Below are 70,588 nucleotides of genomic sequence, written 5' to 3'. Positions count from 1 at the left end.
GCATTACTCGTTTGTCTCTTTTATTGAGCCTTTCAGGGTAGAAGAGGCCTTGCAAGATCCGGACTGGGTGTTGGCCATGCAGGAAGAGCTCAACAACTTCAAGCGAAATGAAGTTTGGAGCCTGGTGCCACGTCCAAAGCAAAACGTTGTGGGAACCAAGTGGGTTTTCCACAACAAGCAAGACGAGCACGGGGTGGTGACAAGAAACAAGGCTCGACTTGTGGCAAAAGGTTATGCCCAAGTCACAGGTTTGGATTTTGTTAGCCTATGCCGCTCACCACTCTTTCAGGTTGTTTCAAATGGATGTGAAGAGCGTTTTCCTCAATGGGCCAATAAAGGAGGAGGTGTACGTGGAACAACCCCCTGGCTTTGAGGATGACAGGTATCCCGACCACGTTTTTAAGCTCTCTAAGGCGCTCTATGGACTTAAACAAGCCCAAAGAGCATGGTATGAATGCCTTAGAGATTTCTTAATTGCTAATGCTTTCAAGGTTGGGAAAGCCGATCCCACGCTTTTCACTAATACTTGTGACGGTGACCTTTTTGTGTGCCAAATTTATGTCGATGACATAATATTTGGTTCTACTAATCAAAAGTCTTGTGAGGAGTTTAGCATGGTGATGACATAGAAATTTGAGATGTCAATTATGGGTGAGTTGAACTACTTCCTTGGGTTCCAAGTGAAGCAACTCAAGGACGGCACCTTCATCTCCCAAACAAAGTACACTCAAGATCTTCTCAAGCGGTTTGGGATGAAGGACGCCAAGCCCGCTGTTGGGGCGAAGGCGAAGACGTCACCCTCCGCTCGAGGCCTTCGTCGTGGTCGTCGGTCCAACAGAGACAAGACAACGGGCGAAGGCACCCTTCGCCCCATACGACATCAGACGAAGACCTGCGACGAGGTCATCCCACCGTGCGGCCTCGTCCAGCACAGAGGCCCACGTGTGATCCGGCCCATTGTAACGGGCCCTGCGTGGCCGCTGCATGTTACAGGCCTAATTTGTAAAGGCATCCCTGTAATTACAGTCTGTAACCCTGCTTTATGGGAATATTCTGGGGATAACCTAGGTGTCTGAGGGCACATGCGTCCTTAACACAGGACGCTGGGCACTCAGATACCTATAAATACCCCCGCACAGTGCCCGTGAGAGGCTAGGTTAACAGAGCTTTTGCCATATTGCGCGAGAACCTTGTTTACGTCATTATTCCCCCCGTTGGATCCCCTTGCGGCAGAGAGCAAGTTCCAACATTTGGCGCCCACCGTTCGTGCTACGAAAAAACCACCCGCGATGGCACCCAAGAAAGCTAACTCGAGGGCTGACGAGGCTGCGAAGGCAGCGCTACTTGCCGCAAGAAAGGGCAAGGCCCTCACCCTCATCCAATCCACCCACCAAGAAGCCGCTGAAGATGACACTCGCCGCACCTGCGAAGACGACACTAACCGCACCTGCGGCCCTGAAGGACAATCGCAGCCACCCCCAGGCTTCGCCCCACTGGAGGGCACGGACCTCACTGAGGACGGTGAAGTCCTCGGCGTCTCAGCGGAAGAACAGCTACAGCTGCGCGCCCTGCGCCTTAAGAACCGCAACCTCCAGAGGCAGAAAGAGATACTTGAGGCCAAGCGCCAGCGCGTGTCCGCACTAGCCAAGGTGCGGCAAATGATACGCGACAAAGAGCAGAAGGCCCAGGACCTCGAACGGGAGATCGCGCTGATGCAGCGCGAAGGCCATCTTGGCCTGCAGCACGGGCCACCCCTACAGCAGTGTGCACAATCGGAAGACACGCGCGAAGGCCACCTCGGCCTGCAGCATGGGCCACCCCTGCAACAGCGCGCACAACCGGAAGACCCGCGTTTCCCCCAGCACGACCACACCTTCCCGCACACCGTGCCATTCCAAGGGGTCAACTACCTCGACGAGCGAAGTCCCCTGGCGCCACACCTGCAAGTGATGCCTTGGCCCGCTAACTTCCGGGAAGGGACCTATCCCAAGTACAACGGCAGCACCGACCCAGCGCAATACATAATGAGTTATCAGGTCGTCGTTGCATCTTCCGGAGGGGACGACGCCACAATGGCCAAGTCTTTCATCATCGCCCTCGAAGGCCCAGCTCTCACCTGGTTCACCAGGTTGCCTCCGCTGTCCATTGATTCCTAGAGAAGTCTCTGGGACAAGTTCCTGCTCAACTTCCAAGGGTACCGCCCAGACACCGACACCTTGGCCGAACTCTCGCTCTGCAAGCAGCTGGAAAAGGAGACTTTGCGGGAGTATTACCGCAAATTTTTAACACTCAAGTCACAGCTGCCATCAGTCGATGACCAGATCGCTATTCACTACGCTATCAGTGGCCTTCGCGCCGGTGTCCTCTATAGCCACTGCATCAGAGATCCGCCCAAGAACCTCCAGGAATTATATCAGCTGTTTGAAAAATACGCCAAATCCGAAGAGCTCCACCAGCGCAAGGTTGAGTCCCGAAGGAAGCCTAAAGATGCTCCACAGTCCAGCCGCACGTGGACGAGGACTCCGCAGCAAGACTCCGGTCGAGACGGCCGCAATCAACAGCAAGTGCACAACATCGCCAACCAGCACCCCGCTGCTGAGGCCCCTCGTCGCCAGGAATATCCACCCCAGGGCCACGGAAATGGAACTCGCGGTAGGGGTCGGGGGCGTGCGCAGCCGCCGCGCCGATTCTACTGCCTCTTCCATGGCGAAGACTGCGCCCACCAAACCAAAGACTGCCCAGAAACGAAGGCCACCAAAGACAGGATGGCACGGGCGCAGCCAGCCGACAACCCCAGAGTTGTCGCGCACACTTATCAGCAACCCCCTCCACTATATATCCACGCCCCCGCCCCGCATCCACCGCACCACGCTTACCAACATCATCAGGAAGTACAAATCGTACCTCCCCCACCCCCACCACCACACCAGCAACATCAAAACATCTCCCACGCCCCAAAGCAGGAAGACTTCGCCGATCAGCCGTATCGCGGAGTCATTCACATGATAACTGGGGGGTCCAGCACTGACTTCGACACAAAGCGGCAGAAGCGGAACCACTACCGCAGCATCAACCACGTCGCCATCATTGGCCCAGTCATGCAGACAAAGTGGTCCCACATACCGTTAACCTTCGACACACGAGACGTCGACCTGCGCAGCGCCCCCCACAGCGATGCCATGGTTATCAATTGCAGCGTGGCAGGCTGGGACCTGCACAAAGTCCTAGTCGACAATGGCAGTCAGGCGGACATCATCTTCGTCCACGCCTTCGATCGCATGGGCATAAGCCACAGCCTGCTCAAGCCTTCGGACAATCCGTTGTATGGCTTCGGCGGCAAGGGCACCTTTCCTGTCGACAAAATAGAGTTGCCTCTCTCCTTTGGTGTAGCACCCAATGCCCGAAGTGAGCAAGTGACCTTTGATATTGTGGATATGGTATATCCGTACAACGCCATCATGGGCCGGGGCTCCATCAATAAGTTCGAAGCAGCCATTCACGGACTGTACCTATGCATGAAGATACCAGGTCCGTTGGGCGTTATTACGGTCTACGGCAATCAGCAGACTGCGCGCAACATAGAGCGGGACTTCGTGCCCGGTCAAAGAAACGTGCACTGCCTCACAGCCCAGCGCGAGGTCCCCGCGCCCGCCAGCCCAACCGATAAACAGCACGACAAGGCACAGCTGCAGAGCAACGACGGGACCAAGACTGTCCCCCTCGACCAAGCCACGCCCAAGCAGACAGTCACTATCAGCGAAGACCTTACTTCACAAGAAGAGGAGAAGATCCTCTGCTGCCTGTCCAAGAACAAAGATGTCTTCGCCTGGTCAGCCCTCGACCTGGTCGGGGTCAGCCGATCCATAATTGAGCACAGCTTGGGAATCGACCCCTCGGTGAGGCCGAAAAAACAGCGGCTTCGCAAGATGTCCGACGAGAAGACAGAGGCCGCCAAGGCAGAAGTGCACCGCCTCCTAGAAGCCAAATTCATCGAGCCGGTGGCTTACCCCACGTGGCTCTCCAACGTCGTGATGGTGCAGAAAAAGAGCGGGAAGTGGCGAATGTGCATCGACTTTACCAGTCTCAATAAAGCCTGCCCAAAGGACAACTTCCCGTTGCCGCGGATCGACAAAATAGTCGCGGCCGGATGCGAAGTCATGTCACTCCTCGACTGCTTCTCCGGTTACCACCAGATATACATGAAGGAGGAAGACAAGGCCAGCACCAGTTTTATAACACCCTTCGGCACATATTGCTTCATCAGAATGCCGGAGGGACTCAAGAACGCTGGGTCCACCTTCTCCAGGCTTACCAAGACAGTGCTCGAAGGGCAAGTTGGCAGAAATATATTCACATATGTGGACGACATCATCGTCGCCAGCAAGAGCAAGGCGGACCATCTCACTGACCTCGCCGAGACATTCGCGAACATGCGAGACGCACGACTCCGCCTAAACCCGGAAAAGTGCGTCTTCGGCGTTCGCCAAGGCAAAATATTGGGTTACCTGGTATCACACCGCAGCATCGAGGCCAACCCAACCAAAATTCAAGCCATCATAAACATGACACCTCCGCAGTCCGCTAGAGATGTCCAGCGCTTGACGGGGAGATTGGCCGCCCTCAACAGATTCATCTCCAGGTCCGCTGAGTGAAGTCTCCCTTTCCTCAAAACTCTCCGTGGCGCAAAAGACTTCGCTTGGGGACCAGAGCAGGCAGCAGCCTTCGCCTCATTAAAACAGTACCTGTCAGAGTTGGCAGTCCTTACAAGCCCCGACTCTTCACTACCTCTGCTGCTCTATGTTGCGGCTTCGCCGCACGCAGTCAGCGCGGCACTGGTGCAGGAGCAGGCAGTTGAGGGCGTGATCAGGCAGTGCCCAATTTATTACGTCTCCGAAGTGCTGACACCGTCCAAATGTAACATGACAGAACTAGAGAAGATTGCCTACGCAGTCGTTATGTCTTCGCGCAAATTGCGCCATTATTTTGAAGCATTCAAGGTCCGGGTCACCTCAGACAGGGGACTCGGCGAATTGTTCAAAAACCCGGAAGCATCGGTGAGGATTGCCAAGTGGGCGGCCGAACTCTCCGGCTACCACATCAATTTCGAGCCCAGGACAGCCATCAAGTCACAAGTCCTGGCAGACTTCGTCGTCGACTGGACTGGGCCAACAACACAGCCGGACCCCTCCGCAGAGAAGGTTTGGACAATCCATTGCGACGGCGCTTGGTGCCATGCGGGGGTAGGCGCCGCGGCAGTCATCACCTCACCAACCGGAGTCAAGCACAGATATGCGGCTCGCCTCAGTTTCGCTCTGGAATCCGACAGATGCACAAATAACATAGCAGAATATGAAGCAGTCATCCTCGGTCTCCGCAAGCTGAGGGCCCTTGGGGTCACCACCTGTATCATCAGAACAGACTCCAAGGTAGTTGTCGGCCAGGTCGAGAAAGACTATACAGCAAAGGACCCCGCACTCATGCAATACCTCGCGGCCATCCGAAGTCTCGAGAGACAATTCAAGGGATTCACTTTGCAGCATGTCGACCGGGCCAAGAATGAAGAGGCCGATGCATTGGCCAAGGCTGCCGCCAGAGGCGAGTCCCTGCCCTCCGACGTGTTCTACCATGTCATCGGCACACCAGCCGTCCGGAGCCCCGAAGGGCTCCAAATAACCAATGACATCGAGGGCCACCGCATAGTCAACCTTATCATGACCGAAGACTGGCGGGCACCAATAACTCTGTTCCTACAGGGGTATTATCACCCAACCGACATCAATGAGGCCAAGCGCCTCAAACATCGCAGCCGGGACTTCGCACTGATTGAGGGCCAACTCTACAAGAAGGGGGTCAGTCAGCCAATGCTCAAATGCGTCACCGAAACCGAAGGTCTCCAGATCCTACGCGAAGTCCACAGTGGCACCTGCGGCTCTCACGCAGGGCCAAGGGCCCTAGCTGCTAAGGTGATCCGCCAAGGCTTCTACTGGCCTGCAATGATCTGCGCCGCAAATCGGGTCGCAAGGTCCTGCGAAGCCTGCCAGAAGTTTTCCCCCCGATCAGGCAGCCCTTCGCAATTCACAAAGCTGATCGCTCACACATGGCCTCTCCAGCGCTGGGGCCTAGACATCGTCGGGCCCCTACCCACGGCTCAGGGGAACCTTAAGTTCGCCTTCGTCGCTGTTGAATACTTCACCAAATGGATCGAGGCAAGGGCTGTCTCCACAATAACATCAAAGACTGCCCAAAAATTCTTTTGGCAAAACATCGTTTGCCGCTTTGGAGTACCGTCTGAACTAACAGTCGACAACGGCAAGCAGTTTGACAGCCAAGACTTCAAGGATTTTTGCTTCTCCATCGGCACCAAGCTCGCCTTCGCCTCAGTCTACCACCCGCAGTCCAACAGAGTTGTGGAGCGCGCCAATGGAAAAATCTTCACAGCTGTCAAAAAGATGCTCCTCGACGAAAAAAGGGCAGGTGGGCCGATTTGTTACCCGAGGCGGTCTGGGCACTAAACACGACTGAGTGCAGGGCGACAGGGTTCACTCCTTTCCGCCTTCTATACGGATCGGAGGCCATGACCCCACAAGAAATAAAACATGGGTCCTCGCGAACAGTTCCGTCAGCCGTCCCCGACGTGGACGAGCCCACTTCAAAGGATCTCATCGATGGAGACCGAGTCTTCGCCCTACAGGCTCTAAACAAATACCAAGCCCAGACAAAGGCATGGCGCGACCATGCAGTCATCCCGAGGGAATTCAGCGAAGGGGACCTCGTACTCGTCCGAACAGCTCGGACAGAGTCCAGGGGCAAGCTGGAGCCCAGGTGGGAGGGCCCCTTCATAGTCAAGATGAAAGCTTCCCCCAGCGCTTACAGGCTCACAACGCCAAACGGCGAAGACCTGGAGCACTCCTGGAACATCGACAACCTCCGCAAATTTTTTGTTTGACTCATCAGGGCTGATTCGCCCTTGTAATTCGCAAAAACAATCTTATTCTGGCCCGCACTCTTTTCCTCCCAGGGGGTGAGGTTTTTAACGAGGCGGAGCCATGTAATATACAAGTGAAAAATCCCCCGCAAAAACATGCGTCGAAAAAAGACCGCGACGACGGTCTTCGACATTCGACCAATACGAAGTCACCGTGAGGCTCAGCGCTAGCCACCCTCGTGTGCGACAACTCCGTGCAGAAGTCGCCTAAGGGTGCAGTCGGATTAGCACAATAAGTGCGAAAAATCGAAGTCTACCGCGAAGACTCACCGTGCAGAAGTCGCCTAAGGGTGCAGCCGGATTAGCACAATAAGTGCGAAACATCGAAGTCTATCGTGAAGACTCACCGTGCAGAAGTCGCCTAAGGGTGCAGCCGGATTAGCACAATAAGTGCGAAACATCGAAGTCTAACGCGAAGACTTACCGTGCAGAAGTCGCCTAAGGGTGCAGCCGGATTAGCACAATAAGTGCGAAAAATCGAAGTCTACCGCGAAGACTCACCGTGCAGAAGTCGCCTAAGGGTGCAGCCGGACTAGCACAACAAGTGCGAAAAACCGAAGTCTACCGCGAAGACTTACCGTGCAGAAGTCGCCTAAGGGTGCAGCCGGACTAGCACAACAAGTGCGAAAAACCGAAGTCTACCGCGGAGACTATCCGTGCAAAAGTCGCATACGGGCGCAGCCGGGCTAGCGCGATAACAATTACACCTGTCCGTGCAACAGTCCGCGCAAAGACCGACTACACGCACACCAGTCCAGCATAGCAATTACACCCGACCAAGTGTGTAACGCCTTCGCTAGCATAACCGAATGTGCGAGGGCACACAACTTCATCATACAAGCCATTACACATGTACAAGCGAGGGCATCACACTCTACATCGGCTCAGCCTTCGGAATAATTCCCATCTCCCTATAGTTGAATAACATTATCCTAAGCTCCTCACCCGCAAAAAGACTCCGCAATTCCCCCTCACCCGTACTCACGGCGGCCGGCAAGGACAACAGTTCCTGTCGGCCGGCCCTACTCACACAAAGTCGACTGCCATCCGCCCCACTCACTCTACGCTTCGCAACTGCCCTTCGCCGCCTACGCCCAGTACTCGGACCAGGCACATCTTCTGCATCCGCAGTGCGCGGTGACGCCTCAGCCGCTGCCACATCCAAGGCCGCAAAGTAGTCCAAGTCCTCATCCGACGACTCCTCAGTCCACTCAACCGAGCTCCCGGAGTCACCAAAATCAGAAAACTTAGATGTAGACCCATCCGATTTATTAACATCATCCACGGTCGAAGCCGCCAAAAAATTAGTAGTGGCGGTTGCGTGCGCAGGCCCAAAATCTTGAACCTGCGCAGCAACCAAGATTCAGCAACATATCCAAAATTCCCTAACTACCCACACCCATTACGCCACCTGCGAGGACCCAGCCGTTGAGGGAGCCTCCGCCGTCGCCTCCACCGCCGCCGTCGCAGGATCTTCAACCCTCGGCACAGCAGTTGGTGGCGGGCCTTCGCCGGCTGCAGCGGCTGCGGGGGCATCAGGAACGCTTTCGGCGGTCTCCGGGGGTGGGCCTTCGCTGGCCGCAGCGGCCGCAGGGGCTTCAGGGGCGCCTTCGGCGGTCTCCGGGAGCGGCTCCAGGGCGACCTCCGCCGGGTTCAACTCCGGGTCAGGCAGTGTGCTGTTCAAAGCCCCAAAGTCATCCACCCTCTCACCACGCGCCGCCTGAGACAGCACACAAATTCAGCAAACCCATACATAGCCCACATCCAACAAACACCAAACAAAGGCCAGACATTACCTGACCCCTCGCCGTCTCGGCCCGTTCCCTGACCACCTCTCGACCATGGGGCCCCACATCCGGTCGTAGAGGGCTCCGGCGGACTCCTTCACTACAGAGTCCTCGACCTTGTAGATATCATGCTCGAAATCTTCATCAGCTTGGTCGAAGACTTCATAGTGCCGACACCCTTCGCGAGAAAGCGCGTTCATCGCCCCCTCGCAGGTGACCAGGGAAGCATAAGACATAAAACTCTCCACGATGGTGGGGAGCGCCTGCAACTCCTCCTGCACCCACTCCAGGCAGCGAAGTCCGGGCTCTCGGTCCGGCACTTCGAACTCAGCGGTCCGCGCGCCCAGCTCATGGTATGAATCCATAAGCTGTTTGCGAGTCCGCTCAGCCTCCGTGCGCGTCGCGGCTTCGGCCCTCTCCACACGGCTCTGCAGGGCGCGGAGCCGCTCCTCCAACTGCTCGGCGCATTCCCTGGCAAGACCGCCCTCCACCCACGCCAAATTGGCCTCCACCTGCGCAGCCTGCGCCTTGGCGAGGGCCTCATTGGCCTCCCTCCTCTCCTCCGCCAGTTGGCGCCGGAGGTCAGTTTTCTTCCCCTCCAGCATGGCCACCTTGTCCGCCAGCTTGCGGCACTTGCTGTCGGCGGCCGATTTTTCCCGGACAGCGTCAGCATGTTGCATCCGAAGTCTCTCGACTTCGGCAGACACAACGGTCGTAAGGGCCCCCGATGCCGCATGGCCGGCGAAGTCAGCCGCCTGCAAAACACACGTAAGACCACAGCCCCAACGAAGCCTGAAAAAAAAACCGAACCGAAGTCTAGCTCAATGTACCTGACTTAGTGCCTCCTTCATCTCCTCCAGCCGGCGGGACACAGCGCCCGCCTCGTCCCTCACAGCAGCAAGTGTCGGCATCTCGTCGCCAGCACTAAGAGCACCACCCTTCGCCTTTGGCATTACGGCAGCCGCTGTGGTCACCGCGGCAGGCGGAACAACGACAAGTTGGCCTTCGTCCGACCCTGCGACGTATCAACAAATTTAAAAAAAAGAAAAGAAAAGCCAAGCCAGCGCCTTACCAACAAGATAGTCGTCCACACTAATGTCGGTGGCGAAGTCGGCGACGCGCTTGCCCGGCGGCGGCAACCCTCGGGCCGACTTCACAGCCTCCGGCACCCTGCCGGACGCCAGTGCGGCCTTCGCAGTCTTGGAACCACCGGCGGCAGCCACAGCCTCCGGCGCCCTGCCGGATGCAGGGATGGCCGACTTCGCCGCCAACGGCGGCTGACCTCCGCCGGGGGCCGTAGCCTTTGCAGCCCCCCGCTGCCTCTTCGGCCTGGCTTCATGAAGCCTGACGACCGCCTGGCGCTTCTGCGCAGCTCCTTGGCGATCCTTGTCCATCACTGCCGACACAACAGCAGCAATATTCCGCCCGTAAGGAAACACTTTCCACTCACGAACCATGCGAGATGTAAAAAAGTCTTCGCCGGCCGCGCGGGGGATAGGAACATTCCTAGGCCACCAACCCCCGGTAACCCTCAGCATCCGCGCCGAAGACTCCCAGAGCTCGGGCGAAGACATCCTTCCCCCCGGGGCCACGCATGTCCTCATCAATTCTCTAGCAAAACCATCGGAAACCCCAAGTCCTCCCATAGCAGTACCTAGTTTCCTCTTCTTAGAGGACGGGGTGGCCGCCGGCGTGGGGTCGTCTCCAGACTCTACCACCGGTTTCTTCCCGCGACGATCCACATCGTCCTGGCCGGGATAACCGCCATACGGCAGTCCATTCAATTCAAAAACCCTGTTCAAACGGTCATTCGACCCGCGGATATCTCAGCTACGCTGGCCCTCTGTCCTCGGCACGTACCGACCAACGATTCGCACCGCCCCATCCTCCGCCTCACGCACAAAGGCGGACGGATCGCGGCTATGCAGATCCAGCGCGAAGACAAGACTTCGCACCAGCTTCCCACCATGGGAAGGCATCCGGCGAGGGCACACTTCGCCCAACGCCTAGCCATGCGCCAAAGGCCGTACCCCGTATGCAATAAATTCCTCAACCAAATCCCGCCCACTGCTCAGGTCGGCGGCGCACCGAAGGGCCCCTTCGTCCGCATCCTCCTTCGCCACTTCAAAAGGCGGGTATGCTGAGTAGAAATGCGAGCACATTTCAGACACGGGTAGCCCCGGATGGTCTTCGACGGTACCCTCCGCAACGTAGAACCAGAAATCTTGCCAATTGCCCCATTTGTTGCGGGCACAGGGAACCAACTCCACTACCTCCATCGTGGTCTTGCCGATCTTCCGCGTAAATGTACAGGACCCAAACTGGGCAACTTCATCCCCAATCATCCTCTTCTGCCAGTGCAGGCAATAGTACTTCGCGAAGACTTCGACTGATGGCTGACCGCCGTACGAAGTCGTCGCCCAGACATACTTCGACAGTGCCACCACGGCATTCGGAGTCAGCTGATGGATCTGAACGCTAAATCTGCGCAGGACTTCTCCAACAAATCGGTGCGCAGGCAGGCGGAGACCGGCGACGAAGAACGCCTCGAACACAACCAACTCACCTTCCGGCGCGGGGACTTCCTCCGTCCCCGGGACACGAGCGACTCCGTTGCCAAAGTAACCCAGCCGCTGCATATCTTGCACGCGGACCGACGACATCCGCGACACACCAAAATCAACCGTATCGCCGGCGCGCAACTCCTCCGCCGCCACAGTACTCAACGTTTCCTCAGACGACGCGTCGGCCGGCGGCGTAGCGGCAGCGGAAGAAGAAGAGGTCGGCATCGCTACGTACCGTCGGCGGCGGCGGGCGGTTTGCTTCACTCGAGCCAGATCTCCGGCGAACAGGAGCAAGGAGGGCAGACGAGCAGCAAGACGGTGGAAAAGGTGGCTAGGGTTTTTACAGAGCGTGGAAGGATAAAATTCAAAACGCGCCGCCCCCACCCCCTTTTATACACAGGGCGCGGCGCTTCGGGAAACCCGCAGTCCAACAGTACGGTGTCAATCAATGGTCATGTCAAAAACCCCCGCGGAACCACTTCGAGCGAGGGCAGCGTCTCCACCATCTAGCGACGTCTTCGGCACCAGATGACTTAGTCGAACTGGTCCTTCGGAGGGCAAATGTTGGGGCGAAGGCGAAGACGTCACCCTCCGCTCGAGGCCTTCGCCGTGGTCGTCGGTCCAACAGAGACAAGACAACGGGCGAAGGCACCCTTCGCCCCTTACGACATCAGACGAAGACCTGCGACGAGGTCATCCCACCGTGCGGCCTCGTCCAGCACAGAGGCCCACGTGTGATCCGGCCCATTGTAACAGGCCCTGCGTGGCCGCTGCATGTTACAGGCCTAATTTGTAAAGGCATCCCTGTAATTACAGTCTGTAACCCTGCTTTATGGGAATATTCTGGGGATAACCTAGGTGTCTGAGGGCACATGCGTCCTTAACACAGGACGCTGGGCACTCAGATACCTATAAATACCCCCGCACAGTGCCCGTGAGAGGCTAGGTTAACAGAGCTTTTGCCATCTTGCGCGAGAACCCTGTTTACGTCATTATTCCCCCCGTTGGATCCCCTTGCGGCAGAGAGCAAGTTCCAACACCCGCGAAGACGCCAATGGGAACCGACGGACATGTCGACCTCAACAAAGGAGGTAAGTCTGTTGATCAAAAGGCATACCGGTCTATGATAGGATCATTGCTTTATTTATGTGCTAGTAGACCAGATATTATGCTTTGCGTATGCATGTGTGCTAGATTTCAATCCGATCCAAGGGAGTGTCACCTTGTGGCCGTTAAGCGAATTCTTAGATATTTAGTTGCTACACCTTGCTTCGGGATCTGGTATCCAAAGGGTTCTACCTTTGACTTAATTGGATATTCAGACTCCGATTATGCTGGATGCAAGGTTGATAGGAAGAGTACATTAGGGACGTGCCAATTCCTAGGAAGGTCCCTGGTGTCTTGGAGTTCTAAGAAACAAACCTCTGTTGCCCTATCCACCACTGAGGCCGAGTACGTTGCCACAGGACAGTGTTGCGCGCAACTACTTTGGATGAGGCAAACCCTCCGGGACTTTGGCTACCATCTGAGCAAAGTCCCACTCCTATGTGACAATGAGAGTGCAATCCGCATGGCGGATAATCCTGTTGAACACAGCCGCACTAAGCACATAGACATCTGGCATCACTTTCTGAGAGACCACCAGCAAAAGGGAGATATCGAAGTGTTCTACATTAGCACCGAGAACCAGCTAGCCGATATCTTTACCAAGCCTTTAGATGAGAAAACCTTTTGCAGGCTGCGTAGTGAGCTAAATGTCTTAGATTCGCGTAACTTGGATTGATTTATTGCATACATGTGTTTTATGCCCTTGATAAAGTTACTTTATGCATTTATGAGATTTATTGTTTATTTATGGTGCTCAAGTTGAGCAAGGGATCCCCGGACCTCACAAGTCCATGTGTGAATGATGCACATATATAGGGGGAGAAGTGCTACAACTTGACCCTTTGAGACTAACATTTGTTCTTGAGTTTACTTGATGTAGTCTCAAAGGTGAATTGAAAGGGAAAGGTGAACTTTGGACCATGCAAAGACTTCCACTACACTCCGGTAAAAGTGTACTCACCTCCAAGTTCATTCTTAACCTCCTATTGCCTTTTTGCTCTTAATTGACATTTTTGGTGAGGCAATAGGGTTAAAGGGCCGATAATGATCTCGTTTTGGTGCTTAATGCCAAAGGGGGAGAAATTAAGGCCAAAGCAAATGGATCAGCTACCACTTAAGAATTTTGAAAACAGTTGAGTTGGAACTTTTGATTTGTCAAAATACTCTTATTGTCAAAATTTGGTATGTTGTGGGGAGAATGTATGATTATGGGAAAAAGGGGGAGTTTTTGGATCTTGATCATTTTCACTCTTTGATTATCTCTCCTAATGTCCAAACAAGTGAGTTTGACTTAGAGATAGGAAAATGAATTTGATTTGCAAAAACAAACCAAGTGGTGGCAAAGAATGATCCAAATATGCCAAATTTTAAGTTAAAAACAATTTGGGCTTCAATTTGAATCGATGTTGCATGTTTTGCATTGCTTTTTGATGTGTTGACATAAATCACCAAAAAGGGGGAGATTGAAAGGGAAATGTGCCCTTGGGCAATTTCTAGTATGTTTTGGTGATTAAGTGCCAACACATTTAATTAAGTTCACTTGTGCTAAACGAAGAGAGAAGTGCAAAACAAAGACAAGGTATGTTTCTAGACTTAGCACATTGGTTTTTGTGTACTAAAATACTTGTCTAAGTGCTAGAAACAGAGAAAAGAGAAGAAGAAAATGACTTGGCTCGAGCAGCCAACTCTCAGCTCAATCTGGCACACCGGACTGTCCAATGGCGCACCGGACAGTGTCCGGTGCACCAGGCTGGCTTCCGGCGAACTGGCCGCTCTCGGGAGATTTTGGCGGTGTACGACTATAAATCACAGGACTGTTCGGTGGTGCACCAGACTGTCCGGTGAGCCAACGGCCGCCAACGCAACGGTCGACCGCGTAATCCGCGGGCGACGCGTGGCCCGCGCCAACGGTCGGCTGGGGGCACCGGACAGTCCGGTGTGCACCGGACAGTCCGGTGTGCACCGGACAGTGTCCGGTGCGCCAACCAGCCCGAAGTTGCAACGGTCGGCTGCGCCAGAACAGGAAGGAGATCACGCACCGGACATGAATAGTGGCTGTCCGGTGGTGCACTGGATTATCCGGTGCGGCACCCGACAGAAGGCAAGAATTGCCTTCCTTGTTGGCCTCCAACGGCTCCTAGCTGCCTTAGGGCTATAAAAGAGACCCCTAGGCGCATGGAGGAGCTATCCAAGCATTCACTAAGCAATTCTAAGTCTCCACACTCCGTCTCCATGCATTTGATCGATCGTGTTAGTGATTTGAGCTTCGTTCTAGCTGTGAACTCTCTGTGCTTTATTTGAGCTCAAGTCTTGGCTTGTGTGCGTGTGTTGTGCTGCGGATTTGTGTGTGTTGCTCCCAACCTTACTCTTGTGTTTACATTGTGATCTTTGTTGTAAGGGCGAGAGGCTCCAACTTGTGGAGATTCCTCGCAAACGGGAAAAGATATAAGCAAAGAAAAGTCGTGGTATTCGAGTTGATCATTGGATCACTTGAAAGGGGTTGAGTGCAACCCTCGTCCATTGGGACACCACAACGTGGAGGTAGGCAAGTGTTATACTTGGCCGAACCACGGGATAAACCACTGTGTCTCTTGTGTTGTCTTTCTTTGTGATTATTGTGATTCGTAAGAACTCACTCTACAACCACTTGGTTCTTTTGAGCACTAACATCTTTATAACCAAGTTTTGTGGCTATTAGTTGTTGAATTTTACAAGATCAACTATTCACCCCCCCTCTAGGTGCTCTCATTAGCGTCATGACATGTGGCGTCTTTGCTCTGACACACCTTCCTCTACCCTATCGTTCGACCGCACGACTGTACCAAAGTATGAGTTCACCGGCTCTAGATTAGAGAATACACTTGCAGTTAGGCATTTTAAGCAAATTAGGAGTATGAACTAAGGATGTTATTAATTAAGGTTAGCTCAACAAGACGATAAATCAATCCAAAATTCTTGCTCACCTCAATTCAAATCATCTTAATAGCGAGATCACCAAGGTCATGACAATTAGCAAATTTAGGGTCAGATCTCACATTAGTAATGAATGAGACAAAGGTGTTCTCTAAGCCTCATATGTTCAAATTGATCAAAGTCAACAACATACATCTTTGTTAATTCCATTAGTTGATCTTTATTAATGCTAGAAAAAGATTTCTTTGTATCTAGACAAGCAATGCATCTTGATAATTAAGTAGACTTTTCAACGGAGTGATTGTTTAGTTCCACAATAATTTAGTTATATACACAATAATTTAGTTATTAACCATATTGGGTACCTTATTTTAAATGATGATAGCTGTCGTCTCCTTTAGCGGTCCCTAAGAGTATTGGTAGTCTTCACGTTTGATATAACAATGTTATATTGATGACAAAAAATCTTTACCTTCTCAAATACTTCACTTCAATCATCCTCTCATATCTCACCAAATTGCTGCAATGAATTATAATGCTTACAAGTTTATCATAAATCTATAGTCATATTCTAATCATACACACATGTAATAAAAAAACTAGAGCAATTATATACAAAGAATTGAAATTGAGAAAGTGAATCAAGATTACCTTGTTGTGTCGGTTGCCTGTGCTAAGGTGAAAAGAGGCCTAGTCGAAAGTCCACCTCCGTGTGTGGCATGTGTGTGTCTATGCTACCTCCACAGATGTGCTCACATGTGTGGCGCAATGGTGCCCGACCAGTTGATTCAACATTGTGGAGTGTTGTGTCGTGCCAAAGTGCTAGACTGCCATAGAGTGTTGTGCATCAGTTGCTTCTATAGAGTGTTGTGTAACGACCATGGAGTTGATACGTGCCAAAGTGCTAAACTATCATAAAATGTTGTGCTAACTATGGAAGTTTGGCCAGAGCGCCATCGCTGCTGATAGACTATACTCTAGGGTTCGAGCAAAGCAAAAGATTGAGAGACGACACGACGAGTGAGCACTAAGGGGGCGTTTGACAGAGCTCCCACAACTTCGCTCTCAGCGAGAATCACTCCGGTCGAGCCAAACGATAAAATCTGAATTACTTCATGGTGGGAGTGGAGTGAATCTAGTCTCTACTTTGTACTAGAAAGTGGAAGCAAAAAAAACCCTCCTTTCCACCACTCTCAACCTGCTCCCCGCTCTTTAACCCCTCAGAAATCACTCCATAGCCTATTTGCCAAACGATTTTCGTCAAATAGATTCACTTCTGGTAGAGAATCACTCAGAATCACTCTATTAGAGAATCAACTCTCGGAGCTAGAGAATCATGGAACAAAGCTCTACCAAACGAGCCCTAAGTATTCTTTTCTCATTTTCATGTGCATGTCATTTTTTCTGATAGACTAGAACTAAGGTCACTTTGTATATTTGGTATATATATCATAAAAATTAGTATAAGATATAAAAATTGGGCCATGCCTAGGGCCGCAACTCTAGTAGCCCTAGGCGCATATTCCCTTGTCTTATGTATAACTAGTCGGTTGTCTGTGCGTTGCGACGGCTTACAACAATACCCATGTAAATTATCCACCAAAAAAAGTTCAAGATTTTTTATTGATTGTCTCCGCTCTCCGTATAATATTTTTTTGATTTGGCTAACTGATGTTATTGTTTACTCTATCCAATATGTATTGGTACAACATGACCAATAAAGTGAGCGATTAGAAGAGAGTTCACAATGATTGACTGAATGAACAGAGGTTATAAAATGACATAATTCCACCATACAAAGACCAAATAAGAGAAAGTTTGTGAGCTCAAGTTTCTAAAATAAGTCACATGAACTCAAATTTATAAAAAAGATAGATCAAAATATGGAGTGATTGCTAAAGTAAGACATTAATAAAAATTGGATGCACTCCATATAAATTATGCTACTTCGTAGCAATTACTAACGTTTAAAACCAACAAATAACCTTTCATTTTACTGTTAGTGTGACACATCATTGTTGTTCCATCCAATTCAGCAACCTCAAACACCATGGAGTCCATTGTGCCAATGTGGTCTTATAAACGACCTAATGCTTGCAAGAGCCAAGAACGTCATGCCATGCTTGGGCTGTAGCCTCGGCCCGTAGTGCTGGCCCGGCCCAACACGATTATATTTTTTTATTTTACAAAAAAGTATATATATATATATAATTTATATTTAATATTAAAAACATCTAATCATATGATGTTCTACTGGTTAGATAGCTTCACCCAGTGTCACTCGCTCTTCTTCCATTAGGGCATGAGTTTGAACCTCACTTTCTGCATCGTTTTTTAACATTTTACGCTGATTTAATCAAATGGGCCGACGGGCTGGCCCGACACAATCAGCATGACGTGTCTGGGCCAGAGTTGTGGCCCACGGGCGTCTGGCCCATGCCGGGCCGCCGTTTGGGCATCTATAGGCGTGCAACTGGTTAATTTAAAATAACTGTGAGGGGTTATTTGTAAAATTTTACGCTGATTTATTCAAATGGTCCGACGGGCTAACGGGCTGGTCCGACACAATCAGCATGACGTGCCTGGGCCAGAGTTATGGCCCGTGGGCGTCTAGCCCGTGCCAGGCCATCGTTTAGCCATCTATAGGCGTGCAACGAGTTAATTTGAAATAGCTATGAGGGGTTATGTCGGCGTTTCGACCCTGGGGGGGTCCCTGGACCGACGAGTAAATTGTCGCTGCGTTCCCCAGCCCAGATGGGTCGGCGCGAGACGGGACACAAAGAGGGGGAAAACTGCGGCTTCGTGTTGTCCTGCGCCCAGGGTGGATGCGCTTGCAGTAGGGGGTTACAAGCGTTCGCGAGGGAGAGGGAGAGAGCCTGTCCGCCAGCCCGTCCTCCCGCGCGGCCACCTCCTCGTACGAGGGCCCTGGACCTTCCTTTTATATATCTAAGGAGAGGGTCTAGGTGTACAATGGGGGGTGTAGCAATATGCTAACGTGTCCGGCAGAGAGGAGCCAGAGCCCTATGTACATGCCGATGTGGCTGTCGGAGAGGTGTTAGTGCCCTATGCATGTGATGTCGTGGCCGTCGGAGGAGCGCTTGAGCCCTGTAGAAGCACAGCTGTCGGGGCTATCGGGACCTTGCTGACGTCTCCTTACTTCCGTAGGGGGCTGAGAACCGCCGTTGTCATGGGAGCACGCGGGGTGCCATCATTACTTGTTTACCGGGGCGAGCCAGATGGGACACCGGTCTTGTTCCCTGTAGCCTGAGCTAGCTAGGGGTAGGGTAATGATGTACCCCCTGTAGCGTGGTCGGTCCGAGCCCAAGGTCGGGCGAGGCGGTGACTCCTCCGAGGTCGAGGTTGAGGCCGAGCCCTGGGGTCGGGCGAGGCGGAGACCGTCTTCCGAGGTCGAGGTTGAGGCGGAGCCCTGGGGTCGGGCGAGGCGGAGACCGTCTTCCGAGGTCGAGGTTGAGGCCGAGCCCTGGGGTCGGGCGAGGCGAAGACCGTCTTACGAGGTTGAGGTTGAGGCCGAGCCTTGGGGTCAGGCGAGGCGGAGACCACCTTCCGAGGCCGAGGCGGGGGCCGAGCCCCATGGTCGGGCAAGGCGGAGCTTCCTATGGCGCCTGAGGCTGGACTTGGCTGCTGTCAGCCTCACCCTGGCGGGTGGCACAGCAGTCGGAGTAGGGCAGGCGGCGCTGTTTTCCTGTCAGGTCAGTCAGTGGAGGGGCGAAGTGACTGCGGTCACTTCGGCCCTGCCGACTGAGGAACGCGCGTCAGGATAAGGTGTCAGGCGATCCTTGCATTGAATGCTCCTGCGATACGGTCGGTTGGCGAAGCGATCTGGCCAAGGTTGCTTCACTGCGAAGACTGCCCGAGCTGGGCCTCGAGCGAGTCGAAGGTGTGCCCGTTGCTTGAGGAGGCCCTCGGGCGAGGCGTGAATCCGCCTAGGTCTACTGTTCCTGCCCGAGGCTGGGCTCGGGCGAGGCGAGATCGTGTCCCTTGAGTGGACGGAGCCTTGACCTGAATTGCGCCCATCAGGCTTCTGCAGCTTGTGTTGATGTTGATTACTAGCCGAGTTTAGGAGTTTTGGGGGTACCCCTAATTATGGTCCCCGACAGTAGCCCCCGAGCCTCAAAGGGAGTGTTGGTACTCGCTTGGAGGCTTTGTCGCACTTTTTTGCAAGGAGACTGGCCTTTCTCGGTTACATTTTGTTCCGGTGGGTGCGCGCGAGCGCACCCGCCGGGTGTAGCCCCCGAGGCCTCAGAGGAGTTGTTTGACTCCTCCGAGGTCTTAATGCCTTTCGTGACGCCTCGGCCGGTCTGGTTGTTCCCTCATGCGATCTGATCGTAGCCCGGGTGCATGGTCAGGTTCCGAGTTCTCGGGCTGGTATGTTTTTGCTGTCAATGGTTTGGCCGAAGCCGGGTTTGCGAGAGCAGCCCCTGAGCCTCTGCACAGAGCGAGAGGACGGTCAAGGACTGACTCGGCTTTTATCGTACGCCCCTTTGTCGCCTTTCCGTAAGGAGGAGGGGGGAAAGTGCCATGTTGCCCTCGGAGGGCGCCGAACATGGTGTCTCCAGTGAGTTGCTAACGGGTGATCCGAGTGGACGCCCGTGCCCCGTTCGATAAGGGTTGGCTAGTGGCCCAGAGGCGCGCTCCAAAAGTACCTGCAGGTGATTTGCCAGACCCGGTCCCGTTTGATAGGGTCCGAGGGCTCGATGCCTCCCTCTGATGGGATTCCGTTATAGAATCGCTCCTGCTGGTCTCGGAAATGTCCTAGGGTACCTCGGGAGCGTAGCCCGAGCCTCGATCATGTATCGAACGTACCCAGAGTCATCCCTCGCTCTGCGTGTTCTGGGGCGACTGTCGAACCCTTCGAGGGCTAGTCTTCGAACCCCTGATCAGTAGTGGGCGCGGAGCCCGAGTGCTCTGAGGCGGCTGTCGAACCCTTCTGAGGAGCCACCCTTCGAACCTCTTATCAGTAGTGATCCTGAAGCCAGAGTGCTCTGGGGCGTCTATCGAACCCTTCTGAGGGACCTGCCTTCGAACCCCTGATTAGTAGGAGGGCTCGGGGCCTGCTTCCTTCGCGGAGAAGGATCCCTTTCAGAGTATCCCCTTTCCCGGTCCCTGTAGCAAGAGAGAGAAAGGGGAAGAGGAAAAGGATACGAAATTAAACGATGTGGCATACCTTTTTTGACGTGGTCATCATGGCGGAGGTGAAGCGTCGCCCGCTTCGGCTGCCAAAGGTGTCGCCTGCCCTGCCGTGGAGTTAATGCGACGGGACGGGTGGTTCGCAGGGCAGCCGTTGTGCGTGCGCGAGTCGTTCGAGGGACGGAACACGGGCGTGTCGTCTTCACGCCGTGGGAGAGGGCTCCCCTGCTGCTCCAGGAGGGGACGTGAGCATGCAGACGATTTGACTGCTGCTTTCGCCCGCCTGCTGCCACCATTACTGCCAGCCCACTTTTGGCCATATCGACCATCGCGCCTTCTCCCGCAGCTGACTGACTCGTGACCGATGCGCTTGGTTAGCACTGTTGGGCCATGCGCAGGGTTGCCTCGAGTCGCGGCACCAGTTCCGCAGTCGAGAAGGCGCGGCATTGGCGTAAGTGGCGGTGTAGTTTTTCGCACGTAGTAACCGGCGCGCCAGTTACATGACGTGTGGGCCTGGGCCTCCATGCTGGATGCGTCGAAGTCGAAAGGGTGCGTCTCCGTGGTGCAGTTGCATGCCACCTGCATGGCGGTCCGCCCTTTCACCCGCTGGTTCAGGCGAAGATGGAGGAGTGCTTGTAACCGCTGGGCGGTTACACGCTCCGCGCGCGACGGTTTGGCTTCCTCTGTCCCGGGCCAGCTTGCATGACGTGTGGGACCCAGCCATCGTGTCGTAGGGGGAGGACCCTGGAGCGCGTTGGTCAAGACTTAGTCCGTGACGCCTGAGGACGCGAGTGGGGAGAGTCGCCTTTAAAAAGGGATCGACCCTCTGGGTGGTAGCCACGCCTTCACACTCCCTTCATGCATTGCACCCTTCCACCTTCCGAGCCCCCGGATGGGGAGCGCCCGCGTTGCTTTCGTCTTGCTGCTGTTGGAGGAGCGCAACTTCGTGGAGGTTGGCACCTTTCAGCCATTGCTCGGCTTCAAGGATTTTCATTAGGCAGCCCGGCTGCATTCCCTCACCAATGGTCACGTAGGATGGTGACCATCGGATTGATGGTGGGGAGAAGCAAGCCAGGCTGCGGCCTCTGCCCCGCCCTCAGCTTCAAGGATCTTCATCATCCTTGCTGGGGCGGGGAGCGAGGCGAGGCGGGGCCTGCCTTCGCGTGGGCTGGCGTCCCTCTTCTTCCTCTGGCATCTAGGGGTGGAAACCATCCTCCAGCTCTGCGGAGGAGGCGTCCTCCAGCCATGCGGGGGAAGGCGAATTGCTGCTGCCCGGCCAGGGTGCAGCATTCCGTCCTCTGCCCGGGCGACTGTGGCCGGCCGCACTGGAGGGTCTCACAACACGTCGTACGCCGCGAGGGCGGTACTCGTGTTCTGGGATGGTCCCATTCTCGTTTTCGTGGCGAGGACGGGAGTGAGGACCTGCCGGTGCGCTTTGGGGCGACCGCCGCTCGTTGGTGCGGTGTCGGCGGGCAGGTGGATGTCGCCGTCGGTGTTGAGGTGGTGGCAGCCGGAGAAGGTTTCTCCGCCGACAAGATCGTCGGTGTCACCTGTGCTCCGAGCCTCTGGCTCTTTGGCTTTAATGTCTGGTTCTCGTCCTCCACGAGGGGACGCGAATGAGAGCCTTCCAGCGGTAGCGTCCGCCCTGGGACCATCGCTGCTGCTGCAGAGGTCGCCGGCAAGTCACCCGGAGTTTGTCGTCCCGCAGGCCCTCCGATGTGGGGGTTGTTCGTACCCGCGGGAGTGGAACCAGAGTTCCGTTTGTAATGGCACCTTGAGTGCCGGTGTCTGTTCATTGTGGCTGTCGAGGCCTGAACATCTAGGTATTTGAGTGCAATATCGTGTTTCTTCCTCGTTTCGAGCGCCAGGACTCGCCTGTCGGCTAGCTGAACCGCTTAACCAAGTGTGAGTTGCCCTGTGCGGAAGGTGACGAGTGAGGTATCCGTATCTCGGAGGCATAGGAGTCCCTCGGCTTAGTCAGCCTTGCCACCCAAGGCTTCTCTTGCTCAGTTAAAGAAACCCTCGACCGCTCTGCGATGAACCGGAGCCGGAGGCAGCTGTGTCAGCGTGGACAGAGGCGGAGTCGGCTCGAGAAGAAACTTCGTCGACCCAGGAGCAGGTGACTTCCCAGGCCGAGGAGGCGTAGCAGCGGCGGCTGGAACCTGGCCAGGTCGTCCACTGGCGGGACCAACCCCGGGGTCGGGCTACTGAGGCCATGAGCCAGGCTGATGTCCTCGGGGGACAGCTGGCTGCGGCTATGGAGCGGCCAGCCGGGCCGTCTACTCGGGCCGGGTTCGTGGAGGAGACCCTAGCGGCGATGGCCCAGGCGCGGTGCTGACATCTTCCTTCGAGGTGGAGATCCTCTGCCCGTGTCGCCATCCGAGGCCGGGCCAGATTCCGCCGAAGGTGGAGACGACGCCGAGGGTGCTGCTGCTCCCCCTGTTGATGTCTGAACCTGCAGGAACAGTTTGTCTGTAGTACGCATATGTTTTTTGCGGCCGCCGAGGCCCAAACATATCATTGTCGTGTTATAAAGTTGTGTTTCTTTTCCTCTTGTTTCGAGTATCAAGACTTGTTTGTCGGTAGCAGAATCGCTTATCCGAGCGAGAGTTACTTATCGCGGAAGGTGATGAGTGAGGTATCCGTATCCCGGAGGCGTAGGAGTCCCTCGGCTCGGTCGGCCTCGCTGCTTACGTGTACTCTTACTCGTCCGCAGGATTCTGTTATCGATATAGTCGAGAAGGCACGAAAAATCATTTTGGCATAAAAGTTTTCGAGCGTTAAGACTTGTTCGGTCAGCAGAATCGCTTATCCGAGCGTGAGTTACTTATCGCAGAAGGTGATGAGTGAGGTATCCGTATCCTAGAGGCGTAGGAGTCCCTCGGCTCGGTCGGCCTTGCCGCTTACGTGTACTCCGTCGTTTTCAGGATCCCACTATCGAAGTAGTCGAAAAGCGCGAAAGATGTTCTAGCAGAAAGGCTTTTTCCGAGGAAATTTTTGACGCAGAGGGGGTTCCCCCCTTCTAGCCCCCGAGGGAGGGTCGGGCTTTGCCGAGGCAAGGCTGGCCCTTCATTGATGGTTAGACTCTATTTGTGTATGTAAAGAGAACGAGGTAAATGAACAACTTGAAAACATCTTAAGGGTAAAAGTGACATAGCTGTCGGATGTTCCAAGCGTTGCTGTAGACCTCACCCTGACTGTTGGCCAGCTTGTATGTTCCGTGCTTCAAAATCTTGGCGATGATGAACGGCCCTTCCCAGGGAGGAGTGAGCTTGTGGCGCCCTCGGGCATCTTGTCGTAGCCGAAGTACCAAGTCCCCCACCTGGGGGTCTCGGGACCGAACCCCTCGGGCGTGGAAGCGTCGCAGAGACTGCTGATACCGTGTCGAGTGTAGTAAGGCCATGTCTCGAGCCCCTTCCAGTTGGTCCAGTGAGTCCTCTCAGCTGGTCTGGTTGCTTCGGTCGTCGTACGCCCTTGTCCTCGGGGAACCGTATTCTAAGTCTGTGGGCAAGATAGCCTCGGCCCCACAGACTAGAAAAAACGGCGTGAAGCCCGTGGCTCGGCTTGGCGTCGTCCTCAGACTCCAGACCACCGAGGGGAGTTCCTTCATCCATCGCTTGTCGAACTTGTTGAGGTCGTTGTAGATCCTCAGCTTAAGTCCCTGCAGAATCATGCCGTTGGCACGCTCTACCTGCCCATTTGTCATGGGGTGAGCTACGGCGGCTCAGTCCACCCGGATGTGGTGATCCTCGCAGAAGTCCAGGAACTTCCTACCAGTGAACTGGGTGTCGTTGTCGGTGATGATGGAGTTCGGGACCCCAAAGCGATAGATGATGTTGGTGAAGAACGCCACCGCCTGTTCGGACCTGATGCTGTTTAGGGGTCGGACCTCAATCCACTTGGAGAATTTGTCGATAGCGACCAGCAGGTGCGTGAAGCCCCCGAGTGCCTTCTGCAAGGGACCAACGAGGTCCAGACCCCACACAGCAAACGGTCAGGTGATGGGTATTGTTTTGCAGGGCCTGAGCGGGCAGGTGTGTCTGCCTTGCGTAGAATTGACACCCTTGGCAGGTGCGTACAATCCTAGTGGCGTCGGCAACCGCGGTTGGCCAGTAGAAACCTTGTCGGAAGGCGTTTCCAACGAGGTCTCGAGGTGCTGCGTGGTGACCACAAGCCCCCGAGTGTATTTCTTGCAATAGCTCCTGACCTTCGACAATGGATATGCATCGTTGGAGGATGTCTGAGGGGCTGCGGTGGTAGAGCTCCTTTTCGTCACCCAGCAAGACGAATGACTTGGCGCGCAGCGCCAGTCGCCGAGCTTCGGCTCTATCGAGGGGTAGCTCTCCTCGGTGGAGATATTGCAGGTACGGGGTCTGCCAATTTTGATTAGGCGTGACCCCATTCCGCTCTTCCTCGACGCGCAGTGCCTCACCCTCTGCGGCCGAGGGTGCCTCGGGCTGGGCTGAGGCCTCCCCGGGCTCGGGTGTGTCGTCGGTCTTGATGGAGGGTTGATGTAGGTCTCGGGAGAAGACGTCTGGGGAACCGTTGTCCGTCCTGAGGCTATTTTAGCCAGCTCATCCGCAGTCTCGTTGTACCGTCGAGCGACGTGGTTGAGCTCGAGCCTGTAGAACTTGTCTTCTAGGCGCCGAACCTCGTCGTAGTAGGCCTCCATCTTCGGGTCGCGGCAGTGGGAGTTCTTTATGACTTGGTCGATGACAAGCTGCGAGTCGCCACGAGCGTCGAGGCACCGAACCCCTAGCTCGATGGCGATGCGCAACCCGTTAACCAGAGCCTCGTACTCGGCCACGTTGTTTGACGTTGAGAAATGGAGGCGCAGCACGTAGCGGAGGTGCTTCCCGAGGGGTGAGATGAAGAGCAGGCCTGCACCCGCTCCTGATTTCATCAGCGACCCGTCGAAATACATGGTCCAGAGTTCCGGTTGGATCGGAGCTGCTGGAAGCTGGGTGTCGACCCATTCAGCCACAAAGTCCGCCAAGACTTGGGACTTGATGGCCTTCCGAGGAGCGAACGAGATTGTCTCACCCATGATCTCCACCGCCCATTTTGCAATCCTACCCGAGGCCTCTCGGCACTAGATGATCTCCCCCTGGGGGAAGGATGACACCACAGTCACCGGATGAGACTCGAAGTAGTGTCGCAACTTTCGCCGCGTCACAATTACCGCGTACAGTAGCTTCTGAATTTGCGGGTAGCGGATTTTGGTCTCGGATAGTACTTCACTGATGAAGTAGACCGGCCTCTGGACGAGCAATGCATACCCTTCTTCTCGTCTTTCGACCATGATCGCGGTGCTGACCACCTGAGTGGTTGCGACTACGTAGATCAAGAGGGCTTCTCCCGCAGCGGGGGGCACTAGGATGGGCGCGCTTGTAAGGAGCGCCTTTAAGTTCTCGAGGGCTTCCTCGGCCTCGGGGGTCCAAGTGAAGCGCTTGGTCTTCCTTAAGAGGCGGTACAGGGATAGGCCTCTTTCACCGAGGCGCGAGATAAAGCGGCTCAGAGTCGCATGGCATCCCATGACCCTCTGTACTCCTTTCAAGTCCTTGATAGGCCCCATGTTGGTGATGGCCGCGATTTTCTCTGAGTTGGCCTCGATGCCCCGCTCGGAGACGATGAACCCCAGGAGCATGCCTCAGGGGACTCTGAAGACACTTGAATGTCGTTTCAAGGTCAGAGAGGAGGTCGGAGGCTTTCCTCGTCTTGACTATGATGCCATCGACGTAAGCCTCGACCGTTCGGCCAATGTGCTCTCCGAACACATGGTTCATGCACCTTTGGTATGTCGCGCCTGCATTCCTTAAACCGAATGGCATAGTAATATAGCAGTACATGCCAAAAGGTGTGATGAAAGAGGTCGCGAGCTGGTCGGACTCTTTCATCCTGATTTGGTGATACCCTGAGTAGGCATCGAGGAATGACAGGGTTTCACACCCAGCAGTGGAATCCACGATTTGATCGATGCGAGGCAGAGGGTAGGGAACCTTCGGACATGCTTTGTTTAGACCAGTGTAGTCTACACACATCCTCCATTTCCCACCTTTCTTTTTCACAAGCACAGGGTTGGCTAGCCTTTCAGGATGGAATACCTCTTTGATGAACCCTGCAGCCATCAGCTTGTGGATCTCCTCGCCTATGGCTCTGCGCTTTTCTTCGTCGAATCGGTGCAGAGGCTGCTTCACGGGTCGGGCTCCAGCTTGGATGTCCAGCGAGTGCTCGGCGACATCCCTTGGTATGCCAGGCATGTCCGAGGGACTCCACGCAAAAACCTCGACGTTCGCGCGGAGAAAGTCGATGAGCACTGCTTCCTATTTGGGGTCGAGCTCGGAGCCGATCCGGACTTGCTTGGAGGCGTCGTTGCTGGGGTCGAGAGGGACGGACTTAACCGCCTCTGCTGGCTCGAAGTTGCTGGCGTGGCGCTTCGCATCTGGCACCTCCTTGGAGAGGCTCTCCAGGTCGGCGATGAGGGCCTCAGCGTACTCCACGCACTCCACGTCGCATTCGTACGCGTGTCGGTACGTGGATCCGATAGTGATGACCCTGTTGGGGCCCGACATCTTGAACTTGAGGTAGGTGTAGTTGGGGACGACCATGAACTTGGCATAGCATGGTCTCCCCAGCACTGCGTGGTAGGTTCCTCGGAACCCGACCACCTCGAACGTGAGGGTTTCCTTTCGAAAGTTGGAGGGAGTCCCAAAGCAGACGGGCAGATCGAGTTGCCCAAGGGGTTGGACGCGCTTCCCGAGGATGATCCCGTGAAAGGGCGCTGTATCGGCCCGGATCGTGGATAGATCAATCTGCAAGAGCCCGAGGGTCTCGGCGTAGATAATGTTGAGGCTGCTGCCTCCGTCCATGAGGACCTTAGTAAGCCTGACGTTGCCGATGACGGGATCGACAACGAGCGAGTACTTCCCTGGGCTCGGCACGCGGTCGGGGTGGTCGCCTTGGTCGAAGGTGATGGGCTTGTCGGACCAGTCTAGGTAGACTGGCGCCGCCACCTTCATCGAGCAGACCTCCCGGCGCTCCTGCTTGCGGTGCCGAGCCGAGGCGTTCGCCACTTGCCCTCCGTAGATCATGAAGCAGTCGTGGACCTCGGGGAACTCCTCTGCTTTGTTGCCCTCCTTCTTGTCGTTGTCATGGCCTTTTCCACCTTCCGCCGGGGGCCCGGCCCTATGGAAGTAGCGCCGAAGCATGACGCACTCCTCAAGGGTGTGCTTGACGGGACCCTGATGGTAGGGACACGACTCCTTGAGCATCTTGTCGAACAGGTTGGCCCCTCTGGGAGGCTTTCGAAGGTTCCTGTGCTCGGCGGCGGCGACAAGATCTGCGTCGGCGGCGTCGCGTTTCGCTTGCGACTTCTTCTTGCCCTTCTTCTTCGTGTCGCGCTGAGCGGACACCTCGGGGACGTCTTCCTGCTAGCGTCCCTGAGGCGGCTTGTCCTTCTGGAAGATGGCCTCGACCGCCTCCTGACCAGAGGCGAACTTGGTGGCGATGTCCATCAGCTCGCTCGCCCTGGTGGGAGTCTTGCGACCCAGCTTGCTCACCAGGTCACGACAAATGGTGCCGGCGAGGAACGCGCCGATGACATCTGAGTCAGTGATGTTGGGCAGCTCGGTGCACTGCTTCGAAAATCATCGGATGTAGTCCCGCAGGGATTCTCCTGGCTGCTGGCGGCAGCTTCGGAGATCCCAGGAGTTCCCAGGGCGCACATATGTGCCCTGGAAGTTTCCGGCGAAGGCTTTGACCAGGTTGTCCCAGTTGGAGATCTGTGCAGGAGGCAGATGCTCCAGCCAGGCTCGGGCGGCGTCGGAGAGGAACATGGGGAGGTTGCGGATGATGAGGTTGTCATCGTCCGTTCCACCCAGCTGGCAGGCCAGCCGGTAGTCCGCGAGCCATAGTTCTGGCCTTGTTTCCCCCGAGTACTTAGTGATGGTAGTCGGGGCTCGGAACCGGGTCGGGAACGGCGCCCGTCGTATGGCCCGACTGAAAGCTTGCGAACCGGGTGGTTCAGGCGAGGGGCTCCGATCCTCCCCGCTGTCGTAGCGTCCCCCACGCCTGGGGTGGTAGCCTCGGCGCACCTTCTCGTCGAGGTGGGCTCGACGGTCGCGACGGTGGTGCTCGTTGCCGAGGCGACCCGGGGCTGCAGGCGTTGCGTCCCGTGCGCGCCCGTTGTGAACCGAGGCTTCCCGCATGAATCAGGAAGTCGCGGCGCGATGCTCCGGGGGGTACCCTTGCCTTCGGGAGGCAGAGCTTTCGGCCCGTCAGACCGTGGCATCCTCCAGGAGGTTCTTGAGTTCTCCCTGGATACGCCGCCCCTCGGTGGTGGATGGCTCCGGCATCGCTCGGAGTAGTATTGCTGCTGCAGCCAAGTTCTGGCTGACCCCACTGGAAGTCGGGGGCGGCCTTGCCCTGGCATCGTCAGTGATGCGGTGCTGGACGTCCTGGGCCAGATGACGCGCTTCTCCGGCTAGTTCTCGGCTTGCCCACTCCTGCCCGATGTTTTACCGGAGCTGCACAAGTTGTCCTGCTTCCTCGTCGAGCTTGGCCTGCATCTCGCGGATTTGCTCGAGCTGTGTGTCCTGACCCCCCGCAGGGACTGGGACCACAGCTAGCTCCCGAAGGATGTCAATGCGAGGCGCATGCCTAGGGGGATCGTCGTCCTCTGGCATACCAAGGTGGTTGCCTTCGTCGAGACCCCTAGATCGACGTGGAAACATTCGCGACTCAGGCCACAGTCCTCGTCGTCAAGGTTGTGGCCACCATCGGAGTAATCGGAGAGGCAGTAGTCACATGCGGTCATGAAGTCTCGCATGGCACTAGGATTACCGAGCCAGAGAAATCCCAACCAGAGTCGGGCTCGTCGTCTTCCTCGGAGCCCGGGGGCCCGTAGGTCGAGACGGCCGTCAGTCGGTCCCAGGTTGACCACATATGGTACCCCGGAAGGTTAGGGTATGCCTTTATGAAAGCGTCCACCGAAGCGGGGTCGCTTGGTGGGTCGAAGCTGAATCTAAAAGGCACTGGGTGGGAAACGGACGGTACCTCTTGATCGACGGATGGTGACGAAGTCGCGTCGGGGACGGACTGCACCGTTATCTCAGGTACGAGGCTAACGCCCAGCAAGACCTTCGCGAGCGTGCTGGCGTCATCCGTCCGCTTGGGGTTGGCGTGTTGCGGGGAAACGACACTCGTCTTCGTCTCAGACGCGAGGTCAATGCCCGACGTGTCCCCCGCTGGGGCGCCGGCGTCGTCGACTCGCTCGACAGCCAATGAGGTGCCGCCTCCTGCTTGGCCATGGTTGCCCCACCTCCTCCTCCTGCGGCAGGGAAGGTGACGGGATAGACTCGGATGCTACTCTTCTGCCATGGGGGGAAGACGTCGTCGATTCCGCCGCCGTCGGGCGGGCTGACGACCGTCGTTGTCGTTGTCGCGCAACGGAGAAAGGAGTACCATGTCGTAGCTGACGTCGAGGGACATGAACTCGAGACTCCCGAGACGGAGCAGCGTCCCGGGCTGAAGAGGTTGCTGGAGACTACCCATCTGGAGCTTGACGGGAAGCTGTTCGTCAACATGCAGCAGTCCCCTACTTGGCGTGCCAACTGTCGGCGTTTCGACCTCGGGGGGTCCCTGGACCGACGAGTAAATTGTCGCTGCGTGCCCCGGCCCAGATGGGTCGGCGCGAGACGGGACACAAAGAGGGGGAAAACCGCGGTTTCGTGTTGTCCTGCGCCCAGGGTGGATGCGCTTGCAGTAGGGGGTTACAAGCGTTCGCGAGGGAGAGGGAGAGAGCCTGTCCGCCAGCCCGTCCTCCCACGCGGCCACCTCCTCGTACGAGGGCCTTGGACCTTCCTTTTATAGATGTAAGGAGAGGGTCCAGGTGTACAATGGGGGGTGTAGCAATATGCTAACGTGTCCGGTAGAGAGGAGCCAGAGCCCTATGTACATGCCGACGTGGCTGTCGGAGAGGTGTTAGTGCCTTGTGCATGTGATGTCGTGGCCGTCGGAGGAGCGCTTGAGCCCTGTAGAAGCACAGCTGTCGGGACCTTGCTGACGTCTCCTTGCTTCTGTAGGGGGCTGAGAATCGCCGTCGTCATGGGAGCACGCAGGGTGCCATCATTACTTGTTTACCGGGGCGAGCCAGATGGGACGCCGGTCTTGTTTCCCGTAGCCTGAGCTAGCTAGGGGTAGGGTAATGATGTACCCCACTGTAGCGTGGTCGGTCCGAGCCCAAGGTCGGGCGAGGCGGTGACTCCTCCGAGGTCGAGGTTGAGGCCGAGCCCTGGGGTCGGGTGAGGCGGAGACCGTCTTCCGAGGTCGAGGTTGAGGCCTCGCCCTGGGGTCGGGCATGGCGGAGACCGTCTTCCAAGGTCGAGGTTGAGGCTGAGCCTTGGGGTCGGGCGAGGCGGAGACCACCTTCCGAGGCCGAGGCGGGGGCCGAGCCCTGGGGTCGGGCGAGGCGGAGCTTCCTATGGCGCCTGAGGCTGGACTTGGCTGCTGTCAGCCTCACCCTGGCGGGTGGCACATCAGTCGGAGCAGGGCAGGCGGCGCTGTTTTCCTGTCAGGTCAGTCAGTGGAGGGGCGAAGTGACTGGGGTCACTTCGGCCCTGCCGACTGAGGAATGCGCGTCAGGATAAGGTCTCAGCGATCCTTGCATTGAATGCTCCTGCGATACGGTCGGTTGGCGAAGCGATCTGGCCAAGGTTGCTTCACTGCGAAGACTGCCCGAGCTGGGCCTCGGGCGAGTCGAAGGTGCGCCCGTTGCTTGAGGAGGCCCTCGGGCGAGGCGTGAATCCGCCTGGGTCTACTGTTCCTGCCCGAGGCTGGGCTCGGGCGAGACGAGATTGTGTCCCTTGAGTGGACGGAGCCTTGACCTGAATTGCGTCCATCAGGCTTCTGCAGCTTGTGCTGATGTTGATTACCAGCCGAGTTTAGGAGTCTTAGGGGTACCCCTAATTATGGTCCCCGACAGGTTATTTGTAAAAAGATGACGCAAGACGACCGTTGAAACTGGTGCTTTAAGTATAGTATAGATATCTTCCAAACATTTCATAATTTCTTTCTTTAAAAATATTTTAAATGTCACCGTTTTAACGTGAGCTAACCTCCTATGTCATAACCATGCAAATGAGGTTTTGGTAAAGAGTCAAATCCTTATGTTAGCATATTTCGAGATAAAATTTGCTAAATATATATAGTATATAAGGTTAAAATAGGTGATTATCGATGATATTATTTATAGAATAAAGTCCAAAATAAAAAATAAGATTGAGGACGGAGCATTCATGTGCTGGATGGAAGCTGCGTCCAAATGCGGTTGGGGCCATCACGGTCAGGGCAACGGGCAAGCCAGCACGGGTCATCCCCCGCCTCGTGGTCACGGCCCACGGCTTTCTCAATTAACCCGCCTATCTCCGCGGCCCACCATTTCTTGATCTCAAAACCAGCGCGGAATCATTTGCCGCCCTTCTCTCTCCAAACCCCTCCACCTCTCCCTCTCGGCCTCGCCGACGCCGACCCCGAACTCTGCTGCCCTCGTCTCCCGGTAAGCTTCCCCCCACGGCCTTCCTTCCTTCGTTCTCCGGTTCTGTTGTTCGTCGTTCGGTCTATTGGTGTTTTTCTGGTCCGGATCCCCGAATCCGTGGTCGCCGTTCTTGATCCCCGTCAGAATGGTTTCCGTTTCGCGCGTCTTCTCGACCAATTTCGTCGTTTCCCCTCCTCTGGTTCACCGGGTCTGAAATCTCCCGGTTCGATTCCATGGCCTGTTGATTCTTGATCCTCGCCCGAACGGACGGATGCGGCTTCGGTTGTTCTACTTCTTGGTCGAATTCCTTTTCTCTGGTTCTTCGCCCTTCTGCTATACTGGTTAATTGGTTTATCCCTGGGCCGTACGGTTACTGGCAGTGGTTATTGATCATCGCCCAAGTGCTCATTTTCCCGTCGTCTCTTCTCGATTCTCACATTTCACCGCTTTCTCAATTTGGCCTTCAATTATCGGCTCATTTTCTCATTTGCTGGGTGGTTTGGGGTTTAATGGATCCATTCACGCGACTCAAATTTGTTGGGGTTCTTGTGCAGGCTAGCGGATGAGGAAGACGCCCCCGATGGGGGAGGAGGCGGAGGGAAGCCCGCGGAAAAAAGCTCCCCGCCTGGACGACGCTGCTCGGACTACGGCTCCTGTGGCGTCGGCACCGAGTCCGACGCGGAAGACGCCGCCGGAGGGGGAGGAGACGGAGGGAAACCCGCGGAACAAATCTCCCCGCCCGGACGACGCTGCTCGGACTACGGTTCCTGTGGCGTCGGCACCGAGTCCGACGCGGAAGACGCCGCCGAATGGGGAGGAAGCGGAGGGAAGCCCGCGGAAGAAATCTCCCCGCCTGGACGACGCTGCTCGGACTACGGTTCCTGTGGCGTCGGCACCGAGTCCGACGCGGAAGACGCCGCCGAATGGGGAGGAGACGGGGGGAAGCCCGCGGAAGAAATCTCCGCGGCCCGCGGAGGCTCTGCCTGTGGCTATGGTTCCTGTGGAAGCGGCAGTGGGGGCCAGCGATGAGAAGCTGTGCAAGTGCAACCACGCCATCACTGACAGTGATATCTGGGAACTGGTTCATTCGCTAACGACCAAGGATGCGTGGATTTGCTGTGCTTGTCGGCGCAAAGACGAGAAGAGGGACCTCTTGATCTGCGTGGGATGCTACAGCCATCTCTGCTGTGGGGTTGGGTCAATTGCTTACCCGTTTGGGCACTCTCGATCACACGCCCTGAAGAAGAAGCACTGGTTTGCTGTTCTGTACAGTGATCCAGAAAGAGGATACTGCTTCAAGTGTAACGCTGAGGTGCCAATGCTGCGCAAATGTGGAGAAGACGGCAACGAGGGTGGTCTTGAACTGATCCGCGATATTGTCAGTCAGTTGCCGGATCAACCATCTGTTGGTAAGCTTTCCTCTGACATGGCTTTGCTTCTTGAATCCCCGTGTCATTCTTGAACTCACGCTCCAGGGCTGGGTATGCCATGATGCCAACTTTACTCTTCCGTCACGTCCTAGGTCTATTTCTATTTCCAGTTTGTGGGTCTAGATGGTCTCTGGGAAAACGCCCTGTTGGAATATTTTATTATCAAATTTATTTTAGTGAGTTAGCTAAATCACTAAATTTGGTTAGTATTTTTTAACTAATCTCTTAGAGATGCCATATGATAAAATATCATATGTTTAATTTAATATTAATTTATTTTTTATGGTTATTTTGTTTTGGGATGGTCCATCGTACTGATGTTTTTCCTTCTATGGCTCTTTGGCCCAGATTTTCCTTCGCCCGGGAACACGCCACCGAAGGGGAAGGAGACGGAGCGGCTGGACGACGCGGCTCGGACTACGGTTCCTGTGGCGTCGGCACCGAGACCAACGGTGCAGACGCCGCCGAAGGGGGAGGAGGCGGGCTTCCGGAACAAAGCTCCGCGGCTGGACGACGCGGCTCTGATTACCGTTCCTGTGGCGTCGGCACCGACACTGACGGGGAAGACGCCGCCGAAGGGGGAGGAGGCACAGGGAAGCCCGCGGAACAAAGCTTCGCGGCTGGACGACGCGGCTCTGGCTACACCGAGACCGACGGGGACGGCGCCGCCGAAGGGGGAGGAGGCGGAGGGAAGCCCGCGGAACAAATCTCCGCTGCTGCAGGACAAACGGCCCTCGGAGGCTCTGCCTGTGGCTAAGGTTGAGTCCACCGATGAGAAGCGGTGCAAGTGCAATCACGTCATCGATGTTCTTGATATCCATGGATTGGTTGGATCGCTAACGACCAAGGACGCATGGATTTGCTGTGATTGTCGGAGCGAAGACGAGAAGTTGATCTTCAAAGCCAGGCCCGAGAAGAGCGACCTCTTGATCTGCGTGAGATGCTACCGCCATCTCTGCTGCGGGGTTGGGTCAATTGCTTACCCATTTGGGCACTCTCGAGCACACGCCCTGAAGAAGGAGCACTGGTTTGCTGTTCTGTACAGTGATCCAGAAAGACGATACTGCTTCAAGTGTAACGCTGAGGTGCCAATGCCGGTCAAATCTGGAGAAGACGGCAACGAGGTTGATATTGAAGTGATCCGCGATATTGTCCGTCAGTTGCCGTCTCACCCGTCATCTGTTGGTAAGCTTTCCCCCGACATTGCTCTTTGTGGTCCCATGGCTTTGCTTCTTGAATCCCCGGTGTCATTCTTGACCTCACAGCAGGGTTTCATGTTTTCTGATGTTTTTCATCAATCCAGTCATAAGTCCAGTCATAAGTCAAACCGAGCCGGAGGTCATCAATCCAGGAGAGGAGGAAGTAGCAGAAAGCGCCCCATCTGGGTTTGTTGTGGCTGTGGATCCTGCAGATAGATGGCCTTGCTATGAGTCCAAATCATCTGATGCGCAAGGCTATGCTATCAAAGGGATACCAAATCTCGGAAACACATGCTACCTGAGTGCAGTATTGCAGTGCCTGTTTGTGCTTGGTAAGCTGCGAGAAAGGATGTTAACACTGGATGGTCCAAAAAGTCTCATTACCGAGGTACTCGAGGAGCTTTTTTTGGAGGCAAGTGCTGCAGGAGGCGTCCTTAATCCGATTAAACTTTTGAATTGTTTAAATCTGCGTGATCCTTCGGGATTTCAAATTGGAACTATGGAAGACAGCCACGACTTGCTTACGGCCTTGCGCGCTATTTGGAATGAAAGCGACAAGAATAATAACAAGCAAAGTGATGCACCTACAATGATGGATTCGATTTTTAGGTTTGAGATGGCTCGGACACTGTCCTGCAAAAAATGTGGTCATTCGTCTGCTGCTGTTCGCTATCCTTTCGAGGACCTGTTATTGGGTTTCCCATCAAAGGGGCATCCAACCAAAAGTGCTGCATTACCACAAACAAGTGAGAGTCCCGGATGGGCCGGATCTCGAAAGAGAGTGATTGCTCGTCAATTATTTCCAGAAGACGTGCAGGGAAGCGTGGATTCAGAGGTGTTTGATGTGGAAACCTTGGAAGTTGGTGAGTTTATGATTGATCATGCACTTATTAAAATGCCTTGACTGCAGATGTTGGAGGTACTCTAGAGTCCTCCTAGGTCATTCCACTTTTCAAGATCGAAATGAAAATGCTGGAACTACGGAACACTCTGAAATTGGAATTCTTATTGGTTATCTTGCTGAACATAAGAAAAACGTTTCATTTTTTGGAATATGTATCCTACACTTGTTAACTGGAGAAAATGGTTTGAGGGCCCTTTGCACATATGGACAGAAGAAAAAAAATCAGGAAAACCTTTGGGACGTATATACAAAAGTGAGCAGGAACTTTGAGAAGTGCTAACACAACAGTGTTGTTTGTAGTGTAGTAGATAAAACTACCACTAGAATAAATACCTTGAGACTTTGAGTCCTTGTCGCCATATAATAAATTGTTGCTCCACTTAATCATGTGCCTGGGATCCTCGAAAAGAAAGCTACTTCGAATTTGGAGGATAAAGATCCTAAAAAAATATGTAGAGGATGAGGATGCCAGTTGCTGGTTGCATGATGTTGATACTGCAGACAAAAATAAATAGTATATATGCTTGATTCTGCAGATTTTACTGAAGTGCAGCGTATCAGTCAAAGCAAGGATGCTGTACAGAGTCCTTTGCAGATTCAGGATGGGAAGCCTGTTGATTCAGAGACAGCAGATTCAATATTTATTGAAGACTTGATATTGCAGTTTTGTGATGATCATCAGATGCAATGGCGCTGTCCAAATTGTGCCAAGGATCATGAGGAGCCAAGTGCCAGTGAAAGTAAAAATGGTGAGCAGATGGTGGGAAGCGGCAAAGAAGACACAACAGTTGTTGGGGACCAGATTGAACAATCAGACAGGAAAGCAAGGCACAGTAAAGAATCTGAATGTCACGGAGGTAATCTTTCAGCTGCAAAACAGACTGAGCTGTTGGGAACCAACCAAACTGCAGATGACAGCAAACAACTTATGATGCATCCGGAGAACGTGAAGGAATCAGAGCAGAAAGATGATGGTGGAGATAATATTATGATTCATCGTTTTGCCACGCTTCCACCTGTATTAACTCTTCAGCTTAAGAGAACCAGCCACCACATAGTTGGGAGCAAAATAAGTGACCATGTGAGATTTATGGAGTACCTTGATGTAGAGCGATTCATGGACCCCAGGTACCGATTTAGTTCCTCATAGTAATACCTTGTACATCTATAACTTCTAACAAGTTTCTATTTTGTTATTTCATTCCTACTAGCTTTAACAATATATGACCTTCTCTAAACAAAGACTAAAGAACACATGGCATTGTTGGTCAATGATTTTTTTGCCCATACTAAAGTGTTCTTATTTGTGACCATTTGGGCCTTTGTGGCCATGTACTCATTAGATTTGTCTTTTTTAAATTAACTAGTACAATTTCGAAATAAGTGTGCTATATATTATAGTGCGTGAAAAATTATGCCATATTGATATAGTGTTAATTTTCTGGAAAATCAGTTAATTTCCTCATTTGCATGGAAAATCATATGATGCCCTAGCGAAAAGATCTCTAAGTGAGTTGGTTAGGTGGTCTGAGTAGAACAAATAAGATCCCGAGTTTGACTCTATGTAGGAGTTCTATGATCCTCATTTGCATCTAGGTGCATTTGAAATGCCTTTTTTTTCTCCTTTTGTTTTGAAAAAGGAAAGGTGTATGCCCTTCTTAATAATTCTAGGGCCTTCATTTATTGATTGATCACTTGAGAAGGGATCATGGGTGTTTATCTGATAGAGGATTATTTGTTGATGATGTTCGGTAATGAGGATATGTGACCAAGAAAGTCATGGCATTATTTGTACAAAGGTTGCATTAATTTATAACCGTACATTTAGCTTAATTCTGTTTCGTTTTTCTCCAATATTCAGCTGTGCCGACAAAGGTAGCACCCTCTTTCGTCTAGCTGCTGTTGTAGTGCACATTGGCATGGGATCCTTGAAGTCCGGACACTACATTGCGTACGTTAGAGCAAGAAAGCTTGGATGTCAGCAAGAGGAGGCCTCATGGTTTTGTGCAGACGACAGTCAGATCAGACGAGTCACTATTGAACAAGTTCTCAACAGTCAGGCCTATATTCTTTTCTATGAGAGGATGGAAGACCAGGACGTTTCTGGCATGACACGTCAGAACTGAAGAATGCAGTGATAGAACAAGCAGATGAGTGAGATAAGCAGACCTTCTCTCTCGACCGCAAGGATCTAGTCTAGTCAGTGTTCATAGTAAGACAGGCTCTTGACCAAGCTCATTTTTGTCGCTGGGCTTGAAACTTACTCTGTAACTTTGTACCAAATCGGAGGTTCTTTCTGATCTTGTCAACTCAGCTGATCTGGTCTTTCCGTTGCTTCGCATTTGAGGATGAAACTGTGAATAGAATAGTGGTGAGATCGGTGATACGGGCTTTGTAAAGTTTCTGTCGGATGATATTGTTACATGATAATGGTTTACACTGCCTCTTCATGTTTTGAGGTTTCCCTGAAATCGAAAAGAGCAGGTACGAGAGAATGTTACATCTAAACTAAGGTGACTTTGGTTCACGAAATGTAATGTAAATGATAACGATAATGATTCACACTCGAGTAATACTGGTAATAAGTTTGAATAAACCGATATCAATTTCTAGTATGGTATCTGATTATGGTTAAAATTAAATAAACATGATTTCACGTTGTCAGTTATTCATTATGTTTACGTTACCAAACTGCACATATTTAGCGGCATTTGGTTTGCGGGGACAATCAGATTCTGGCCGGCAGACATCACCGATTTTTCATCTTGGGTAACACATTGCAAGAGAGTATGCACGATTATGGAGCTCCGGCTAGATTTCTTTGGATGTGTATGGTGGAGATTCTCATAATCTGCTGTAAGCAAAAGGGACCTGCACTAGTATTTATTGCACCTGAAGAGATGCGAGCAGCCGAGCCGGTGTGTGTCTCTGTGTTAGAGATGGCAACGGGTACAAACCCGCTGGGTTTTGCCGTCCTAAACCCGTACCCGTGAAAAATATCTATGCCCATTAAAAAACCTGTATCCATGACGGGTTTGAGATTTTGCCCAAACCCGTACCCATCGGGTTAGCGGGTACCCATGAGTTACCCGCGGGTTTCATCTCCAATATACTTGTTCTTCTCATAATCAATAAGTATCGTATTGATTAATGATATCATGATCCAAAATCTATGTAATGAACAACGAGTTCATGATTTGATATAAAAATTATTAGTAGAGAGAATGAAATACAAATAATAAGTTGTATAATTAAGTGACCTTGCACTAAGTTATCCATCCACCACATATATAGCGCTAGTAAAAACTATAATAGCAAGCAAGCAACACTCTCACCGACTACTGATACATTCACCAATTGATAAAAATTATGAAGTAAATAAGGAATAACAAGTTTGTTGTTCGTTTATAAAATAAAATGACAATATGCACTATGTTTGGTCGGGTTTAAAAAACCCACGGGTTCACGGGTTTGGGTACTACAGGAACAAACCCATACCCATAAACCCGTCGGGTATAGATTTATATCCATTAACAAATTCATGGGTATGAAAATTGACCCAAACCCGTACCCTAATGGGGTAAAAACCCACCGGGTTTCGGGTACCCATTGCCATCTCTACTCTGTGTTATGTTTAGAGATGGCAACGGGTACAAACCCGCTGGGTTTTGTCGTCCCAAACCCGTACCCGTGAAAAATATCGATGCCCATTAAAAAACCCGTATCCATGACGGGTTTGAGATTTTGCCCAAACCCGTACCCATCGGGTTAGCGGGTACCCATGGGTTACCCGCGGGTTTCATCTCCAATATACTTGTTCTTCTCATAATCAATAAGTATCATAATGATTAATGATATCATGATCTAAAATCTATGTAATGAACAACGAGTTCATGATTTGATATAAAAATTATAAGTAGAGAGAATGAAATACAAATAATAAGTTGTATAATTAAGTGACCTTGCACTAAGTTATCCATCCACCACATATATAGCGCTATTAAAAACTATAATAGCAAGCAAGCAACACTCTCACCGACTACTGATACATTCACCAATTGATAAAAATTATGAAGTAAATAAGGAATAAAAAGTTTGTTGTTCGTTTATAAAATAAAATGACAATATGCACTATGTTTGGTCGGGTTTAAAAAACCTACAGGTTCACGGGTTTGGGTATTACAGGAACAAACCCGTACCCATAAACCCGTCGGGTATAGATTTATACCCATTAACAAACCCATGGGTATGAAAATTGACCCAAATTCGTACCCTAATGGGGTAAAAACCCACCGGGTTTCGGGTACCCATTGCCATCTCTAGTTATGTTGCGCAGTGTAGTCGCTGACGGGACTGGCAGGCAGTCCGCGGCGCTTGGAAGGTTCGGTTTCGGCCTGCAATAGCTCCACCAGCTGCAGTAAAGCTGGCACGCGGCCCAGTGTCTCGCACGGCCCAATAAACGGTTGCCATCTCCCAGGACCAGAGTCAGCCAAACAAACACAAGAGTCCTCCTCGTGAAGTCAACCGGCCCGGCCGAGAGCCCGCACACCTTTGCCATCAGCGCACGCCGTGCCAGCTACGGCGGACGGGCGGCTCTGCAGTCGGGCTCGGGCGCATAGCACACGGCACGGCACGGCACGGCATGACCGACAAACGGCATCCCATTTTACCGTGGCAGATCCTGCGCCTCTCCGCTGATGCAGCCCCCCCGCCCGGCAGCCTTTATTAGCCCCCCTCCTTCCATCTGCCGATCTGCGAGCGCTGCTGCAGATGCACTACAAAACCTTCCAAATTCCATCTGCAAAGCGCCGAGCCGCGCACCCAACCCGCCCGAACGGACGGAAAGCAGCCAGGCAGGCGTTGACACGCAGAAACCCCGCAAAACCCAGCCATTTCCTCCCTCCCTCCCTCCCGCACGCCAGACCAGATCCAGACGAAACGAGACGGAGCCCTCGCACGCCTCCCCAGGCGCGCCCTCACTTATTACTAGTCCACACAAGCGTGCCGGTGCTGGCCGCCGCATCGGTTCCCCCCTTCCAGCGTCTCTCGGTCTCGGGTCCGTGCGTCGGGGCGGGATAGGAAGGATGGAGGGGCGCGTGCTGCGGCGCAGCGTGACGCTGGCGGACCAGCTCGCCGCGGTTGCGCCGGCGCCGGCGCCGCTGCCGCCGCCCGGGGCCGCCGGGTCCTGCAACCTCCGCGACCTGCTGAAGCTCCGAGACGAGGACGACCTGGCGTCGGCCGGGCGCCGGGCCGCCGTCACGCTCGCCTCCGCCATGGCCGCCGAGAGGCAGGTCCAGGTCCCGGCGGCGTCCCCGTCCCCGTCCCCGTCGCCGTCGTCCCCCGCCGCCGCGACGCGCACCCTCCTCGACATAATCCGCGACGACCAGCCTCCCGCCGCCGGGGCCGGGGACCCGCTCGTCCGCCGCGCCGTGTCGCTACCACCCCCGACCACGGCCTCCCCGCCGGCGCCGGCGCCCGCCGCCGAGGCCGCCCCTCCCCCGTCTCCGCCCCCTGCGGCGGCGGATGAGCACGAGCAGGAGCAGGAGCAGGAGCAGAGGGTCTCCCTGATGGCGCTCCTGGAGCAGACGGACCGGCAGTGGAGCGCCGTCCCAGGCGCCGCGGCGCAGGCAGAAGAAGATGAGGACTCGGCGGCGGCTGCGGCGGGCAGGGGCGTGGTCGCCGGGTGCTGCTGCGTGTGCATGGCCCGGGCCAAGGGCGCCGCCTTCATCCCCTGCGGCCACACCTTCTGCCGCGGCTGCGCCCGCGAGCTCCTGGGCGGGCGCGGCCGCTGCCCGCTCTGCAACGCCGCCATCGTCGACGTGCTCGACATCTTCTGACCGGGGGGGGAGCCCGTGCCGTAGAGATAGATAGATCTCCCGAATCTCTCGGGCCCCTTTCCTCTTTCGCGTGCTCCCGCTGTGAAAAAAGATCACAACATGTTCGGCTTTGGAAAAAATCAACATTTCATTTCCATGGTGCACATTTTTCTCTTGCTGCAATTTCTTTCTTACTACTAGTTCTTGGAACACGATCTGTGGACGAAGACGATTAGACGAACGAACCGAGATCAGAGTCAAAAGTGAGCTACACGGCCGGTGGCCGGTTAAAAGTAAAGAGAGGAGGACGTTTGACCCGAGATTAGCACCCACTGCGATTCATTCAATTACTCCTCTGCTGCTGGCGGACAGCTAGCACGCACGCACTGTTTCAAGATCTCAAGGAACTGGGACACTACATACTGCTGCTGCTTGTAGATCCGCGCGTGGTGTTTCGAATTCTTTGTTTACACTGCTGCTCCGGTTCCAAAACACGGCAAGCCCTCCAACGATCATTTCCACCGCATGAGCTCATTTACTGCCGACTGCCGAGAGATGGAGCGGGCTGCCCGGCCGCACCTATGGTTTTTGTTTTGTTTTCCAAAAAGTAAAAAAAAAATAACGCCCCGTTTGGATCATTGGAATTGAATTCCATTCTAATAATAATAATTTAGGCATATATCAATTAAGCTAATTCGGTTTTATGCAAAATATATTTGTATATTATTATTAGCAAGATGTCGGAGATATTTATGTGCTACATTTTTACTATAGGAGAGTGAGACGAAGAGTGTCATGGAAGTTATAGATTAGAAACCAATTCTAGTAATGCATAAAATCATTTCCCACCCTCCACCTCATGAATTTGAGATAGGCTTATATCTGAACTTTAGAAAGTGGTGGAATGTCAAATTCCAAACTAAATAAGTTACTTTATTGAGTGAATTCCAATTCCTCTAAAATGAAGGGATCCAAACGCTCCGTAAAGGAAAACCGTCAGAATTAGGAGCTCCTGTTTTTTTTCCTTTATCTCCGTGACGTGCGAGTTTCAGGCTGTGTGATTACTGATTAGATGCGTGATAGCGTCCCTTCTCTCTATCTTTCTCTTGGTCCTACGGTACGTTCTTCGACACCGACGGACCGGTGGAAGGGACACCGACGGACCGGTGGAAGGGTACGCACGACACGTGCTACGTCGCAACGCTTTTTAGAGCTAATCTCTACTACTTATTAAGTAAGCAATAGTAGTCTGCCTCCGATCCGTTCTGCCTCCGGTCGTACAGCCCCGCGCCAAAAAATCATCTTACTACGGCACCAGAGACGTTAGTCTGAGCAACAAATAGCACACACCAACGCGTCTAAGTAACAAACAACACACACCAACGCTTATAAGTCACGTTTCGACGCTCTGGATGGCCGGTATGGCACTAATCAAATAACACCATAGCAGTGCCTGTGTTCGAGCGGTGTATGCGGCCCAACGGTGGTGCGGCCCATTCTGCAGCCCATCCTACGACGCCTGCCTTCTACACCCCAAGCTATGGCGCCTGCTGCCTCCACTCCAGCGACGGCGCGCTGCAGGATGCCCACGACCTCGACCTCCTCCCCCACGACCATGGCCTCAACCGCTTCGCCAGCTCCGCCATTTATGCACACGACTTCAACCTCGCCTGATTCAGCGCACGCACGACTTCAACAGCGCCCAGGCTCAGGCTCCGCGACGGCCGCCACCTCGCCTACTGCAAGAGCGGCGTGCCCCGGGACCAAGCCAGGTTCGCCGTCGTCTTCTCCCACAGATTCACCGGCTCCCGAGAGGATAGCGTCCGCGCCTCCCAGGTACCGACCGATCCAAGCACCACCACCACCTTGTCTACCTCCCCTTCCCTCCCCCATCTGCTGCCGGACCCGTACGCCGGCCTTCGCTTCACTCGCCCGCCAGGTTCATGGACGTACGGGCGAGATCTGGAGCGCGTCTCTGCTGGTGTCCTTGGAACGAAGACGACCTGGCAAAGAGTCCCCTTTTCTTTGGTAGCATCGATAGGTGGAGCTGCCAAACGTTATCCCATCCAGATGATGTTTGGCTCAAAATTGCCCTGACTTCAGGTTCGAAACCCAAATCCAGCATCTTATCTGCTTCATCTAGAACCTATGCAAAAAAAAGTAAGAATATATATCACACCATATAAGTACGTCAACAAAAGGGAACACAATAATTACTCATTAAAGCATAACCATGAAAGTGTAAGCACAGCAGTAATCCCAAGAAATATTTGATGTGATTGATGCCAGCGAACCAAGTTCAAAGAAATTACCCATCTTCCATCATTTAAGGGGTGTCGAACCCTTATTTCTCTTTTTTTCACAGCAGAAAGCAGTTTTTTCAGAGCAGAAAGCAATTTTTCTCACATGAGACAACAGAACCAAACACACCCTAAACTACTGAACTACTTTTAACTACAAAACAAGTGGTGTACCTTTCATACAGACAATATATGTAGGTTTAGCATATCATGCCAAACAGAAAAGGTCTGACTTGCTCAAAATTAGAATATCAAATAAAAAAGAACGAAGGGCTGGTGAATTAGAGATCAAAGTTAGAACTTGGTGACCCTGTTGCTGTTCAGAGCACTTCATATTTGTGGCTGGATAGAATATATATACCATGCACACCACACTTCATAGACAACAAGAATAGCAAAAAAAAGGCACAACTGGCTTACCACAAACGAAACCTCATTAAGACAGCAAACACCCATTTCAATAAGGTCTTTCATACGACCAGGAGTTCCTATGACTATATCCTGCAACCACAAACCCCAAAAAATGAATACAGGGTCAGCCAACAGTATGTTTTTACACAAATTAACTGTCAAAGACTGACTGGGGACACAGTTACATTACATGTCCTATATAGTAAAGAAACATTGAGTTTCCATTAAGTGAAATCCGTGAAAAAAGAAGTGGTATGGTAATGGTTTGGTATGCAACGATATCAAAAGTTCATAACTTAATCAATATTCAATATTCAGTACAATTATATGAACTGTGGGTGGGAAAAGAAAAATGAAATCAGTTATCTTACCACTCCAGATTTAAGGGCAGATATTTGGGGTTCCTTTTTAGTTCCACCATAAAGACAGACTGATTTTATCCCACATGGTGCACCAGCCTCACTAAGTACATCTGAAATCTGGCAAAATACAGAAATGTGTAAATTATTCTTGTATGTTCACATTCAACCATATTATTTTTGTTCGCAATCAAGCTTACAGATTACTATGAATTAGTTCTTTTTCATTATCTCACACACCAAACAGGATATGACATGTGCATTTTTGTATAAAGAGGTAAAATAATTATTATGCCTCTCTTTCCCAACAAACAAATGGCTATTGATGACAGAATCTTCTAGGAAAAATCATGTTAAAAACTTCAAGCAGCAGTAGAAGCTCGAAAAAACAACTGGACCTGCAGTAATGATTATTTCAGAAAAGATTGTCAAATAAGAAAAGCTTCAAAGATTCATCATGCAATGAATTAGCAGCACGAGCAGTGATAGTGACATCTGTTTTGATTGAAGTACTGTGTTCAAACATCTAATCTGGAGTGTATACAGAACATATGCTTTTAGTTGACAAGGTTTGGTTCGCTGCAGCTTCAGAGTACCAGTTTTTCATAATGTCTATGTTCACTGCAGTTTTTCATAGTGTATACGGAACATCCGTTTTCATAATGTCTATGTTCATTCTTTAGACCTTTGTAATCCATACTCGGTCTGTAATAGGATTTATTTTTTTCTTACAATTCTGGTTTGATCATTCTTTCAAGTAGTGTGTTCGTTCATATGTTCAAAAAGCAGATGCTCCGTTCAAGTTTGGGGTTTAAATTTGCTTTAATTCCAACAGTATAATTCCCTGTTAAAAAAATTCAAATAGATGAGTAAAATGGCATCATTTGATTTTGCATATGATTCAAACAGGTGAAATGGATTACAGAGGTACTTCAACATGTACTATCTTGTCACTGAGTTTGTTTCTTTGCTGTCAGGTGTTGCTAATATTAATTCACTGACATCCAGGTAATAACACCGCTAATGATTTTTTAGACCCCACTGACTGGGCCAAACTCAATCATTGGTAGAGCTGTTGTTGTTCACACTGCACCTGATGATCTTGTAAAGGGTTATTATGTTCAACACTTTTCCCTTTTGTGTGTTGAATGGTGGTGTTTTTCATCTGTTCTGAGCTAAGTTTTTCACATTTGTTTTGAGTTCAGATAGTCCTATAATCAATATATATACCTGTTTATGGAGCACGTGAATAAAATCCATGTGAGAGTGTGACTAATATATCATATTATTAAATGGTCTAAAGAGTTTTGGTAAGGCTATGGCAATGGAGTTTTGGTAATATTTATTTAGTTTTCCTTGAAATCTATTTGATATGAATACCTTTGGATGTCTGTGTTTTTTTAGTTGTGAATCTCAGTTGTCTAACCAAATTGGATTCGTGAGTGTAGTAATATACCAGTCGTAGGCATGTGGTAGTCTGATTTAACTTGAATACTCTGATTTGGAATTCAGAAATGAACAAATACTTTTGTTTAGTCACAATGTGGTTGCTTCATATGATGCATTGTTATTTATATAATAGCTCTTTTTGTATTTAATAATTGTTCTTGTTCTTTTTCAGTTTGTAGAGCAGCTCTTTTTAAAGTTCCCCTCCAAGCCGACACCCCATCCACCATCATCATCGGCGCATCGTGCCTTGTTCGCTGCTTGTGACGATCACCGTTCTCTTCAATCGCTTCGACGACGGTGAGTTGGAGAAATTGTTCTGTAATCCAAACTTGTTCTGTATTGGTTAATCATGCTTTGAAGTAGTGTGTTGAATCATATACTCGGTTCAAATTCTTTATGAACACTGAAAACATACATATGTAAGAAAACTGGAAGTGAACATGTGGTAGGATAAAATTCTTTAACAGGGGTACTGATCTAACATAGTACTGTGTGTTTGTGGTTAAATTGTGCAAGTTTTCTCTTTCTTGCTAATCCAGGGAACAACTCTAATCACTGATTGGTAAACTGAATGTGCCTTTCCTTCGTTCGTTTAAATAAAATTTATTTATTTTATTTAAAGAAAACGATAGGTAAAATCTTCAGTCTGTAGAGTTTGTTAGACGTGTTATCTGAAGTTGAGATAACTCTTGGAACCACCTTTTTCTGTATAGGATATTAATGAAAAAATCATGTCTATGGACTCCAGGAACTGCTTAATAGTTATAGAGACTGCAAATGCACAATTATCTCACAATGATGGAGTGCTCATTATTGTTACTAGATCCTTGACTTTGGATGAAAGCGTTTTCTGTAGGTTTACCTGTTCATTCTTCCTAGCACCATAAGAAAGTGGTGGCTATTATGTTCTCACTGATATATTTAGGTTTATTTCAGAAAGGAAAACAACTGAGATAAATCAAGTTGCTACTCATGAAAATGAAATCAGTCAGAATGGTAGACCTACATCTAAAACATGCTCAGCATTACCAGAACCTATTCTAGCTCACTGGAGTGTGAACTCAGACCATGTGACAACTGATAGTAATGTCACGGAGAGGCAAATTAGCGATCCTTGTACTAATGGATTGATGATGACGCTTCACTCGGGAAAGCATGATGGATTGACGATGAGATACCCACCCTGGTGGTTGATCCCCTTCCTGAAGGCCAGGATCAAGTGAGGTTTTAGTTAGTCCTTTTGTGGTGTTTGTTTTCAGTTTATTATGATACCACCTTGTTCTCTTGCTGATATGATGATTTCGTGTTCTGAAGACTGAAGGAGATATTTAATTAGCATGCATCGAATCTTGAGAGGGAGCGGGCTGGCTGGCCACCAGAGGCCTCCTTTTTGCTTAACCGCACGCGCCACCTCCTGGCCTAGCCTTTCTTCCTTCATTCCCTTGGCTTGCCTGGTGTATCTACTACCTCTATTTCTTCTTCTATTCCTCATCCCCGCTTCCCTCCTCTGTTGGGCGTCTTCCTGCTCCCTTTAGCCCTCGCCTCCCAAAAACAGACAAGACCCGACAGCAGGTCCTAAAGGTAAACACAACTCCTTCCTATCCACCTGCTTGCTAATGGTGTAATGGTGGTGGCAGCGGCCGACGATTTAGAACAACAATCTACGGTTTTTGACCAGTTCTTCTATTTTATTCTGAAATTTTTAGACTGTCACAAACCTTTATGAGGCTCTGGACAACTGTGATGGAATTCTAAGTAGGTAGCTCTTTTTATGCAGCAATCAACTTACAGAGCAGATGCTCTCTTGTTGACAACTCTCATAAGAGTCGATAAGGTATGTATTGTTTACTTCATACAAGAAATAAAAGGATATATTTAAAATCTGGCCTTAGTGTAACATTCATTTGGGTTCAGTTTGTAGGTGTAACCCAATGTATCTTCAACAGTTCTAAAGGATCGAACATGTTACTAGAAAGAGGTGAATGAAAGGACTAGATAAAGGTGAATAAAGCCAATAGTTTTTTTTCTCGTGCAGAGCTTAGTTGGGTCTGCCCTGGTTCCACGGACATGAAAGAGAACTCTATCAATTTGTGAAGATAATTTTGTGAATCACTTGAAGTTTTGACTGCTTGTATCGTACTTGACTGCCTGGTTTCAGTATATTTATTAGCATCTTTGCGTCACCAGTGCTTTACCCATACTACTCTTGAATTGGCATACCTTGATTCTAATGTAATTTATTTTAGCCTAATTTGCGTGAATCATTGAATTTGCCACGTGATCATACATTATAATCAGTTTCTCTTCGCCTTACAAGAGCCTCTACATAATCAACCAATCTTGCAGCTGTGAAACTGAAGAACTGTCAGCCATGTCACAAATCCAAAACTGTTAAACAACAGTTGTATGTGTTGGACAATCCATCCATCCATCAAGAAACCATACCAGGATCTATTGAACCAGCAGTTTTCACGATTGAGGTTTGGCCACCAGATTTGATGTCGCATATTACCATAGGTGATTATGAAGATTGCCTATTTTCTAATGAGAGCCTCAACTTACAGGTGTCATATTCCAAAGAAGCTTTATTTGCACAAAACAAACAGACAGTTGCATAGATGGTATTACCTTTACAAATGCAAGGACATACGAATATTTGAGTTAAAATCCTTTGTGTTGTTCGCTTCGGATTAAAGCCAGTTGTTTGAGACAAAAACACTGTAGTAGAAGCCAGTACATATTAAAGTCAAGCGAATAGGTTGTAATCTTCTTTCTTTTCAGGAGCTTTTGATGGTGAGGACTGAGGAGGCAGCAGCCCACACCTATGATCTTGCAGCGCTCAAGTACAGGGAATCAGACTGCAAACTGAACTTCCCAGTAAGTTCAGAGAGTTCAGCATGCACTTGTCCTTGTTTCAGTATTGTGCTTTGCTGCTAATTCTATTCAATGTGTAGCTTATGATCTGTTTTATAAACAGATTTTAAGCGATTAACATGTTTATATCTTCACATTCTCATTGTTTTAATTTACAAATCATTAGGCAGGCAACATATATGTCCATTTTTTCCCAATCCTATTAATTTGGGGTTATAGAAATGCTCGTACATCATCCCTCTTTGTTAGGAGTAGCTAGGTAGTAATTTAAGTACATGGCCCAGTTGAATAGTCGAACCTTGTAAGTATGGCAGTGATATAGTGATACCTTGCCTGATTGTAGTACATGATGTTTCTTGTGCAGCAGCTAGCCGCGAGTGACTGTGGGTGAAGCTCCTACGGGCGGATTTCGGCGTGAAGCGCCTCCGCCTGCATGGCCACATCGAGGGCTCAATCGACGACGCCAGGGCCAAGCCTAAGGTGGAAGATCTGGTGGTGCCAACTAGCAGCTATGGTGCCATCGTACGCTAGCGTCATGTTCCGCGCTCAGCCACTCCAGGAGGACGACCGCTCCACGCACGCCCTCCACCGTTGCGCCTTCTTCTCTCTAACCCAGGGCTGGTGCCCTCCCCATCCACCTTGCCATCCACCTGTTCGAAAGGGAATGGGTCTGGGCTGGTCAGACTTCCATGGTCTAACCCAGGGTCGCAGATGAGCTCACCGAGCAGCAGGCCAGGCAGCTCAACTTCGACCTCGATTCGGCATACAGTGCCTTCTTGGCTGCGCTGCCCGCTGCTGGTCTGTAACCGGGCAAGGATCTACCAGCTTGATTTTTATTTGGTTGGTTCGGTCTATTATGCTTTTGACACTGGAGCACTACTCTCCACTACTTTAGTACTATAGATATCTGTAATTTCGGTACTTCTATTTGTTGTCAATAAGAAAGTTTTGTTTTCCTTTGTATACAGTAAATATGTTTATTGCATGGTATACATTCACATTACAATGCTTGCAAATGGCCTGTTTATTTGGGTACATTTATTCTATTCTCTGTGGAACATATGAAGTGATAACTGTATAATATATTGTTCTCTCCCATTATATGTCATTATCTTTCTACTTGATGGAGCCATGAATGATCTATTTTCTTCTTTGGGTTACAAACAATATAAATGAAGAAGAATGACATAGTTGACAACTTGGGGTGTTCTTTGAGTGGTTGAAGCTCATTTGATTTGGGAATTAGCTGTTCATAAACAGTGGGACATTATGCTCACTACCTTGTACTTCACTTGCTAATAATCATGTGCAACAGCTACCACCTTATCTATTATTCAATTGTATTGATCTTGTTGATAATAAACAGAAAATATAATTCAAATTACTATTATTTCAGTTCCTGACACAACTTCATAATAGCAAAATCTTGTGTTTGAGTTTTTGACTCCAGATCAGTAACGCTCTGCTCTCTAGATGTGCATTTTTTATTGTGCTATTTTGTCTGCTGATGACAAAAGTGCTGAGTTTATACTGACCTGATTCTTGTCAATGAGTTCTGCAATATTTGTATGTTATATGCATTACCGCATGATTTATGCATGATGCCATGTATGGTAGGAATGTAGGATGTTTGCATATGGTCTGTTCATTTGGATATATTTCTTACCGTGGGTTATATAAATCAGTAAGTGGAAAATATATAGTTGTTTCCTGTAGGCCTCATGATCTTTCTATTTGTAAGAATGATGCAGTTGGTATTGTTGATATGTGCTATTGGTTTTGTCGATTCCTTTTTGTTCTCTAGATCAGTTGTAATGAAAATAGAGAACCTATACCTGCAGTGCACTCAATTATAGTATGGTTTGTCATCTTTGAATGTTCTTTGCAATAGCTGACCTGCCTGCTTTTATCAGAAAAATCATATTCAATGTCTGCTATTGGGATTGTTAACCCTTGCAGTTTGCAAGTCACTAATGTTCCAACATTGATACCCACCCTAACAGATGCCCCCTTTTACTGATTATATGTTGTGAGCTACTATCAGTTAGCCAACTTATTTTATTTTAGGATGTTATGAAACCACTAGGAACTGTTCCAATGATTTTTTGGTAGACCTGCATGTAAGAATAAGATGTAGGCATTGTTGCCTATTAGTTTACTTTGAATCTTTATGTTTAATATTATTTGGACAACGACTATTATGCAAATAGTCATTAGGTGCAAACATATTTGCATGACTCTTGGTCTGTTATCTCTACTGCACCATATGTATGCAACGAGGGCGTCCACCCGACGTCACCATGTCCCCGCCCTCGCCAGTCCGCCGCCATCGCGCGGCACCACCGACTGCGCCCGAGCCCCCGCCTCCACACCTGTCCCCACGCGCGGCGCAGCGGAGCCATCAACGCCCTTCCCCAGCCGGCTTCAACGCTGATGGAGCCATCCTCGCCCCGAATCCTCGCCGCAGTCGACGCCGCGCCTCCCATCTACGCCTGCCTCCACACCCGTCCCCACACGCGACGCAGGCCGAGCCATTAGCGCCCTTCCCCAGGCCGCCTTCAACGCCGTCACCACGCGCGGTGCAAGCCGAGAGCCATCCTCGCCCCAAATACTCGCAGCAGTCGACGACCACCTCCCATCTATGCCCGCCTCCACACCCGTCCCCACGCGCCGGCTTTCGTCACCGACCCACTCCTTGAGTAAGCGTGTGAGGCACCCTGGTCCATGGGCGGATTTCGGCATGAAGCGCCTCTGCCTGCACGGCCACATCGAGGGCTCAATCGACAACGCCAGGGCCAAGCCTAAGGTGGAAGATCTGGTGGTGCCAACTAGCAGCCATGGCGCCATCGTACGTCAGCGTCATGTTCCGCGCTCAGCCACTCCAGGAGGACGGCCGCTCCACGCACGCCCTCCACCTTTGCGCCTTCTTCTCTCTAACCCAGGGCTGGTGCCCTCCCCATCCACCTTGCCATCCACCTGTTCGAAAGGGAATGGGTCTGGGCTGGTGGTGGCAGCAGATACTTCCTCGACGTCGGCACAAAAAGGCATATTTGAGAACTATTGTGATCCTGGCATCTTGGTAATGAATTACTGATACTATATTTCTGACAGGTTGACTCTTCAGGTCAATCTAGGAGTGTATGTAGCAGATGGAAAATATGAGCTATCGTTTTTGCATTAAATTGTTCCAAGTTTCAAGTAGGCATTTTAGTTTCTTTTACTTATTTTTATACTGCTGAATTTGATGCAAAAAGTCTCCCCCTCTTTAGATCTACTTCCCTTGTACGTGAATTCCTTTTATCTTTCCAATATTTGTTTCCACGATCATCAGACTTTTTCTTCTCTTGCACGCCATTAATGGCAGCAGCGATCTCTTTTCTCGACGCCCTCGCCTCTCTCTGCTGTATAAAATGCAAGATCACGGTCTTCTTCCCCCACCTCAACCAAGCCATATCCCCTGCTCGCTTCTCCTTTTTGCATCGCATGTTACTTGCTGCCAGCTCGACGTACACCCTCCATTCGCGACGCCGAAAGTCTCGCCGAGCTCGTTGTTCATGTGCACCCTCTGTTCGCGATGCTGGAAAGCCGTTGCAATCGTCCAAGTTTGTCATCATCACTAACTGTTGCGTGGTCGAGCCATGTGCGCCTGACGTCTGAAGCTGTGTCGAGTGTCGCTTCTCCTTCGTACGCTGCTCCACGTCAAGTTCGCTCGCGTCGTGATCTTCTCCCTTGTCGTCACGACGCCGTGGTCGAAGCCCCGACGTGCTCCTCTGCCCTGCTAATGTTCCAAGGTACAAATTTTGCATATCATACTGATGTTTGTCGTTCCGTTTCTATGTTTCATATAAATTTTTTTACTACCGTCGCAACGCACGGGCACCTACCTAGTAATAATGATAAGGCTGGTGCCAGGGCTGGCGGCAGCGCGGGCGAGAAGAGGCCGCTGCCGCCCGCGCGCGGGCGATAGGCGGGCGAGAGGCCGGCGCCGGGCGAGAGGCGAGCGAGAGGGAGGCGAGGCACTGGCGGGGCGAGAGCGCGGGCGAGAGCGACGTGGCGCGATCTGATTGGTCCACGTGTCGCGATCTGATTGGTCCACGTGTGCTAGCCGTTGCAACTAGCCGTTTTTGACCGTTTGGAGTCCAAAAAATTCGAAAAAAATTGCAAAAAATCACAAATTTCATCCCCAATCCCTCTATATATACCCCTACCCGGGTGGAGCTCATTCCACACACCATTCCATCTCATTTTTCTCTTCCAAACTCCCCTTTCTTCACAGAATATCGGGTTGGTCCCCAGATTTGAACACCTTCACGGATCTCTTGCAGTCCGATGGATCACCTACAACCCTTCCGTTAGATGAGTCTTCTTCACTACATCGTCGCTCCGATGTTTCAGCCTCACTCCCCCGTGCACTATTTCCGGCTGCGCGTCCACCACCATACCCTTATCCCTATCATTTGTATCAATATCCACCGTCTTCATATGGTCAACCTCCAACTTCCCAAGCCGGAATTCAAGCCTCATTCCCGGTACGTCTGTATGCCCCTCCTCCACCTGCTGCGGACGGAAGTCAAGCTTCTTTCCAGATACCTCCATACGCCCCTCCTTCATATGCTCCGACCAGTGGGGCGTGATAGGGCAAAGGAGGCTGCGCGAAAGACAAAGACGAAGGGGAAAGGGAAGGAAGCCACGAGCAGCGAATCAACAAGTGAAGCATTCAAAATGAAGAACTTGTGGGGTGGATTAGTGAAGGCCAAGCTTTTGAAGCAATGGAACATCCTAAAGGGCCGATCAACCAGAGATATGGACCCGGCTGAAAGACGTACCCATGGCAGGGCCGTAAAGATGGTCGAAAAAGAACTTGGTCTGCTAGATGACGAAGAAGAGGAACCGGAAGCGGAACGTGAAGAGGAGGAAGATGAGGATGAGATAGAGGAGTCCGATTAGAGTTATGTAATTTTATTTTAATTATCATGTCATTTTATTTTAATTATTATGTACTTTGTTTTTTTTAATTAAATAAAAAATATTATGTTGTGTGTTTTCTGAGCGTTGAAATAAATCCGCGTGAATTACTTAATTCTGAAATAGAAAAGCTGACGTGGCTATAGCCTGAGGCTGTAGCCTGCTGCAGCCTGTGCACTGGAGCAGCAGGGGCGAGAGTGGAGGCGAGAGCTGACGTGGCAGGGGCGAGAGGGAGGCGGTGCACTGCACTCAGCCTAAGTGCAAGCGCACTAGCAGCAGTTGTCGTGGGGGTAAACCGCACCGCACCGCACCCGCACCGGTGGTAACGAACCATTCACAGCTTCCGCTTCGGCCTCGTCGTGGCCGGCTGGCTCGTTGACCCAACGGCAACGGCAGGAAGAGCCGCCGCCGCCGCCCTTTCCCGTCGTGGTACCGGGGCCAAAGGCAGCGGAGTTGGGAGGGGGAGAGAGGGTTGGTCCCCGGCACCTGTCAATGCCGATGCCGTTTGCCGTTACGGTTGGGTGAGCGGACTCGGCCTCCTGTCCAGCTGCCGCAACGCAACCGCTCCGTCCGCGGCAGGCATCGGTACCGACTAGTACCACCAAACCAGAGCCTCGCTGGGTTCAGTTCAGGCTTGTACGAGGTTTGCGTTGCGTTGGGTGAGCGGGGAGTTCACCTGATCATCTCGATGATGTCCGGACGGCGGCGGAACCGCTCGCCCGGATCGGACGACCAATCCAAACCCAAACCAAACGTCCGCGCGCGCTGCACCGGCCGCCCGGCGCCGGTGGGCTTGGCTTGGGGGCGGGGCCCGGCCCGGCGGCGAGCGCGACTTCCTCTGGTATTCGTTGTCTTTTTTATTGGTTGTTGTTTCTTTGCTTTCCTTTTCTTGCCGAGATCCGAGAGCGACCTGACCTGATTCGCGTCGCGTGGGCTGGGTCCGTCCGTCGACGCGATCCGGTCGGTAGGGTGCTTGGGTAAGCTACCTTGAGCGACACAGACTCGCGACTCCATTATTGTTATCGGGGCAGCTCGAGACTGTTCAACGCCGTCGCTCCCTTTGTTTCTTTGTTTGTTTTTTTAGTACATACATACGTTAAGATAAGAAGAAGGCGGCGGACGGAGCGAGCTGCTTGTAATCTATCCGTCGGTCGATATGCCCACCGCCCACGGACGGACAGCGACGGGGAGGCTGGTTTGGAGGCTTGCGCCGCGGTGGGGGCGGCACGCCGGACGCCGCACGCGAGATTCCTGGCGTGCTGGGGGCGAGCTTCCGCATTGCCATGAGCGGGGGGAAAGCGACAACGTCAACGTGGGAGAGAGCTAAACATGCCATGGACATGGACTTTGACGGTGCTGGTCCGTGGGAGTGCTCGGCAAGTCATGAATCACAGACAGTACAAGTGAAGCTCCGATGTGTCAGACTGTCAGTCATCGGTGTGCGGCCTGGCGCAGTAGCCGATGTTCTGAGGAAGGAACGCGTGAAAACGGGCCTCAACGTTCGCCGTGCATCGAGTACCAGTTGAATCAGGGGTCAGGACAGTGATGGCAAGAGAGAGAGAGGATGTAGTCTTTTTTTTTTCTTTCTGATGAATGATAGGGCTAGTCTTTTTCTTCTGTAAATCTGGTGTCACCCAATCGTACTACTGTGTATACAGTACTTACTGCTTTATTGGAAACCCCGGTTCTTCCTTTTTTATTTTATAAGGAAAAAAACATACTCTACAACTCCTACTCGATCTAGACTCTAGATAGAGCTACGAGTGAGCGACACGCTGTGAGCACCAAAAACCTATTGTCCCATCCTATGCCAGTAGGCAATAGCCTGGTACTAGTACTACGCAGCGCTTGAATCTCGGGGTAAAGCTAACTAAACTCTCTTGACGCTTTTCTCTTAGACTACACTGCTCCCACGTTCCTAGGATTGCTGGATTGGAGACCCTGATGGTGCTGGTGCTGGTGCTGTGCGGCGAGAGACCGAGACCGAGCGAATCAGCGAAAGTGATGGACCTGCTGGTTTTGCTACAGGAAGCAGGCACCGGAAGGGGTAGTTGAGCTAGCCGCATCTCCTCCTACTAATCAGGAATCAATCAGTTGCTCTTGCTCCGCACTGTGCTGCTGTACGCACGCGCGCAATGCCTCGGCCGGGCGGCGGACTGAACGGCGGCGGCACAAGACAGGACTGCGATTGCAATACGCCGCTCCGTCTCCTCCATCAGGTTGGATCGTATGCCCGTGTGTTGCGACGGCACATAAGTTGTTGAAAGAGATCTGGGCCTGTTTGGTTCAGCTTTTTTCTGACCAGTTTTTTTGAAAATCTGGCTGTGCAGAGAATCTGGCTGTGGGGATAATCTGAGTATCATTACGATTATGTGTGGAGGAAGATAAAGTTGTTCATAAGGCTCATAATCTAGAAAGTGACGGATTCCTACTATTACAACGACTCAACCGATTATGTGTTTATGTTGATTTTGGATGGTTTTTGCCCCAACGAATTTTATAGAAGCTGGCTGAAAAGCTGAGCGTTTGGCAGTCCGCAGCAGCTTTTGGTGGCCAGAAGCTGCCAGAAGCCGAAACAAACAGGCCCTATAGCTGCTCGTCCAAGTCGATGATAGGCTATCGTTGTTGCTAGACACCATCATTTGAGTAAGGATATAAGTATCCGGGATAGGAAGGAGCGTGAAGTTCTACACAAAACCGAACAGGTGCTTGGCGGCTCCTATCTTGCGAAACACGATAGAGATTCTCTTGCATGGACGAAATCAAGATGATAAAATACATTTATATAAAAAACACAAATAATAGTAGAGATGCTGATGTGACAGTGGAAATGTCAGCAAGAGTATTATATGAACAAATATGCTAGCATATGCAGTGTAGTTGTAACGAAAAATAGAGCGAGTGAAATGAGAAACATAAAAAACGTTGACGGAAGTTTAGTACCATTTTTCATGAATTAGTAACATAATACAAATGTATTCTGTGCATTATTTTGGTCTTGTTGGATTCACCATATATGCAACAATTTATCATTGCAATTTCGAAGCTTCCAACATGGCATTTCCGTTAGTCTTGAGACTAATTTGGGGAGAAAATGTTTAATTGCCACGGATGAATTTTGAAGGCTTGTTTGTTTGGAAGCAAGGTTTATGATCAGATTTTTGTATACCAGAGAACACTCAAGTCTCCCAACTGCCCGCCTGCCGAGGTGAGCTCCGAATGCCTGCCCTCCACCTCTGATCCGTGTTGCGGCTTCGCTCTTGTGTGGAGCAAGTTAAATTTTTTTAACATGCCTCAACATAGATGTCGTCCAATTACGACTAAAGCAAAAAAATATTGCAAGGCTAAACACTCGGGTTAATTGCTATGTCTGGGTAATTAGTTTTTTTGTTTAAGTTTCATTTAGTCTATATGTTTGATTTTTCCCCTTGCCTATAGACCAGCCTAGGTATTCATCACTGGTGAAAAAAAGAATATCAGTGTTGATGGTAAAAAAAGTATGGATGCTTAAAAGTCTTGCTCATTTCTTGGTAGGTTGGATGTGGCTCCACCAGCTCTGCCTCCCTACTTCCTGTACTGCTGCGGCTACTGCTACATCATCTATCGTGCCTGTTTTTCTAGGAATCTTAATGCCATCATGCTGGCATTTTGTTCAACTCATTAGGTGCGTCAACACTGAAATTCACTCTTACGGTCATGTTTTGTTATTGCATTAGAGTTTGCAGCATGAATCAGGGACATCCAATGTTGTTAGATCTATTAATGCAATGTTCTCTATCTTATTTTTATCCTACAAGTCATTTCGAGATATGTGGTTGCTGATCAGATGCGGGCAATGCCAATTTTATTATTGGAATTGTTAACTTGACACTCATTCACCTTCTGGACCGAAAACCAAGATAGTACTGCATCTATTTAGTTAAACATATATTACTTGGCTGCTAACACAACTAAGAGAAATACTGAAAATCAATCCTTCAGTCTATCCTTTCATAGGATTTTAATTTGTGCATGATAGAGAGTTTTACATGTCAGAAATTTATAAATGTCAGAGAGTTCATTGCAGTTCATCTCATTCACTGCATCTTGCATATTTTTCTCTCTCTTTCAGCTGGTTACAGTGACAAGGAACCACCATTTTGATGCAAAGGTAAGCATCTGCATTTTACTCGAGTTACATGTCACTGCTACCCCTTAATTCCGGGGTGCCTTTGATTTGCGACATCCAGGAGCAGATGCGACAGGATCACAAGTAGGAGGAGCGGTGACGATGCTGTAGCGAGAGACACGGGTGCTGAGGTCGTTGTGCTGCGGTGGTGGCAGGACAGGAAGGAAACAAAAAAGCAGGAGCCAGGGCTGTTCAACAACGTGACCGAGTCGCTGAGGCGAGGAAGAGTAAGGTAAAGGCACTCGTCGACGCCTTTGAGACTGACAGAGCGTCATCTCGCTGCAGGAAACCAGCAAGCCTGCTGCTGCTCCAGCTATGGAAGTAGGTGTCATGCCATGAGTGCTTCTTGACCTGCAGTGTGCATGATCACCTTTCTTGGAATTTTGGATTTTTTTGGTTGTTAGTGACCGTAAAAGTGGCGCTTATTGAGGTTTGCTCGTTCCCATGTAAACTGAATTTTCTCATGGGAGTTTCCATACTTTTGTAGTGCTAGAAAAAAGGAAAGTCTGTACAGGTTTTGTGTCACCGTGGAGTGGACGGCGGAGGAGCGCTCTCTCGATGATCCGGCCAGCGCCGTGGGTGGGCGCCGGGCACCGCGGGCGGGGCGGCGAAGCGGGCGCCTGCACCGAGAGCCTCGGCTCTGAGAGCGGCGACGTCGGCTGCGACACCGCCGAGATCGACCAGTTCTTCCCGCCGCTGCCGGCTGCTAGATGGTCGAGAGAGAGAGTCGTGTTCGCAGCGAGAGCCATTTTCGTTCGTTGGTTCGTTTGATTTGTTTTCCATTCTATTTTTCATCTGCAATGGCGATGATCTTGCAAAGCTGCATTGGAGGGAGAGAGGGAGACGATAGCGTTATGGATAGGGATTATTAAGCCGTCGTGCCCCGTGCGTGCGCGTGCTTAACCATTGCCTTGCCTCTTGATTAAAATTCTGCCATTTTTGCACACATCCTTGCCTGCTGGCTGCTGCTACAGATGGTAGCTAGCTAGTACAGTTCATGTAAAGTTAACAAAAGCTGGCACGGAGCTAGCCGCAGCCAACAAATAATGCTCGGGGCACAGGCAGTTGCACCGGTGGTCCGTCGTAGCCCGACGACGGTCCCGGCGGCGGGCCTGGGCGACCATATCACGAAAAGGAAAAAGGAAATAGAGAATCGGGCAGAGGCTCACATCAGCGACCTTTTTTCTCTTGGACGGCGATGGCATGCTCTTGCATCAGCTTGGGTCTCTCAAACAGAACTGTTGGTTTCCGCCTTTCAGGGGTGGCGGCGACCCGTCTTCCCTTTTTTGCTGCTTGCCTATTATATGCATGGCGGCCGCAACTGATTCGGCGAGTCGGCCGTTTCGGACGGAACCCGGCGCGTGGCGCCTCCGAGCTGGCGGGAGGGAGAAGCTAAGCTGTAGGCGACGGCGGACGAGGACGCCACACACCCACGCCTATCGGGTCCGGGGTCACTGGCGTGCGAGGCAGCGAGCGGGTGGGGCCCGCGCGGCCCGGTATGGGAGAGGTGGCGCTGGCGGCGGCGCACGCCTGAGCTGCTGAGATGGAGGTGCGGTCGCGGACTTGCGCTGGGGGGGGGGCACGCGAACGCGAGACATAGCGAGGGCGAGGGCATAAGTGGCGCGGTAATCACGGCGGAGGGGCCGGGGCGGGTGCAGCGGTGGCGCATCAATCACGGCGGCGAGACCTATGTCTCTGCACGCGCAGGCGGGGGCGCGCGGGGGCAAGCACGAGGTGTGGACGCCCTCCTTGCCTTCTTAATAGTGTAGTATAGATATATAGTATTATTTTTTATAAATAATCAAAAGATATTAAAAATAAAAAATAGACGCGTAGGTAGGACCCATCTGCCGGCGAGGCCGCCGAGGCGGGACGGTGCGGCGCCCCCACAACCACAATTATACATGTTCAAATGGGTGTGCTGAGCTAATCCAGCACGGGACCGTTTTGGCCCGGCACGAACAGTAACCAGGCTAGCCCGACACGTTTACGTAGACGGGCTGGGCCAGGCCGGACCCACCCACGGGCTTCAAACAGTGCCCAAGCACGGCACACCTACCCTTAAATAAGTAAACAACCACAATGAAGTAAACGACCACAATGAAAATGGACAACCTGGCAAAGACAGTTACAAACTCAACTTCTTCCAGATCTTGATTCTCCATCTTTGTCCTTGTCTCTGTCTTCAACATCAAGGTACATGTTCTTATAGGTTGCTTCAAGTTCTTTCGTATCGTTTTCGACAGTATTCTGCATATGCTTGTCAGCTAGCTCCCAATCCTTAATACAGGATAAGACCTCAACCATATCTGTTATTAGTCGTCGTCGTCGCTCCTCGAGCACCCTGCCAACAAGACTAAAGGTAGATTCTGAAGATATGGTAGAAGCAGGAACAGTCAAAACATCTTTAGCAAGAAGAGCAAGAATAGGATAAGTAAGCTTATGCCTCTGCCACCAATTAAGAATGTTGACATCTGCACCAAATTGGGTGACAGTATCACTGTCTAGGTAAGAAGACAATTCAGAGATGGATGTTGCAGTAGATGAAATAGGAGTAGAACTACTTCCTAGTACATGTTGTCCACCCACAATATCATCATCCCCATAAATATCATCTCATGCCTCTTTTGCCTTAGACTCACTACCACTTGCTAGTACATGTTGTCCACGCAAGAGTGTGTCACCATACTTGCATTCATACAACTAAAATGTCTTTGTTAACTTAGCACGAATAGATTGTGGAAATCTAGAGTAATCAGTACCAGTTAGACTAGCCAACCGTAGAAGAAGTTTATGAAACCCCCTCATCTTTGCTCTTGGATCCAAAATGAAAGCAAATGCATAAAGAATAGGTATTTTCCTCCAATATTTTAGATACTTGGTTTTCATAGGAATAATGGCTTCCCTAAGCAGATGATCACTCTCAAAAGCATTTAGATGTCTACCAATTTTTAGTATATGATGCAACATTAATGGAGATGTGGGGTAGTAAATACCAGACATTGCAACAATTGAATCATAAAATAGTTCAAGAAAAGACAACACCTTATCTGCAATGTACCAATGATCATCTGTTAACAAAGGAGAACCATCTGAACTCAATGGATGATTACTTTGGATAAAGATAGAAAATGTGCTTTTGTATGGAATAACATGCTTAAGCATCAAGTAAGTAGAGTTCCATCTAACATTCATGTCAACACCAAACTTACGAGGGCAAACACCTTGACTCAAACAAACCATTTTATATGCAACAATACGTTGATTGTAAGCATTCAAGAAAGTAATAGCAGTTCTAAAATCATTAAGATAAGGCTTCATGCGCTTCAAACTGAAAGGGAAATGTGCCCTTGGGCCATTTCTAAGTATTTTGGTGATTGAGTGCCAACACAAGTGTCTTTGTGTAAAATGGTGGACAAAGTGCAAATCATGTCAAAAGGTATGTTTCTAGACTTAGTACATTGTTTTATGGACTAATGTATTGTGTCTAAGTGCTGGAAACAGGAAAAATTGAATTGGAAATGAGATGGCTTTGTTCAGCCAAAGTCTGCTCAGTCTGGGTTCACCGGACTGTCCGGTGGTGCACCGGACAGTGTCCGGTGGTGCACCGTACAGTGTCCGGTGCGCTAGGCTGGCTCTGGCAAACAGGCTGCTCTCGGGACTTCGACGGCGGTGTACGGCTATAATTCACCGGTCTGTCCGGTGGTGCACCGGACTATCCGGTGAGCCGTTCACAGGCGAACTCATCGCTCTCGGGAAACCATCAACGGCGTACGGCTAAAATTCACCGGTCTGTCCGGTGGTGCACCGGACTGTCCGGTGAGTCAACAGTCAGCCGGGGCAATGGTCGGCCGAGGATTCCGCGCGTGACGCATGGCCGAGCCAACGGTCACATTGGTGCACCGGACTGTCCGGTGTGCACCGGACAGTGTCCGGTGCGCCAACGGCTCTCAGACTCCAACGGTCGGCTTCGCCAAATAAGGAAGGATATCTGCACCGGACAGTGTCCGGTGGTGCACCGGACTGTTCGGTGCGCCAGTCGACAGAAGGCAAGATCTGCCTTCCAGGATTGCTCTCAACGGCTCCTAGCTGCCTTGGGGCTATAAAAGGGACCCCTAGGCGCATGGAGGAGTACAACAAACATTCCTTGAGCACTCTTGATCACTCATACTCCATTCTTGCGCACTTGTTCGACATTCTAGTGATTTAAGCTCTGTTCTAGTGTGCTAGTCTTTTGAGCTTAAGTCTGGGTCTTGTGTGTGTGTATTTGCTGTGATCTTAGTGTCTTGTGTGAGTTGCTAATCCCTCCCTTGCTCTGTGCTTCTTTGTGAACTTCAAGTGTAAGGGCGAGAGGCTCCAAGTTGTGGAGATTCCTCGCAAACGGGATTAAGAAAAGCAAGCAAAACACTGTGGTATTCAAGTGGGTCTTTGGACCGCTTGAGAGGGGTTGATTGCAACCCTCGTCCGTTGGGACGCCACAACGTGGAGTAGGCAAGCGTTGGTCTTGGCCGAACCACGGGATAACCACCGTGCCATCTCTGTGATTGATCTCTTGTTGGTTATTGTGTTTTGTTGAAGACTCCTCTCTAGCCACTTGGCGGTTATTGCGCTAACACTTAACCAAGTTTTTGTGGCTTAAGTTTTAAGTTTTTACATGATCATCTATTCACCCCCCCTCTAGGTGCTCTCAATTGGTATCGGAGCCGTTCTCTTCACAAAGGGACTAATCGCCCGAAGAGATGGATCCTAAGGGGAAGGGAATCGTGATCAACGATAAAGAGAAGGAGTCCTTCGTCAACGAGCCGAAGGATGACAAGCCTACCGACTCGGGCTCAGGCCACAGACGCAAAGATGGAAAGAAGAAGAAGACGAGACGCATCAAGGAGATCGTCTACTACGACGACAGTGATGAGTCCACTTCTTCCCATAAGGACAACGACGACCATGACTACGACAAACGAAAGACGGTTAACTCAAACTTTTCTTTCGATTATTCGCGTATTCCTCAAAGTTCAAATTCACATTTGCTCTCCATTCCTCTCGGCAAGCCTCCACACTTTGATGGGGAGGACTACGGATTTTGGAGCCACAAAATGCGTAGTCACCTGTTCTCTCTCCATCCAAGCATATGGGAGATTGTTGAGAATGGGATGAAATTTGATAGCTCGGATAGTCCTATTTTTATTAATGAACAAATTCATAGAAATGCACAAGCTACTACTGTGTTGTTAGCCTACTTGTGCAGGGACGAGTACCATAAGGTGAGCGGCTTGGACAATGCCAAGCAAATCTGGGACACCCTCAAGATCTCTCATGAGGGGAATGACGTCACCTTGCTCACCAAGATGGAGTTGGTAGAAGGCGAGATCGGAAGATTTGCGATGATAAGGGGCGAGGAGCCAACCCAAACATATAACCGGCTCAAGACCCTTATCAACAAAATAAGGAGCTATGGAAGCACATGATGGACGGACCACGACGTCGTTCGACTAATGCTAAGGTCCTTTACCGTTCTTGATCCTCATTTGGTGAATAATATTCGTGAGAATCCCAGGTACACCAAAATGTCGCCCGAAGAAGTCCTTGGAAAATTCGTAAGCGGGCGAATGATGATCAAGGAGGCGAGGTACGTGGACGACGCACTAAATGGTCCAATCAATGAGCCTCAACCCGTTGCTCTCAAGGCAACGAGAAGCAAGGAGGCGTTACCTAGCAATGTGGCGCAAGTTGAGGCGGCAGGTCTCAATGATGAAGAGATGGCCCTCATCATCAAGCGTTTCAAGACGGCGCTTAAGGGTCGCAAGGGACAGCCAAGCAAGACCAAGTCAAAGGGGAAGCGCTCATGCTTCAAATGTGGTAAGCTTGGTCATTTTATTGCTAACTGTCCCGACAATGATAGTGACCAGGAAAAGGGAAACAAGAGGGAGAAGAAGAAGAGTTACAAGAAGGCCAAGGACGAGGCACATATCGAAAAGGAGTGGGATTCGGATTGCTCCTCCTCCGACTCCAACAATGAAGGACTCGCCGCCACTGCCTTCAACAAGTCATCCCTCTTCCCCAACGAGCATCACACATGCCTCATAGCGAAGGAGAAGAAGGTATGTACTTGGGATACCACTTATGCTTCTTCAAGTGATGATGATTCTAGCGATGAGGAAATAGATTACTCTAGCTTGTTCAAGGGATTGGATAGAAATAAAATTGATAAAATCAATGAATTGATTGATGCCTTGAATGAAAAGGATAGGCTTCTAGAAAAGCAAGAGGATTTGTTGTATGAAGAACATGATAAATTTGTAGAGACACAAAAATCCTATGCTTTAGAAGTTAAAAGAAATGAAATGCTTTCTTATGAACTATCTACTTGTCATGAAACCATTTCTACTTTAAAAGGTGTTAACAATGATTTAAATGCTAAATTAGAAGTAGCAAATAAATCTAATTCTTGTGTAGAACATGTTATGATTTGCACTAGGTGTAAAGATTTTGATATTGATGCTTGTAGTGAACACCTAGTTTCAATTTCCAAATTAAATGATGAATTGGCTAGTCTTAATGCCCAACTTAAGACTAGCAAAAGTGATTTCGATAAGCTAAAATTTGCAAGGGATGCCTACATGATTGGTAGACACCCCTCAATTAAGGATGGACTTGGCTTCAAGAGGGAAGCCAAGGACTTAACAAGCCATAAGGCTCCCATCTCCACCAAGGAGAAAAGGAAGGCCCCTATGGCTAGTAGTGCTAAAAAGAACCATGCTTTTATGTATCATGACAAGAGACAATCTAGAAATGCTTATAAGAGTTATAATGCATATGATGCTTTTGATTCTCATGCCATGTTTGCTTCTAGTTCTTCCTATGTGCATGATAGAAATGTTGGTAGGAGAAATGTTGTTCATAATATGCCTAGGAGAAATGTTGTTAATGTTCCTAGGAAAGTTAATGAACCATCTACAATATATCATGCTTGCAATGCTTCATTTACCATTTGTAGAAAGGGTAAGAAGGTAATTGCTAGGAAATTAGGGGCAAGATGCAAGGGAGATAAAACTTGCATTTGGGTCCCTAAGACAATTGTGACTAACCTTGTAGGACCCAACAAGAGTTGGGTACCTAAAACCCAAGCCTAAATTTGCCTTGCAGGTTTATGCATCTAGGGGTTCAAGCTGGATTATCGACAGCGGATGCACAAACCATATGACGGGGGAGAAGAAGATGTTCACCTCCTACGTCAAAAACAAGGATTCCCAAGATTCAATAATATTCGGTGATGGGAACCAAGGCAAGGTAAAAGGGTTAGGTAAAATTGCTATTTCATCTGAGCACTCTATTTCTAATGTGTTTTTAGTTGAGTCGCTTGGATATAATTTGTTATCTGTTAGTCAATTATGCAAAATGGGATATAATTGTCTATTTACAAATGTAGATGTGTCCGTCTTTAGAAGATGTGATGGTTCACTGGCTTTTAAGGGTGTACTAGACGACAAACTTTATTTGGTTGATTTTGCAAAAGAAGAGGCCGGTCTAGATGCATGCTTAATTGCTAAGACTTGCATGGGTTGGCTGTGGCATCGCCGCTTAGCACATGTGGGGATGAAGAACCTCCACAAGCTTCTAAAGGGAGAACACGTGATAGGTCTAACCAATGTACATTTCGAAAAAGATAGACCTTGTGCAGCTTGTCAAGCAGGGAAACAGGTGGGAGGCTCTCATCACACCAAAAATGTGATGACCACATCAAGACCCTTGGAGATGCTTCATATGGACCTCTTCGGACCCGTTGCCTATCTAAGTATAGGAGGAAGTAAGTATGGTCTTGTTATAGTTGATGATTTTTCCCGCTTCACTTGGGTATTCTTTTTGCAGGATAAATCTGAAACCCAAGGGACCCTCAAGCGCTTCCTCAGGAGAGCTCAAAATGAGTTTGAGCTCAAGGTGAAGAAGATAAGGAGCGATAACGGGTCCGAGTTCAAGAACCTTCAAGTGGAGGAGTTCCTTGAGGAGGAGGGGATCAAGAACGAGTTCTCCGCTCCCTACACACCTCAGCAAAATGGGGTGGTAGAGAGGAAGAACAGGACGCTCATCGATATGGCGAGGACTATGCTTGGAGAGTTCAAGACCCCCGAGCGTTTTTGGTCGGAAGCCGTGAACACGGCTTGCCACGCCATCAACAGGGTCTATCTTCACCGCCTCCTCAAGAAGACTTCATATGAGCTGCTAACTGGTAACAAACCCAATGTGTCTTATTTTCGTGTATTTGGGAGCAAGTGCTATATTCTTGTGAAGAAAGGTAGAACTTCTAAATTTGCTCCCAAAGCTGTAGAAGGGTTTTTATTAGGTTATGATTCAAATACAAAGGCGTATAGGGTCTTCAACAAATCATCGGGTTTGGTTGAAGTCTCTAGCGACGTTGTATTTGATGAGACTAATGGCTCTCCAAGAGAGCAAGTTGTTGATCTTGATGATGTAGATGAAGAAGACGGTTCCAACGGCCACAATACGCACCATGGCAATTGGCGATGTGCGACCACAGGAACAATTGGAGCAAGATCAACCATCTTCCTCAACTATGGTGCATCCCCCAATCCAAGATGACGAACAGGTACCTCAAGTGGAGGCGCGTGATCAAGGGGGAGCACAGGATGTTCAAGTTGAAGAGGAAGAAGCACCTCAGGCACCTCCAACCCAAGTTCGAGCGACGATTCAAAGGGATCATCCCGTCGACCAAATTTTGGGTGATATTAGCAAGGGAGTAACTACTCGTTCAAGATTAGTTAATTTTTGTGAGCATTACTCCTTTGTCTCTTCTATTTAGCCTTTCAGGGTAGAAGAGGCCTTGCTAGATCCGGACTGGGTGTTGGCCATGCAGGAGGAACTCAACAACTTCAAGCGCAATGAAGTTTTGACACTGGTGCCTTGTCCCAAGCTAAATGTTGTGGGAACCAAGTGGGTGTTCCGCAACAAACAGGACGAGCACGGGGTGGTGACGAGGAACAAGGCTCGACTTGTGGCAAAAGGTTATGCCCAAGTCGCAGGTTTGGACTTTGAGGAGACGTTTGCTCCTGTGGCTAGGCTAGAATCAATTCGTATTTTGCTAGCATATGCCGCTCACCATTCTTTCAGGTTGTACCAAATGGATGTGAAGAGCGCTTTCCTCAACGGGCCGATCAAAGAGGAGGTGTACGTGGAGCAACCCCCTGGCTTCGAGGATGAACGGTACCCCAACCACGTGTGTAAGCTCTCTAAGGCGCTCTATGGACTTAAGCAAGCCCCAAGAGCATGGTATGAATGTCTTAGAGACTTTCTAATTGCTAATGCTTTCAAGGTTGGGAAAGCCGATCCAACTCTTTTCACTAAGACTTGCGATGGTGATCTTTTTGTGTGCCAAATTTATGTCCATGACATAATTTTTGGTTCTACTAACCAAAAGTCTTGTGAAGAGTTTAGCAGGGTGATGACGCAGAAATTCGAGATGTCGATGATGGGCGAGTTGAACAACTTCCTTGGGTTCCAAGTGAAGCAACTCAAGGATGGCACCTTCATCTCCCAAACGAAGTACACACAAGACTTGCTAAAGCGGTTTGGGATGAAGGACGCCAAGCCCGCAAAGACGCCGATGGGAACCGACGGACACACCGGCCTCAACAAAGGAGGTAAGTCCGTTGATCAAAAAGCATACCGGTCCATGATAGGTTCTTTGCTTTATTTATGTGCTAGTAGACCGGATATTATGCTTAGCGTATGCATGTGTGCTAGATTTCAATCCGATCCTAAGGAATGTCACTTAGTGGCTGTGAAGCGAATTCTTCGATATTTAGTCGCTACGCCTTGCTTCGGGATCTGGTATCCAAAGGGGTCTAACTTTGACTTAATCGGATATTCAGATTCCGACTATGCTGGATGTAAGGTCGATAGGAAGAGTACATCGGGGACGTGCCAATTCTTAGGAAGGTCCCTGGTGTCATGGAACTCTAAGAAACAAACTTCTGTTGCCCTATCCACCGCTGAGGCCGAGTACGTTGCCGCAGGACAGTGTTGTGCGCAACTACTTTGGATGAGGCAAACCCTCCGGGACTTTGGCTACAATCTGAGCAAAGTCCCACTCCTATGTGACAATGAGAGTGCTATCCGAATAGCGGAAAATCCTGTTGAGCACAGCCGCACAAAGCACATTGACATCCGACATCACTTTTTGAGAGACCACCAGCAAAAGGGAGATATCGAAGTGTTTCTTGTTAGCACCGGGAACCAGCTAGCCGATATCTTCACTAAGCCTTTAGATGAAAAGACCTTTTGCAGGCTGCGTAGTGAGCTAAATGTCCTAGATTCGCGGAACTTGGATTGATTCATAGCATACATGTGTTTATGCCTTTGATCATGTTCCTTATGCATTTTGTTGCTTACTTGTGGTGCTCAAGTTGTACAAACACTCCCCAGACCTCACAAGTCCGTGTGCAAGTGATGCACATATTTAGGGGGAGTTGTGCTACAACTTGACCCTTTGAGACTAACCATTTGCTTGAGTTTGCTTGATTTAGTCTCAAAGGAGGTTTGGAAGGGAAAAGGTGGACTTGGACCATGAAAGACTTCCACTGCACTCCGATGAGAGGGTAACATATTCCAAGTTCATCTCCCATACTCTTATTGCCTTTGTGTTTTTATTTGAAGATTTTGGTGAGGCAATGGGGTTAAAGGGCCACGATTGATCCCGTTTTGGTGCTTGATGCCAAAGGGGGAGAAAATAAAGGCCAAAGCAATAGATGGATCAGCTACCACTTGAGAAATTTTGAAAATAGTAGATTAGAGCTTTTGGTTTGTCAAAACTCTTTTATTGTCTCTTTTGTCAAAAGTTGGCCTCTTGTGGGGAGAAGTGTTGATTATGGGAAAAAGGGGGAGTTTTTGAAATCCTTGATCAATTTCATTTGGAATACCTCTCTTTATGTCTCTACATGTGGATTTGACTTAGAGATAGGAAATTGAGTTTGATTTGCAAAAACAAACCAAGTGGTGGCAAAGAGTGATCCATATATGCCAAAATTGATTCAAAACAACTTTTGGTTTTCATTTGCATTGATATTGCACTTGTTCTAGTTGCTTTATGTTGTGTTGGCATAAATCACCAAAAAGGGGGAGATTGAAAGGGAAATGTGCCCTTGGGCCATTTCTAAGTATTTTGGTGATTGAGTGCCAACACAAGTGTCTTTGTGTAAAATGGTGGACAAAGTGAAAATCATGTCAAAAGGTATGTTTCTAGACTTAGTACATTGTTTTATGGACTAATGTATTGTGTCTAAGTGCTGGAAACAGGAAAAATTGAATTGGAAATGAGATGGCTTTGTTCAGCCAAAGTCTGCTCAGTCTGGGTGCAACGGACAGTGTCCGGTGGTGCACCGTACAGTGTCCGGTGCGCCAGGCTGGCTCTGGCGAACAGGCTGCTCTAGGGACTTCGACGATGGTGTACGGCTATAATTCGCCGGTCTGTCCTGTGGTGCACCGGACTGTCCGGTGAGCCGTTCACAGGCGAACTCGTCGCTCTCGGGAAACCATCAACGGCGTACGGCTAAAATTCACCGGTCTGTTCGGTGGTGCACCGGACTGTCCGGTGAGTCAACAGTCAGCCGGGGCAACGGTCAGCCGAGGATTCTGCGCGTGACGCATGGCCGAGCCAATGGTCACATTGGTGCACCGGACTGTCCGGTGTGCACCGGACAGTGTCCGGTGCGCCAACGGCTCTCAGACTCCAACGGTCGGCTTCGCCAAATAAGGAAGGATATCTGCACCGGACAGTGTCCGGTGGTGCACCGGACTGTCCGGTGCGCCAGTCGACAGAAGGCAAGATCTGCCTTCCAGGATTGCTCTCAACGACTCCTAGCTGCCTTGGGGCTATAAAAGGGACCCCTAGGTGCATGGAGGAGTACAACAAGCATTCCTTGAGCACTCTTGATCACTCATACTCCATTCTTGCGCACTTGTTCGACATTCTAGTGATTTAAGCTCCGTTCTAGTGTGCTAGTCTTTTAAGCTTAAGTCTGGGTCTTGTGTGTGTGTGTTTGCTGTGATCTTAGTGTCTTGTGTGAGTTGCTAATCCCTCCCTTGCTCCGTGCTTCTTTGTGAACTTCAAGTGTAAGGGCGAGAGGCTCCAAGTTGTGGAGATTCCTCGCAAACGGGATTAAGAAAAGCAAGCAAAACACCGTGGTATTCAAGTGGGTCTTTGGACCGCTTGAGAGGGGTTGATTGCAACCCTCGTCCGTTGGGACGCCACAACGTGGAGTAGGCAAGCGTTGGTCTTGGCCGAACCATAGGATAACCACCGTGCCATCTCTGTGATTGATCTCTTGTTGGTTATTGTGTTTTGTTGAAGACTCCTCTCTAGCCACTTGGTGGTTATTGCGCTAACACTTAACCAAGTTTTTGTGGCTTAAGTTTTAAGTTTTTACAGGATCACCTATTCACCCCCCCTCTAGGTGCTCTCACAAACCAGATTTAACAATAAGGTTAATAATGTGGCATGCACATCTTTGATGCAAAAAATAGACCTCAAATCTTCACCATCATCTAAGTCAAATTGCTCAGTGCTACCAAAGTCAAGGTAACCAGTGAACATAGGTTGAAGAAGGGACATGGCAGTTTTGTTTGATGAAGCATTGTCTAATGTAATTGCAAAATTTTTATCTGA

General features: G+C 50.7%; 3 protein-coding genes and 1 long non-coding RNA gene across 4 annotated transcripts; 3 read left to right on the top strand and 1 right to left on the bottom strand.

The window, feature by feature from the left end:
- Positions 1-31,936: 31,936 nt before the first annotated feature.
- LOC103642794 (ubiquitin carboxyl-terminal hydrolase 2) lies at positions 31,937-38,078 on the top strand. The gene is made up of 6 exons (XM_008665975.3): positions 31,937-32,058; positions 32,592-33,446; positions 33,816-34,652; positions 34,771-35,529; positions 36,107-36,698; positions 37,432-38,078. The coding sequence occupies exons 2-6, from the start codon at positions 32,600-32,602 to the stop codon at positions 37,694-37,696; spliced, it is 3,300 nt and encodes a 1,099-aa protein (XP_008664197.1). The 5' UTR covers positions 31,937-32,058; positions 32,592-32,599; the 3' UTR covers positions 37,697-38,078.
- A 2,252-nt stretch (positions 38,079-40,330) lies between these two features.
- LOC118476099 (arabinogalactan protein 1-like) lies at positions 40,331-41,550 on the top strand. Its single transcript, XM_035964213.1, has one exon. It carries the CDS (start codon positions 40,655-40,657, stop codon positions 41,405-41,407), a length of 753 nt encoding a protein of 250 aa, XP_035820106.1. The 5' UTR covers positions 40,331-40,654; the 3' UTR covers positions 41,408-41,550.
- A 1,760-nt stretch (positions 41,551-43,310) lies between these two features.
- On the bottom strand, positions 43,311-45,716 carry LOC103645164 (DEAD-box ATP-dependent RNA helicase 5). The gene is made up of 4 exons (XM_008668274.1): positions 45,687-45,716; positions 44,469-44,576; positions 44,107-44,187; positions 43,311-43,532 (listed from the first exon to the last, which is right to left on the bottom strand). Exons 1-4 carry the CDS (start codon positions 45,714-45,716, stop codon positions 43,311-43,313), a joined length of 441 nt encoding a protein of 146 aa, XP_008666496.1.
- Positions 45,717-56,870: 11,154 nt separating this feature from the next.
- On the top strand, positions 56,871-57,513 carry LOC103642773 (uncharacterized). The gene is made up of 2 exons (XR_560756.2): positions 56,871-56,952; positions 57,279-57,513. It is a non-coding gene; the product is annotated as an uncharacterized lncRNA (long non-coding RNA).
- Positions 57,514-70,588: the final 13,075 nt, after the last annotated feature.

The sequence above is a fragment of the Zea mays genome, chromosome 1, assembly GCF_902167145.1.
Source record: "Zea mays cultivar B73 chromosome 1, Zm-B73-REFERENCE-NAM-5.0, whole genome shotgun sequence".
NCBI lineage: Eukaryota > Viridiplantae > Streptophyta > Magnoliopsida > Poales > Poaceae > Zea > Zea mays.
Note: the sequence above shows the minus strand (reverse complement) of the source record. Positions and strands in the feature narration are given on the sequence as shown.

What these genes read in the sequence shown, in the direction of transcription:
- LOC103642794 (XM_008665975.3), top strand. Translation starts at nt 32,600, where the DNA reads ATGAGGAAGACGCCCCCGATGGGGGAGGAGGCGGAGGGAAGCCCGCGG. An exon ending in GTCTCACCCGTCATCTGTTG is followed by an intron (nt 34,653 to 34,770) that starts GTAAGCTTTCCC and finishes TCATCAATCCAG; the next exon opens with TCATAAGTCCAGTCATAAGT. An exon ending in GAGCGATTCATGGACCCCAG is followed by an intron (nt 36,699 to 37,431) that starts GTACCGATTTAG and finishes TCCAATATTCAG; the next exon opens with CTGTGCCGACAAAGGTAGCA.
- LOC118476099 (XM_035964213.1), top strand. Translation starts at nt 40,655, where the DNA reads ATGGAGGGGCGCGTGCTGCGGCGCAGCGTGACGCTGGCGGACCAGCTC.
- LOC103645164 (XM_008668274.1), bottom strand. Translation starts at nt 45,716, where the DNA reads ATGGATTTTATTCACGTGCTCCATAAACAG. An exon ending in TTCACGTGCTCCATAAACAG is followed by an intron (nt 44,577 to 45,686) that starts GTATATATATTG and finishes GTATTTTGCCAG; the next exon opens with ATTTCAGATGTACTTAGTGA. An exon ending in CTGCCCTTAAATCTGGAGTG is followed by an intron (nt 44,188 to 44,468) that starts GTAAGATAACTG and finishes TTGTGGTTGCAG; the next exon opens with GATATAGTCATAGGAACTCC.